Raw genomic sequence first — 72089 nt, 5'->3', positions numbered from 1 at the left:
TTTACAAATTATTTTAAGCCCACCAGAAAGAATTACTCATTCTAGACAAAACTCTATCAGCAAGCCTCTCTAAATAAGTGTTTGTGCTACCACTTGATGCTTAGAAAGGGCTTACAGTCTTACTCACAGGAAAGGGGTCTTGTTTCTGCTCCTATTACAAATCATTGCTTCAGCGACACATGAAGAGAAAATAAAAACAATCTCTGCCTTGACTATACTGAATGTCCTCTTTATTCAAAAGGCATGCAAATGAGCCAGGTGCTCTGTTCAAATTGCTGGGAAACCATGCAATCCAGATGCAGAAAAGTAAACAAGGAGCATCCCTCATGTAAAGAACTTCAGTTTTTTCAATGATCCATAGATTCACCCATAAGGGCGCCCTACCTGAATGCAGGTCATGACTCCATGGTCTAGTAGAGGGTTTCATGGAGTTGCTGTGTCTTCTCCCCTTAACTCATCAAGAAATAAATGATCATTGGCTAGCCCACTTAGATTCTTTCTACTCAAGTAGGTTAGTCCTTAAGGGAAAGTATGTCATCAATAGGACTTGTCAGAGGGAGTATGGCAGAGAGTAGACTAAAGTTAGTCAGGGCAGCTAGGTAGAACAGTGGATAGAATGCAGACCTGGAATTGGGAGGATCTGGGTTCAAATGGAGGCTCAGAAACTTCCTACCTATGGGTCCCTGGGCAAGTCACTTAACCCCAATTGACTAGTCCTTGCTACTCTTCTGTCTTAGAATTGGTTTTTAAAAAGAAGGTAAGGTTTTTGTTTTTAAATAAAGTCAGTAAGTCTTGAATTCAAGTCCTATTTCTGCCACAAACTAGCTGTGTGACCATAAGTACATGACAACCTCTCAGTTTTCTGGAGCAATGTTTAGAAATTAAATTATGGACCATTAGCCAATATACATAGTTCTCCATTGGCCTAGAGGTGGTGGGAGGTAGAGGGAATATTCTGACAGCATGGTCTAGTGTTTTGTTTTGTTTGTTTGTTTGTTTGTTTACACCCTTACCTTGTGTATTGGTTCTAAGGCAGAAGAATGGTAGGGGCTAGCCAATGGGGACAAGTGACTTGCCCAGGGTCACACAGCTAGGAAATGTCTGGATTCAAATTTGAACCCAGGACCTCTCATCTCTGGGTCTGGCTCCCAATTCACTGAGCCACCCAGATGCCCCCTGTTTTGTTCTTTTCTAGAAGAACCCACAGTCACTTCAATGCTGACTAAGCCAAATTTATAATCACATAAATCACTGTCTAACTGATAAATGATAAAGCAACAGTTTTCAGGTGAAGAAATCAAGAAACGTTCTAAATCATTCTGGATTAGAAGAATGAAAATTAAAACAACTCTGAGGTACTCTGTCACACCTATCAGATTGGCCAATATGACAGAAAAGGAATGTGACAAAAGTTGGAAGGGATATGGGAAAATAAAGATACTAATGCACTGTTGGTGGAGTTGTGAACTGATGCAACCATTCTGGAAAGCAATTTAAAAGCCCAAGGGGATTTTAGAACTGTGCATACACTTTGATCCAATCATACCATGACTTGATTTGTTTTCCAAATATTTTTTTTTAAAATGAAAGGACCTATTTGTACAGAAATATTTATAGCAGCTCTTTTTGTAATAGCAAATAATTAGAAATTGAGGGGATGTCCATCAATTGGAGAATTGCTGAACAAGTTGCTGTATATATTTGTAACAGAATAATATTGTAGTATAAAAAATGATCTGGAGGATTTCAGAAAAAAACTTGAAAAACTTATATGAACTGATGAAAACTGAAGTAAACAGAACCATGAGAACATTGTACCTAGTAACAGCAATATTGTAACAATGATCAGCTGTGAATGACTTAGTTATTCTCAGCAATACAGTGAACCAAGCCAATTCCAAAGGACAGATGATGAAAGATAACATTTGTTTCCAGAGGAAAAAACAGAGGGAGTCTGAATATAGACCTAAACTTACTCAATTTTACTTTTTTCATTTTTCTTGGTTTTTCTATTCAAATTCTCTTCTGCAAAATGATTAATGTGGGAAATGTTTCACATGATTGCATATGTAAAATCTATATCACCTTGCTTGTCATTTAGGGGAGAAAGGAGAGGGAAGGAGAAAATTTGGAACTTAAAAAAAAAGAATGTTGAAAAATTGCTTTTACATGTAATTGAGGGGAGGGTGCTGTTTTTAAAAATGTCACTAGGATGGTGAGGAGGGCCATAGTGGAATATATTGACATGCTCCATCAATAAACAAAAGCAGAGTTGATTTCATCTTATTTCATGGTTTCAGAAATGGAGATAAGGGAATAGACAGTAAAAGACATACTGAAGCTAATGCAAGGTGATTTTCCAGGGTCTTCACTGAAGGATGTGGTTGGAGAAGAACATGCAAAGTATGGTCAGGGCTTTCCTGAAATAGAGTTTCAAGAAGGTCAGCAGACAAGAGAGGGAAATCCAAGCAGAATTTCTTCCAGGGAATGATCTCAGGTTTGGGTAGGGCATTTGTGGGCAGGTGTAGTGAAGGTGCCCAGAGAGGTGGGAGACTAAAGTCAAAAGATCTGAGCTCAGGTTTGAGGAATTCCTCTGTTTAAGGGTTAAGAATAAGGAAAAGCTGGCTTATTTGTAGAGAAAACATCCTGGTGATGGGGCAAGGGGAATGGCTATAGAGAGAGGGCAGGGTCAGAAAATGTAGTGCACCAATGGATGGAGGTTACAGATAGGCAAATTCAAGCTTGATGTCAGGAAAAAGCTCTGAAAATTAGGAAAATCAAGTTGATTTTTATTGATTTTCTTCTGTATCATTACTTACATTTTTTTTAAACCCTTGCCTTCCATCTTAAAATCAATACTATGTGTTTGTTCTAAGGTAGAAGAGTCATAAAACCTAAGGCAAGGAGGATCAAGTGACATCTAGGAAGTGTCTGAGGTCAAATTTGAACCCAGGACCTCCCATTTCCAGCTGGATCTATATCAACTGAACCACTTAGCTGCTGCAACTGACAATTTTTTATAACTATGTAAGTCATATTTCATTCATCCCAGAGGTAAGTTTGTAGATTCAACTCTCCTGCAAATCACTCATTGTCTCAGAATTAAGCTTAGAAATTCAGTTCTCCTGCTAATCACTGTTCTATTCTTGCCTCATGGAAATCTGTTGTCCTTGAAGGATGCAGGTGAACACCAAGGAGTCTGGATGACTGTCACTAAACTGTCCTTGTATGTGGATTCAAACAATGGACATTTCTTAACGACAGAAGGGAAGGAGGGGTTTCTGCCAGCTTCTCATTCCTGATTTTTCAGACAATCATATTGTACCTCATGCCTATGATGCTACAAGCTTTGTAACTAATTATACTGCTTTCTCCATCTATGATGCCGCGTTCTATTCTGGATGCTCCTCCTTTTGTCCATAAAAGAGAGTAAATTGCCTCATATGTGATCTTAGCTTTTCTGAGAGGGCTTTTCTAAGACCCTGTTAATTGGCGATTTTATATTTTGCCAATAAACTGAGAACTTTGTGCCTCAGTTTACTTGATTTCACTTGTAATAATTCCTAACCAATTGTTGCTTGTCTTTCATTTTCAAAGAGGACTAATGACATCAAGTCATGACTTATGCCTGAATTGGACTGAAGTGAGGCAGAGTTGCAAAAAGTCACTCTCCCTTTCAGAATTTTTAAAGTCTAGTAGGAACAAAAAAGCTCCGGATGGCTGGTGATATCCCTAGATGCAGTGGATGACCTTAGTGTCTTCAGTATCTGACTAAGCACTAAGCACTCCACAATATTGCTTTGCCTGCCTTCACGGCCATTGGAGCAACCCTAATCAGTAGAGTGACCCAAAAGGGCTATGAACTTCCTTGCCTGTTTATGAGTTTTTTTTTCATATTTGATAACTAAGATGAGCTCTCCTTAGGCATATTGTATCAATCAAAATCATCAAATACTGGCCAATCCTTCCAATTGTGAATTTCTAAGATTCTGTCAGGATATTGGTTTAATATAATACCCAGTATACTCTTTCAGTCTTTTCTGCCCCAAACATTTTTAACTCTGTCATTTCCCCCCACCTCTAGGGGAAAATACTTCTGATTTTCCAAAGAGAATAAATGGGAAAATGGTATTCATTTACCAAATTCTCTTCTACAGTCAACATTCAATGGGAGAAAATTTCCACTTCTTCCCTTTCCCTTTTCTTTTTATTTTTTTGGCCACTTTAAGTTTCATTAATGTGTTTTGGTCTTATATTATAAACATTTATAGACTACTCCTACTTTGTGAGAGGTCTCTTGAGAAGAAGGTGTATTCCTTTTTATCCCTATTTATTTTTCTCCATATGTCTATTAATTCTAATTTTTCTAAGATTTCATTCACTTCTTTTACCTCTTTCTTATTTATTTTTTGATTTGATTTATCTAAATTTGATAATGGTTGGTTTAAGTCTCCCACTAATATGGTTTTACTGTCTATTTCTTCCTTCAATTCTCCTAGTTTCTCCATTAAAAATTTGGGTGCTATATTATTTGGTGCATACATGTTGATTAGTGATATTTCTTCATTATCTAAAGTCCCTTTTAACAAAATATAATTACCTTCCCTATCCCTTTTGATCAGGTCTATTTTTGCTTTGGCTTTATCAGATATCATGATTACCACTCCTGCCTTCTTTCTGTCAGTTGAGGCCCAGAAGGTCTTACTCCATCCTTTAATTCTGACCTTGTGGGTGTCTACCCGCCTCATGTGTGTTTCTTGAAGACAACAAATGGTAGGGTTTTGGATTCTAATCCATTCTGCTATTCGTCTACGTTTTATGGGTGAGTTCATCCCATTCATGTCACTTGTGGACTCCCTGGCATTTTGATATCCTTCCCTAATTGTAACCTTTCTTCTTCAGCTCTACCTTTTAGTCCAGTGATTTACTTTAAATCAGTCCCCCTTGTCCCCTCCCTTGATATGTTTCCCTTTCTAGTCCCTCCCTTTTTGTTTCCTCCCCCTCCCCCCTCTTCTTCTCTCCCTTTTTTGTGTTCCCTCCTCCCTACCCCCCTTGGTTTTCCCTTCTCCCTTCCCTTGTTGGGTAAGATAGAATTCAAGATCCCAATGGATCTGGATGTTTTTCCCTCTCAGAGTTGATTTCCCTGAGATTAAAGTTTAAGTAAAAACTCTCTTCCTCTCCTTCTTATAGGAGTTTCCTTCCCCTCCCCTTCCCATGTGAATCTTTGTGTGAGAAAGATTATTCTATTTGGTCTTTCTTTTCCCCCTATTTACACATTACATTTTCCCCACATGTTAGTATACATAGATTGATATAAATGTAGTCCTTATAGAAGAGAGTTTGAGTAAAAGAAGAAGATAACATTTTTCTCCTTTTGAGAGGTCTCTTGAAACAACGTAAAACAGTTAAGTTAAACTAATAATACAGTGACTTCATCTGAAAATGTAGGACACGTTTTATATCTATAGCACCCCCTTCCGATTCTCTAACTTAAAAAATAACAGAAATCTAATTTGTCTCCCACCCACCCCCACCACATTAAAGATAGAAAAAAAAACACAACAAATTTGCATTATCAAGAGAAACAATTTTCTCCAATGGCTAAAAACACACATGAACAGATAAAACACGTAGACACACATAGACATGTATACACATATACACAGACAATCATCAGTGTATTATGCACACAGAGATAGAGATATGCAAGTGCACACTTACATTATGTATAATGTGTGTAGGTAGATATGCTCATTTATCTGGGTGTATAGCCAGTGGAGAAAATTGTTTTTCTTGACAATGCAAATTTGTTGCAAGAATTTTTTTTTTCAATGTAGTGAGGATGGGTGGGAGAGAGAATAAATTTCTGTTATTTTTTAGTATAGAAGTGGGGAGATACTACAGATATGAAATATTTCATGCACTTTCAGATAAGGTCACTATATAATTATTTTAAGTTATTATTAGTTGAATTAATGCATATAACATATAAATATCCACACCTATATATACATATATACGCTATCTATTACACACACTAAACTTGTGAGGGTAGCCCTCGGGTCAACCCCTGGTGAACTAGGGCTTTACTCACCCAGCATGTGAAGACTGTTTCGGTGGAACAGGTGGAAGAAACCAACAAGAAGGTTCAACGGCTGAGATGGCAACGCAGCAAGGCACTGTGGAGTGCTTAGGGCGTGTTGGAGCACAAAAGACAACACGGCCATCCAATGCAGCTGAGGAAGTCTCCAGATGTAACGACCTTTCATGCCAATGGACCCAGGCTTCCAACACCGAGAGAGTGGGACTGTCTCTGTGCATCGACTTTTCCACTTAAATCTTCATGCACAAGTGTTTATGTGCACAAAAACACACAAAGACAATCGTCATCCTCAGTTACCCAGAGACTACTACTATTACCCACACTCATACATACATTTTATATTTTATACATGTATATATAAAATATAAAATGTGTACATAGATACATACATACATTATCCATTACATAGATGTGGCAGACTGAGGATGCAGAATGAATATGTACACTCATTCTGCACCCTCAATCAACCACTTCTCTGTAATGGATAGTCTACCCATTCTTTTTCAGAGTTGCTCTATAGGTAACCCTTACTTTTAGTTCTAAAGTGATGTCGACTTGTTCAAGACAGTCTCTTAATCCAATCCAGTAGGGTGAGCATTTCTTAATTATCTCTATGGGCAAGAAACTTGCTTGTGCAAGGAAACAGCGTTTGTGGCCAAACAAAACCAAAAGCAATCACTGCCCTGCTCTCCAGGAGTGTATATACTACTCCAAGAATAAAATTTGCATTGTATGATGAAGTATATCATATATCAGAAGCAGAAAGAGCAATATAGCCATTCCTAGCAAAATAAATTTGAAAAATATTGTCAACGTTATCTGCTAGCCTCAGTGAACACCTAGCCCAAAGCGAGAAGAACCATTACGCTTCAGACCTGGGGACGGTCTTTCTCCTAAACAGCAATGTTGGTAGCCTGGTGTTCTGGGAAGTGTTGGAAGAGGAGACTTGTGTGCCCTTCAAGAGACAATTAGGTGCCATCTTAAGAAAAAGGACATTACGGGAAATGAGCCTCGGTGGACTGAAGTCTTTTTCTCTTCTAGCCGTCCATATGTTCTTCATAATGTAGCCTTTCTTTCAACATTACACCCCTCAATTAGCTCATAATTGCTGTCCATGCCATATGAATTATGCATTATTTGATGTAAATTCAGGTTTCCTGGCACTGAACAAATTGGTGGTTGTTAAGGAACCTGGGGTAATTACCAAAACAAGCCCCAGAGATCATCTGAGAAAATAAATGGTATCTAGTTACACACGCTCTTCCATTCAAACAACACCTAGACCCAATACAAAAGTTCTCCACGTTGCCTTGAACCCTTTTCCACAATAAGACACAGAGTTAAACACTTCACTCAACCTAGAATTCAGGGAAGAAAGAGACCGGGATCTCCTGTCCTCCTTGGGATGGTGGTGGCCTCTCTGAGAAAGACTGTCAAATTGCTGGAGGTGTGAGAGAGAGATTGATTTCAGGTCACTAAGTGCTGTAAAGCCTAGCTTGCCATGATGTTCCCCAGAGAGAATAATCCCCTCTCCCCCTTTAGTGTCCACATTTCACACATACTATATATGTCATGTTATGGGGGATGTTCTTTTATCCTTACTGGAATGCTTGTATTAGTACCATTATTCCTCCTTCACTGGGTTCTCAGTGACTTGGAGCTTGTGATTGGTTTCAAGTTCATCTTGGTTTATGAAACATATGAAAAACAAAGATGATAGAAAAGAAGGAGCTATTATCAAATACTTTGGTAGCACCCATTGACAAATGCTAATTAGAAACCCACTCACCCTTTGTAACCATTAAAGGTAGTTTCCAAGAACTCCTTTAATGTGTTGCTATTGCTGGATATGCTTGGCTGGATTATTTGTCTCAATGGACTTCTGTGGGGAATCAGTTTTGTAAACTCAATAGTATGATAGAAAGGTAAAGAAGAAAGCAGTTTTGTGGGTGGTTTAAGATTGGTAAAGTGGCTTATTTACCTCACAGCAATTGTGCAAGGTAGAGAATGGAAGTGTTACTATTCCCTTTTATAGATGAGAAAACTGAGGCCCAGGGAAGTGATTTTCCTGTAGTTAAATACGAGGCAAAGTCAGGAGTCAAACAGATCAGAAGTCTGTAAGCTCAGGCTTCTTGATCTTAAATCATGTTGTATCTCCTTATCGTGATTCTTGGAAAACTGCATTTCTTTTCAAGCATGCCACAATTTTAAAAGTTTGGCAGACTAGCTTTTTCTACAGCCAGTTCAGATTTGTAACACATTAATATAACACACACCTACCTACAAACATACAGAGAGACAGAGAGAGAGACAGAGAGAGAGACAGACAGAGAGAGAGAGAGAGAGAGAGAGAGAGAGAGAGAGAGAGAGAGAGAGAGAGAGAGAGAGAGAGAGAGGGAGAGGGAGAGGGAGAGGGAGAGGGAGGGAGGGAGGGAGAGAGAGAGAGAGAGAGAGAGAGAGAGAGAGAGAGAGAGAGAGAGAGAGAGAGAGAGAGAGAGAGGGAGGGAGGGAGAGGGAGGGAGGGAGGGAGGGAGAGAGAGAGAGAGAGAGAGCATGAGAGAGTCTTCATTCCTCTTTCCAATTCTGAGACTGTAATCAAATTAATATTGCCATTATTCTAGAAAAGATGTGCCAGTCTATGCCTTGATTTCTTGTTTCACCCTAATACCCCACCAGGGGCAGCTAGATGACTCAGTGGATAGAGAGCCAGGCCTGGAGTCAAGAGGACCTGGGTTCAAATCACTGCCTAACTCCATGACCCTGGGCAAGTTATTTAACCCCAGTTGCCTAGTCTTTGTCACTCTTCTGCCTTAAAATTGATACTAAGACAGAAGTTGTATTTTTTTTAATGTATGTACTATCAGGGAAACAATTGTCTTTGCTTTGGTTTTTGTATTCCTAGCCCTTAATCTAGTACTTGTTATATAGTAAGAACTTATAATACTTTTTCATTCATCCATCTATCATTCATTCATTCATTCTTGTCCAGAATTTACTGTTTGAAAAAAAATGAGATTGCTCTAACAGTCCTCTTCCCTTTCTCAAAGCTGCTGTAAATTTAAACATACATATTACTACCATATTATTTCCATTTGGTTTCATATACAGGATGTTTTGATAAAATTATACACACCTGAACCATTGATATATTCATAATGAAAATTTTGATGTTAAAATATCCCTGCATATAGCTTGAGGGAGCTAATGTTCAAAATGTTTGCCATGAGCTTTTTATGCATTTTTGAGAACAAAGGGCAAGAGAGAGAAAACATGTAGAAATATGCATGCATGTGAATCTTTGTTCCACCCATCTTCCAGGTAAATGAGGATCTGCATAGCCTCAGCCTCAAGCTAAGCACATAACCTTGAAATGGAGCTGAAACTAAGAAAGGGACCTTCCCCCACACATACACACCCTTTACACACAGAAACATCTCTCTCCATCTCAGTTAACATTTTTCATTTCTGAATAAACACTTTAAAAACCATTTACATTGCTTCAAGTCAGATGTGATCCTGCCATTTTGAATTTCTAATTGCTTTTACCCATGTTTGTAATTAGTGGCACATCACCAATGTCAACCGTCAGTCATTACTGGGCAGCATCAATGAGCCCGATTCTATCTACATTCACAAATGTCTCATCAACATTCAGACAGATCAACTGAGCATTTCCATAAAATGTCTAGGAAAGAGTGCTGCAATTTCTGCGTCTCTTGCTCCTTTTACCAAAGAGTAAGCTTAGTCTTTGAGATCTGGATCTGATATTAAATGGGATAACCAATCTCTGGCCAGGTCTGCTGGCCTCATGTATTCCTAGCTGTTAAGTAACTGGTTCACTCTGTTCTTCTAAGATGAAAAAGAACAAAGACAAGGCATTCAGTGTGGTGTGCAGCAGTGTCCCTGACAGGCTGTTGCCCTGCTGATCCACGAGATAGCAAATTAGGGAGGGAGGGAGGGAGGGGAAAAGTGGAGAAGGAGGGGAAGGAGAGGACAAAAGAGGCAGTTTGGGGCTAGGATCTCTGCTTCTATTTAATTCTGGGATGGAGAGATGCAAACACACAGACACATCCCTTTATAATTAGGCTGTAATATATAGGGATACATATCTCCATACTCATAGTAAGTACTTATTAGAAGAGTTAAAGAATGTGTTGGGTTTTTTTTTTTAATTCAAAGATGGAAAAGTTCCTGAAATGTTTTCTGGTGAGTCCCTGAAAATGTGGATGTCAAAATATGCTCTCTGGAGTCATAATCAGGATAAGGAGACAGGCAGGATAAAGAAAGGAATCTGATATGCACAAAAAGAGGCTGATGCTGAATAACATAGCAGTGAAATGATGCCCATTTTTGAAGAGGGACAAAAATGCTTCAGCTTCCTGACCCCTCTGGTTCCTGATTCATCTTTACTGTAGCATTTGGGGCTGGTTGGCCTGATAAAGGGCCCTCCAGATATGAGAAATTGTAAGTAATGGTCACAGAGGCAAAGGTTAAAGAACACACAGAAATCATTAACCCTTTCCCTATGGCCTGGGTCTAGAAGTCAGAATCAGTAGCTTGTTCCAAGGACAACCTTGCCTCTGAATTGAACAAGCTGTAATTTTAAAATATAGCAACTGTTAGTCCCTGGCAGAAATAAAGGCTACTGTGTAATATAGCCTAGTTCCTTCTTCCCCCAGAAATAAACATTTTCTCTCTAATTTTCCAAGGGGAACTTTCAGCTCTTCAACATATCCTAACTAAATCTGCTGATAAAGTCAGTGGATTCTTCTAAGAAACTGCTCTATTCAGAGTTCAAATTCCAGTCTGTATGAAATAAATTTGGGTGGTGAAGGGATGGAGAGGGAGCTAGAGAATAAATAGTTACTGAAAGCTAACATTTATATAGCACTTTAAGGTTTTCAAAGAGCTTTCCATGTATCATACATAGTATTGTATCTTCACCACTCTACTGAAAGGTAGATGCTATTATTATTCCTGTTGTATAGATGAAGAAATGGAGGCAGAAGGTATATGACTTATCCAGAGTCATGCAGCTATTAAGTGTCTGAGGCCAGATTTAGGCACAGGTCTTTCTGACAAGCAAACAGCTTGTCTTGGATCTCTGGACTTGGGGATAAATGCATTGTACAGAGATATTAGAATGATCTCAAAGGTCCTTCTAGCTCTGGGGTTCTATATCCCATGATTTTGCAAACAAAAATCTTTCTATTGACTTCCTCATCAACAAGCATCTTCCCAAAGTGTGACATTTATGGGCCACTCAAAATAAACATACATCAAGGAACCATAATAGATCAGAGATAGAACAAATCTTCAGTTTCCTCATCTGTAAGATGTGTAGAATAGGTGGTTTCCATGTTTCAGAGAAGGGAAATAATTCATCCAAGGTAACCCAGCAAATTAGTGAAAAATCCAAGATGACGGAAGTCTTCTGTGTTCATTTTTCTATATATCTTGTGTTTATTTTCATGGGAATACAAGTTGTGTTTTCTTTATTCATTTGCTATTTGTTTCTGCAGCTATGTGACCATATAAGTCTCTCTTCCCTCACCTATAAAATCAGAAGAATAATATATTTTGTCACTTAGAAAACTTTGAGGAGGAGGGGAGGGAAAGAAAATGAATCTTGTAACCTTGGAAAAATATTCTAAATTAATTAATTAAATAAAAATTTCCAAATTTAAAAAAAGAAAACTTTGAAGAAATGTTTCTTCCTTATCAAAACACAGATGAGAATGTTGAGTCCATAAGAGAGAAGATTACTTTAATATTTTTTTCAAATATTTGAAAGATTGTAGAAAAGGAGTTAGATAATATGATGTCAAAAATCCATATTCTATATAACTTTCACTTGCTGGTTCTAGTTCTAGGGAGCTATACAGAGTAAAAAAAGAATATTCTAGTCATTAGAGATGACCAAAAATGGAATAGTTTTTCTTTAGGTAGTGAGTTTGTCATCATTGGCGGTGTGCATGAGGAGGCTGCTTGGCCACTTTGATTAACAGATTGTTGATGTCAAAAGAGACCTGAGGGATCTAGTCTAGCTGCTCATTATTCAGATGAGGAATGTAACACAAAGATCAATGAAATGGCTTGTCCTGGGTTTCTGGACTTGGGGATAAATGCATTGTGTAGTGATAACTAGATGATCTCAGAGATCCTTCTAGCTCTGCAGTTCTATATTCCTAGAGAGTATTTTGCAAACACAAAGTAGGGTTTGGAATGGATGAAAACCTTGGGATACACGAAGCTGGATTTCAGAAGGTTTAGGTGGATTTCAAGTTTTAGTTCTAGTGACATCACGCTTTTTCCTTCTATGCAATGAGCTAGGAGGGAAGGGAGTTTCCTCTTACTGGCTTTTTTTCCTAATGCACATGTCACAACAGGTGCCAGTCTCAAGGAAAGGAAATAATGCAAATAGGAGATTTATGTATTTGTAAAACAAAAAAACAAAACAAAACCAGAAACCCATATAAGATCACCAAATGCATTTTTTATACAAAGCAAGCTTGGAAAAAACCTTTTATTTGGTTCTCCTCAACCTGTATACATTTTCATTTAATAAATGTTTCTTTAGTGGCTACTATGTGCAAGGCACATAACTCTGGATATGCAAAGGGAGTGGGTAAAAACAGTCCCTGCCCTCATGGAGCTAACATTTTACTGAAGGCAAAACACAACAGACCACACAATCTCTTTATTCACTGTATTTACCCCTGCAAGTGTTATTCAGTCATTTCAGATGTATTTGACACCTCATAACCCTATTTGCTGCTTCCATGGTAAAGATTCTGGATTTGCCATTTCCTTCTCCAGCTCATTTTACAGATGAGGAAACTGAGGCAAATAGGGTGAAGTGACTTATCCAGAGCCACATAACTCAGATCCTGGAGTGGGTGGCCATTTCTTTCTCCAGCTCATTTAAGATGAGGAAATTAAGACAAACAGGATGAAGTGATTTATTCCAGGGTTACACAGCTAGTAAGTGTCTGAGGCCAGATTTTCTTAATGCCAATTCCTTCCTTCTCTTTATCTCCAATTCATTCAGTATACAGCTGGTTTGTACATAGTCATCTCCTCCATTATGCATGTTGCCCTCCCTCCTCAATGGCAAGGACTATCTCTTCCCTTTTTTGTATTCCCAGTGCTAAGCACAGTGCTTGGCACATAGTAGGTGCTTAATCAATATTTATTGACTATTGTTCTATTATTCAGTTACACTATTATTGCCTAACTATTATCCTAACCCTGTTAAAGTGATCCAGACTCTAGGCATTACAGATGAAGCTTCTGAAAGGTTCTGATAAGACTGTTCTCATCTTTTAGTTTAAGTGTGCCAAAAAAAAATCAGACTATCTTCCAGAGAAGTTTCATAACAAAAACAGAGTGGGAAGTCTGAGAAGAGAAAACAATTCTGAGTCCCCCAGTGGCTGGCTGGAAGCTTCACATAATCAGTGTTTGGATGTTGTAAAGTGCAGCACCTAACAATTGTGACTCGCCCACTGAATGCTCCATGTTATTTTCCCCCCTTGTTAGCAAGTGGTAGCACTGTCATGTGGCACGAAAGGCAGCCTGGTGTAGCAGACAGCATTCTGGGCTAACAGTTAGCAGCTCCGGGGAGCAGAAGCCAGGGATGATTTTTAGCAAATCTTAATGGTCCTCAGTTTGTCTGCAGTGTTTGATTTTAGTGACCATCTTCCTCTCCTCTGTACTACTCCATCATCCCTTGATTTGAGACATTGGACATGGTCTCTCTGGCTGAACAGTTCCTTCTTTATTTGTTCTTATATGATCTTTAGCAAATGTTTCACTTTCATGAGGCTGTAGTTTCCTCATCTGTAAATTGAGGGGTTGGACTCAATGACCTGCAAGGGCTCTTCTCCATCTAACTTCTGTGATTCTATACTTGTCCAAATAACAGTCATAGATTTTTGAAGCTGGGAAAGGGTGCAAGGAGATAAGGAAGACATTTATGATGTGAAAATGACAATTGCAGCCCTAAGGTCCAGGGATAACCATTACACTCCATACATAGAACAATCTAATGTTAGAACTGGAGAGTTTGTCTAGTTCAACCCTTTCATTTTACAGATAAATAAAATAAGGACCTCAGAGATGTAGTGACTTTGCCAACAACACAAAACTGAGAGGTGACAAATCAATAAATGGAAATTAAATCTCTTGACTTCTGGTCCAGAGTGCTGACATGTTGTAGCTGCTGTTGCTGTTGGGATGGGACTTTAGTTGAAGGTGATGATGATGATGGTGGTGATGATGATGATGACAGTGATGACAGTTATGATGATGATCTAGAAGAGAAGAAGGGGAAGAAAGGGTGAAAAAGTAGGAAGGGGAGAAAGAAAAGGAGAGGGAGAAGAAAGAAAGAGAGAAAGAAGAAAAAAGGAAGAAGAATATGAGAAAAGGGAGGACAAAGGGGAGAAAGAAGAAGAGGAAACTAACAAAAGAAATCTTTCATTTTGCTCATGGGATTCTTCTCCAGTGAAGTCTCTTCTATGTTTCTCTGCTGAGATACGTGGTATTTGGCATTCCCTTTTCCAGATAGCTAGGCAGCACTGTTCCTCCCTCGGTGAGCAACCTCTGAAGATTTTATCCACTCTAGTCTGTCTATTAATCCAAAGGAACCTCCATCTGAGGCCATATTTTGATGACCATCAAGAAATTGACCAGTAGAGAGAGCTGGCCCAGCAGAAGGAGGGGTGGGTGGGAGTTCTGACCTTCCCCTGGTGGAAACGGATTGCCCTAGAAATAACGGGCTACAGAACTGCCCAGCAAGTCTAGAATTGGGAACTTGTTTCTCAGCCCTGGTCCTTGGGGCTCTCACTTCCCTTCAGCTTCATGCAAGCAAAATAATGCTCCTAAGGAAAATGCTCCTGCCCCACGTCAGGGAATGTTTCCACTAAAACTTGTAAATATGTTGTAAATAGTGGTTGTCAGGAATATTTATGAACAATTACGTCTGTCTGGAAGTTTTGCTGGGTTCGAATTTTTTTTTGAAGCAAAGGAGAAGAGTCCCCCCTCCCCCCGCGCACGCGCACGCGCGCGCGTACACACATACACAATGTACTCTACTCTCTAGCTAGGTGATTGAAGGGACCGAGCACTACCGTTTCTTTAGAAAAAGCAGCCAACCCTCCAGTCTTAGGGTTTTTATTTTTTGTGTGTGTGACTTGCTTTCTTTCTCTCTTTCTTTTTCTTTCTTTCTTTCTAGCCACCAACACAAGGATGACCTCTTCTATCCACATAATGCAGGCAGTCACTCATGCATTAACAGCCATAAAGCCCCAAAGGTCGTTTCTATGGCAACCACGGGGGTCCTTAATGACCCTGGCAGCCCAATGATTCTGTTTTGTTTGAGAGTGAAAGAATAATAAGTCAGTCTTTCTCCCTCACCCTCTCCCTCTTCCCCTTCTCCCTCTCCTTCTCCATCTCCCTCTTCCTCCGTCCCTCTCCCCCTTTCTCTCTTCCTCTCTCTCTCTCTGGGCTGCTGCTCATTATCTGATTCCAGGATCAGCCCCAGAGACAGAGCAGCAGCCAGCTCTGAAAGACAAGGGCTTCTCTGCAGACAAAGAAGCAAATGGCAGTTTTAAAGGACTGGAGCTTGTCTTGCATACTGCATCCCAGGCAGTTCCTTTAATCCCATTACTTGCCCAATGGGTTTAAGCAAGTGGCCCGTGTATCCACCAGCACTGGGAGTAAAACAAGGAAAACTTAAATCTAGGGCGGGCAGGCATTTAGAAAGGGAGTCTTGCAGACAGCTCAAAGGAGGGCTTTCTGTGATGATGTATACCAGAGACACAATCAGACACCACAACTTCTTGGCAAGGAGACCTCTAATTTTAATGATGTGTGGAATAAAGGGATGGAGGCGCCTCACTGGAGCATGTGTGGAATTGAACTACGGGGACCAGAGGGATCTCCGGGACAAGGAAGTTGAATAATAAATACTGAACCAGAAAGACCCACATGTGGGGGCACTGCCCATCTTGCTCTTATCTTCTGGGTTTACTATTAGGTACTTTCTGGAAGAGTCTCCTCCCTCCCCTGCCCCTCCCCCATTCCTAATTTGATTGTAGAGGCAACTCTGAGCTGAAGCTTGTCACCTTTTTAAAATCTGACATTAAGCAGCTAGGGATTTTGTTAACAGTCACTTGGTGTACCTGGCATTATTTCAGGGAACAGCAATCAAACACCCAAGAATAAAAAAAAAGTCATCCTCATTATACTTATTATCCTCTCAAAAAACAGCATTCAATTCTTATTGGCTGTCTACTGGCCCACAGGCTACTATCTGTCCAGTAATTGGTGGTTTTTCTTCCTCCTAACCTTCCTAGGTCTTAAATACTCCCCTAGGGACAATAGAAAATTGGGGAGCTGTTTTAAATACATTTGTCACAGCAGTATAGAAGTACAAATATATGCTCTTATGTTTATTCTACAGATGCTGGCTGGTACTTCAAATTTACATTCTGTAATCTGGGACAATGGGGTGGCACAGCAGATAGATGGATGGACTTGGAATCAGGCTAGACCCATGTTCAAATCCAGAACGCAAGGGCAAGGGTTCTGTTTTGTTTGAGAGTGAAAGAATAAGAAGTCAGTCTTTCTCCCTCTTCCCCTTCTCTCTCTCCTCCATCTCACCCATTATCTATGTGACTCCAGACAAGTCACTTAATCTCTGCCTCTATTTCCTCAACTATAAAATTGGGATGAAAATAGCATCTACTCTCAGGATTGTTTAAATGAGGTAATAATTATAAAACACTTAGTATAATTCCTGGCACATAGGAAGTGTGTAAGAATTGCTTATTCCCTTCCTCACTCCTTTTCTATCAACAAGATAGATTGCAGGCTACAATATAAAGAGGATTTGATTGGGAATTAGGATACTTCAACTTCCCTCCTGTCATCAACCACCTGAGTGACCCTGGGCAAGTAATTCACTCTTTATGGGACTTCACTATAATAAAAGGTATTTGGCCTAGATGATCTATAAAGACAAAGACACTTCAAATTGCAAAACACTGTGATTTCTTTTATTACAAAGTCCAGAAAAATTCTGGTGGCACTCATTATCTACCACAAAGGTCCTGCAATATTACCAAAGGCCCACCCCAATCATGTTTGACTTCACTCTCCTCTGGCCTCTCTTGGTACTCCTCCTCTTTTTAGCCTGCTGCATTGTCCCATGGGTTACCCTTTCTTTACCCCCTGCCCCCCTACCCAGAACCCCTTCCTTCATTAGAATATAAATTTCTTGAATTTACATAGTGTCATGCTTACTTTTTCCTATATTTCTAGTGCTTTCACAGTGCCTGACACATAGTAAGTACTTAACTATTAAATCTGTCTTATCTATCTATCTATCTATCTATCTAGCTGTCTATCTATTCAACCATCTTTTTATCCACTTATCAGCCATCTATCAGCCTTCATCTATCATCTACCCATCAATCAATCTATCCACCTATCATCCTTCCATTATGAATCATCTATCACCCACCCATCAATTTATCAATCTATCAGTCTATCAATCTATCTACTTACCTACCTATATTTCTATCTATCTATCTATCTATCTATCTATCTATCTATCTATCTATCTATCTATCTATCCACTTGTCAGTCATCTATCAGCCATCATCTATCTATCCAGTTATTTGCCTAAATACCTATTCATCTATCCATTTATCATTCATATCATCCATGCATTATCCATCATCTATATATCATCTACCATCAATCAGTCAGTCTATCTATCTATCTATCTATCTATCTATCTATCTATCTATCTATCTATCTATCCATCCATCCATCCATCTATCTATCTATCTATCTATCTATCTATCTATCTATCTATCTATCTATCTATCTGATAACTTTCTGTCCCTCGTGCCATGATTTTGAATGTATGACTACCCTTGCCATCTCAGGTAGGAAAATCCTCAAGCTGAAATGATAGATGTGTAAGACCTTCAGGAGGCAGATGAAGTTTGGTCATATCTCAGGCTAATTGGAAAACAAAATGTAAATTTCATTACAAACTATGAAAGTTGGTATGGAATTCCAAGAGTCCTAGAATCTTGGAACTGAAAGGGCTACAGAGTTTATCCACTTCAACAGCCAACCTCCAAGCCAGTGAGGCACAGTATCAGATACAGACAACGTGGGTTTGAATCCGGATAAGCCACTTATGAAATGACCAAGGGTATCCAATGAGACTTTGGATTAGTAGTTTCCCCATCTATAAATGAGGCCATTGTGCCTGATAGACTCCAAAGTTCTTTTTCTTCTGAATATTATAGGATCTAGGATCATAAGATAAGAGTTGTAGAGATCAAAAAGACTTCTGATGCTATCCAGGTCATGCCTAAGCATCTAGGTGGTTTAGTAGAGAGAGTCCTGAACTTGGAATCAGAAAGACCTGAGTTCAAATTTCAGGTAGAAATTGACTATCTGAGTGGTTCTTTTCAAGTCACTTAACTATCCTCAGTTTTCTCTTGGAGAAAATAATTGCATTTATGCCACAGGGTTGTGAGAACAAGATGAGATAATACTTGTAAAACACTATGTAAATACTTACTATGACCTTTAATCCTATGAATATTAAACCCATGCAATAGAGTTTGGGCTTTTTTTTTTTTGCTTTCTGGGGATAAGGATTTGAAAATTTGTTTGTTGTTATAAAAAAGCATATGTATTTGAATATTACATATTATTGTGTATTTTCTCAGGTCTTCTTTTTAATCTCCTTCTAACCTGTGATGCTGTTGACTGTCCCTGCTCAATCAGGTATTAAAAATTTTGATTCTCTTCCTTAAAGCTTTGACAAATCCTCTACCTCTGTTTTAACTTTTTCTTGTTGTCTAAATGTGGGCATTTGGGGTATTGAGGTAGCACAGAGATCCAATCCTGGAGTTGTGAGGACTTGGGTTCAAATCTGGTCTCAGATACTTCCCAGCTGTGTGACCCTGGACAAGTCACTTAACCCCAATTGCCTAGCCCTTCCAGGTATCTGTTCCAAGGCAGAAGGTAAGGATTTTTTAAAATAATAATAATAAATGTGGGAATTATCTAAGACTCTGAATTTGATCCCTTGTTCCTTTCTTTCTCTAATTTTTTGACTTAATGATCACATCCATCCTCACCAATTCAACTATCAGATCTAATTTGATATCTTCCAAATCTTCTCCACCCTCACCTCAGGGATATTTCCTGGCTGCTTAAGGGGCTTGTGATTATAATAGTTTAAGACTTTAGGAAAATCAGTGCTGTCTGAAGAACATATTAGGCTCAGAGTCAGTAAGAGCTAGGTTTATATCCGATTTCTCATACTAGCTGTGTGATCCTGGACAAAATCACCAAACATCTGCTTTCCTCAACTAGCTAGGATGTATCTACTCAGTCACAAATGGTTTAGAATCTCTGATGGCAAAAGAAAAGAATCTCTGATGGCAACAGATGATAAGGAAAAAACCAGATTCTTCCCTTATTCCCATATGACTCCATGATGGTTTCACCATCTTAACATATTTTAATTCTATTTTGTCCTACTACTTTTCCTGCAGTGACTAAAAGTCATCCTTTTGTGAAATAAGGAAAAAAGCATGAGATTTGGACTCACCAGGACCTTGTTTCTTCCAAGAACTTCAGTTTCTTTATCCACAAAACAAAGGGATTGGACTCAATGGCCATTCCCTTCGAGCTCTTGAGGAGAGATCATTGGACCAAAGATTTAGATTCAAAGGTCCTTAAAAGAGACCTTCAATGCCAGAACCCAAACCCATCTATTTACAAATGCAGAAACTGAAGATGGATAAGTCCCCCACTAATATGAAGCCTACGGAGATTATCTGACTTGTCCAAAGCTTTATGGCTATGAATTATCTGAATCAGGATTTGAAGACAGGATCTCCAGATTCCAAGTCCAGCATTCTATCCATTCTAATAATAGTTAACATTTATATAACTCTTTCTATGAGCCAAATACCATGCAAGCCCTTTATAATTATTGCCTTATTTGATCCTAACAGCACTCCTGTGAAGTAGGTGCTGTAATTATCCCCATTTTACAGAAAAGAAAACTGAGCCAACAAAGGTGAAGTGACTTGTTCAGGGTCACACAGCTAGTAACTGTCTAGGCTGGATATGAATGGGCTTTCCTGACTCCAGGACCAGTGCTAACTGCCCAAGGTTTGTGACCCTTTCCCATGCTGATGAGCAAATTCATTGAAGGACGACTACACTGTGCAGGGAGAGAGAAATAGGTGACACCGTGGAAAAAGCATTCAGCTTTTCTGGAAGCCCTGAGTTTGAATCTGAATTCAGACACTTGCTATCTGTGTGATCCTAAGCAAGCCATTTGATCTCTGTTTTCCACACCCATAATATGGAGATAATAATAGCACCCACTTCCCAGTGTTGTTCTGAGGGTCAAATGAGCTCTTAGCATAATGCTTGGCATGTAATGGGTGCTATACATAAAAACAGACCTCTATATGTACATGTAGACAAACATATAGAGTTAGATAAAGCTATTTATCTAAACATATACATGCCTAATTATACATTTTTAGTTTAAGATTCCATGGCAAATGAAAACTATCCATCTGAAGGAAGAGGCAAAGCATGTCCTACTCTGGGGGGCTTTGAAAGTCCACACTGCTCTTCAGGGGAAATTTCACTGAGGGTTAAATGTCTTGCTCAGAGTCACACAGTATGTGATTTTCCATTTCTTTAACTCACTTTACAAAAAAGGAAACTGAGGCAAATTTCATTAAGTGACTTGCCTAGGATCACACAACTAGTAAGTGTCTGAGGTCAGATTTGAACTCAAGAAAAAGAATTTTCTTGGCTCTAGTCCAGCACTCCATCCACTATACCACCTAGCTGCCCTTGACAATGATACTAAGGAATATATTGCTTCAACACAATAAGATAAAGAGAGGAGACCTAGGACCAGTTACAGGTGTCCCCACTAATGTGGCACCATTGGTTTTCACCTTCCTCTCCCCTTCAAGGGCCGATCCCAGAATGATTGTAGAAATGTTTCAAAGATACCATCTTTAAAGTTAAAAATAACCCAGGAATATTTACAAAGATCTAGCATACATAAGCCTTTCCATACTGCAATCTCCCAAACTAAGTGACCAACTGGAGCCTGATGTGCTCCCAGAAACAATAACTAATCATTTCTGTGCATTCTCTGATCTTCCCTCTTTCCTTTTCTGTGTTTTAAAAAGCAATCCTTTCCCTCTTTTCCTTTTCTGCCCTTTGCATGTCTGCTAGCCTAGAGAGTCATCATCTTCAAGATCATCTTAGGTCTTTGTTCTTCCTCCTTCCTCTTGCCTTTGAAGAAAGCCCTGTAAACTCCTTCTTTTGTATCCTGAGCTTTCTTTCCCATAATCTTTGCCAACTTGCTCCAAAAGTCTTTTGCCAAGGCTGCTACCAGAGACCAGGTGGTGTTGTGTCTCCTTCTCCCCACACCCTTCTCTTGGGTGCGGGCTGTTGTTCCTCTCCTTTATAATAATGATATAAAGCTTATATTAGCTTTAACTCAGAGTTTGTTATGTAAAATGTTCCACATGACAGCTCAGCTTTGCCCTAATTCTCTTATTTCCTGGAGCCTCTGAAAGATCTTTTTAATGTCCTTGTTCACTAATCCGTTAATTTCTATTTTATGATGAGAGACCTCCTTTGATATTTCTTTTCATTTAGCTAACTTTCCCTGTTTTTTATTTTTAAGTTCCAGGAGCTTTGTCTTCCATCAGACACCCCTCTCCCTATTGTATATTTCCATGTCTATTTTATCCCCTGGTTGGTCAAAAAGTACTTCATTATTTTAAGTCATTGGTTTTGTAGGTCTGTGTATAACATCTTAATATTCCTCCCCTCTAAAAATGCCTTTTAATTTTAATTTAATAGTTGGTTATGCTCCTTTAATACTTAGGTATGGACTGTTGCAGTAAGAATGAGTCAAACAGCATAATATAGGTGGTGTAGAAACATATAAGAAACCTGTGTTTACCAGCAACAGGTATGCCTACTGTGGCACCATATGACCATTGATTTTCTCCTTCCTCTCTCCATCTATAGCCAACGTAGGTTAAATCTTTATCCGGTTAAGTATAAAGCTCACAAAAATTGACTGTTTGGAAAAAAAAGAAACAGAAAGAAAGAAAGAGAGAGAGAGAGAGAGAGAGAGAGAGAGAAACAGAGAAAGAAAGAAAGAAAGAGAGAGAGAGAGAGAAAGAAAGAAAGAAAGAAAGAAAGAAAGAAAGAAAGAAAGAAAGAAAGAAAGAAAGAAAGAAAGAAAGAAAGAAAGAAAGAAAGAAAGAAAGAAAGAAAGAAAGGAAGGAAGGAAGGAAGGAAGGAAGGAAGGAAGGAAGGAAGGAAGGAAGGAAGGAAGGAAGGAAGGAAGGAAGGAAGGAAGGAAGGAAGGAAGGAAGGAAGGAAGGAAGGAAGGATGCAAAAAGAAAAGAAAATTGATTGTGCCAAGAATTCGGTGTTTTGTGTCTCATGTTAAAAGTTAAGTTCAGATATCACTTTTTAAAAAATGTTTAGTCAAAAGAGGCAGGGTTGTATGATAGATAGTAACTGTTCTTAGAACCAGGATGATCTTTCATTGCCTGGGCCAGGAAATGGGCCACTGTGAGACAGAAGGGAGCAGATCTGTCTTCATGTTGTATATGCCGAATGTTTTCTTTGGATGCATCCCTCAAACATAGGAAGCAGCTGGAGCAGGGAGCAGCTATTAGGAAGGAGCCTGGTCTAAAGTAATTTGGTTAAATATGAAAAGCAGGCATCATATTTGGTGAGAATCAGTGATGGGCTTGCCCAAGAGGGACTAGCTCAGACTGGGTGTGACCATAGTACCAATGAATTTGGTCCTTGGTATCTTTTCTTTGTCTTATCATTAGTTGAAGTAGTAAAATCATAAGAACCATTATCAAGGGCAGCTAGGTGGTAAAGTGGAAGGTGTGCTGTGCTAGAGTCAGGAAGACTCCTTTTCCTGTGTTCAAATCTGTCCTCAGTCCTTACTAGTTGTATGATCCTGTGCAAGTCACTTAACTCTCTTCACCTTAATTTCTTCACTTGTAAAATGAGCTTGCAAAGGAAGTGCCAAATCACATACTAGTTGTGTGACTCTGGGCAAATCACTTAAACCTGTTTGCCTCGGTTTTTTCATCTGTAAAATAAACTGAAAAAGGAAGTGGCAAATTATGCCAAGAAAACCCCAAATGGGGTCACGGAGAGTCAGGTAGGACTGAAAGATGGAACAACAAAAATTTTTGTCACTGTGGGTTAATAGCCCCTCATGTTCTAAAAACTGGAAAGAGAAAATAATGAGAATAATCATCTGACAGCTAGACTCTATCATCTATGATTACTGGCTATTTCCCCTTCCTAGGGAAGACAGCCTGCAGTGGTTTCATTGATAGGTAAAGGTAACCATGTCATGATAGAAGTTGGGTCATTCCTTAAATATCTGTTTTCTGATTCAAGTGGTCCCCATTCCTTTAAGTTCCTCCCACTCATGCTCCAGTCCTTCAGATGATTTTATTAACCTCTAATTGGATCTATTCCAGGTTCTTCACATCCTTTGTACCACCTGGGGTTCCTATCATTGATGAACATCCGTGAATGCCTCACTAGTTGTGAGGCACTTTATGCCCCCATTGGTAAATTTTTTAACCAACCAATCAGAGAGCATTTTGGTTCAAAACAAAAAAAAATTAAGCAGCATAGAAAGAATGAAAAAATAATTTGTGATCCTATTATATGGTATTGGAATTAATGCGAAGGGCTCAGAGGAAGTACAAACAGGACTTTTAGTTTTAACAATTACAAGATCTTTGAGTGACTAAAGTGCCTTGTCCAAGTCCATATAATGAGTCAGGATACCGGTAACTAATTCTTCCACTAATTTCCAGACTAGCTTTATTTCCACTTTACCATAATGCCATGCTTGTTTGTTGTAGGCTGTGGTAGTCATGGAAGGCTTCATTAAGGACGTGTCAGTAAACTGAACCCTCAGAGAGGAGTAGGCTTTGACTAGGCAGAGCATAAGGTAAAGGCATTTCAGGTAGGTATAAGAGTAGAGATGGAGGAGAGGATGAGCATAGTGAGAGACACATATAGGGACAGTGGCTTTCTCTTTTTTTCCATCCCCTGCCCCTGGCTCACCATCACCTTGTACAAGGCAGGTCTTAATAGGTTCCCCCAAAATATGTGATGTGTAAGGATTGGCTCAGTGAGTGAATAGGTTGGGTGAAAAGAGAATGTTGCCTTTCCCGAGCCAGTTAGCTTCAATGGGATGAAGATCAGGAAGACCTTAGTTAGAATCTTGACTCAGATATTCACTGTATGTCTCCTTAACCTTTTTTGGCTTTAGTTGTCCCTCTGTAAAATGGGCATGTAAAGGACCCACTTCATGGGCTGTTATGAAAATCGAATGAGTTAACATGTATGTATAAAGCACTTTGCCAATCCTTGTTAACCATCAAAGGATATATAAATGATAGTTATTCACTTGATTTATTTTACACAGGAGAAAGGAAGTTCCCTGAGGATAAGAAAGGTATCATTTTCGTCTTTTGATTTCCCTGTACCTAGAGTCAGGTTTTGTCTATGGCAAGCTCTTAAATATATGTCAAATTGATTTGAAAAACTCAGAAGATTATGGAGTAACCTTAAAGGGGGTTCATATTGAAAGTGGTGTTTTAGGAAGATGTAAACAACAGAGGCAGCTAAGTTGCACAGTGGTTAGAGCACTGGGCTTAGCATCATGAAGCCTTTATGAGTTCAAATCTAGCCTCAGATACTTATTATGTGACTTCAGTTTCTCATCTGTAAAATGAGCTGGAGAGTGAAATGGCAAACAGTTCCAGTATCTTTGCCAAGAAAACCTCAAATGAGGTCATGAAGAATCAGACAGGACTGAAAATGACTGAACAATAACAACAAACAACAGTATTCAGAATGTACCACAGTTACTCATATTGGACTAGGAAAATGATGGGAGTCAAGGGTCTTTCTCTAGATTGGAAAGTCCTTTCTTGGGATTCAAAATTTATCCTCTATGAAAGGAGAGGTCTCTCTGGTTCTTTTTCCTCTGTGACCCTCCTCCATCTCTCCTCTGTCCCTGAATCAGTGGTCTGTGCCCTCCCTTTCTTGCTAGAGCTAAAAGTAGTACAGAAATTACAGAGCCTTAGACAAAGGAGATCTGGAAGGGCATTTTCTTTTTCCAATACCTGGATCACTAAAATTTCAACCTTGGCAGCTAGCCCAGACTGCACTGAGCTGTGTTAGAAGTAGTAGCTGTGGATCCAGGATTAACTCTTTGTGCAGATACCATCTTGGTCTGAGACTAAGGTGCGTATGGATGAGTAGATAGACCAATAAACTTATTTTCTTTCTTCCATTTCTACTTCCCTTTCCCTAGCCCATTCTAATTCATTATACTCTTCATTTCTCTGTACTGATCTTATACTCAACTATTCAAATTGATCTTTGGTCCCATCATTTAGCTAACCTATCCAGTGATACCAAATAGCAACCCATTCTGGATGACTCTTGTCCATGTTTCCCTGTAAGTCAACCACAGGGAGTCCACCCAAAGTTCTAAGGGTTTTCTAGGCCCTCTATTGTTGGTCCATGGGTCTTTGTGAAGCAGGGATGCTGTCCTTCCCTCACTCTTGAAATCTGACCATGTTTTCTACTACTTACGCAGACAATTTTCAGTTTCCTTTGATGCTTTGTCTTTTACCATTAGAATGTAAGATCCTTGAGGATAGGAAATGTCTTTCTTTTTGCTTGTACAAATATTCCCAATACTTAGCTCGGAGCCTAGCACAGAGTAAAGGATTAATGAATGATTGTTCGATTTATGCCTCGTGACCTGACCTGTCCAACTTTTTTTTTTCTTCTGGTCATCCATCACTATCTCATTGATGACATTTTTTTTGTGCTATAGATATTATCCAGATTAAAGCAACAATGTCTCTTCCCCATTTTTTAGAAGTAGAAGGGAAATCTTGCTTAGATTCTAACCCATCAGCTAAAGTATGTGTGTGTGTGTATGTGTGTTTGTGAGAGTGAATGTGTTTGTTTGTTGGGGATGTGGGGGCAGGAAGCAGACGGAGCCAGTGCAAAATCTAGCAAAAGAGTCCTTTATCCATATGCTCCCCTTCAAATGTTGTCATTTTTATCTTTATTTAACTCTAAAAAAATGTAACATGATATAGCATGACAAATATGAAAACATATATAGACCTTATGTATACAGAATTAAGTATTTGCATTGCATAATACATATATTACTTTTGTTCAAATGTAGGGAAATAGTCTGATTAATGAAGACCAAATAAAATAAAAAAGCATTATTGAATTCACTCTATTTGCCACGATGCATGGAACCAATATATGCTAATAGTTGAAGTACTATTGAAGTCCATTACTATTACTATTTTAACATTTGAAAGAGGTTCTCATTCTCTAAAAGTCTGGGAGCTACTGTTCTAATTCTCCTAGGTCCTACCATGACATTTTTCTCTTTTGGGGGGGGTCTTGTCATACAATGGATGGTTGGGACAGCTGTTCACATCACCTCCCCAGTTTCTACCTCATTTGGCCAATCTGATCATCTGTGCTTCCCATTTCTCTGGAATTTGTAAACATTTAATGAGATACAGTAATACCTCACTATCAGAAAGGCGAGAAGCAACATGACAGAGAGGAAGGAAGGATGGTCTTGGAGTTAGAAAAAAACCAGAGTTCAAGTTCTTATATACATTGGTAATATGACCCTATGCATACTACTTAAGCTCCTGTAGTAACAATAAATAGATTAACTTAGTATGAGCCATTGTCTCTTCACGTCCAATTCGTGATTCCATAGTTGTTGTCCAAGTTATTCTCTGGTAAGACCAACTATGTCTGTGCATAGTTTGGTAATGATTATGTCTGTCCCCTAGATCTGAAAGTAGCTGAAATTAAAACTTTCATTGGTAATCTTTTATCTTAGATTTACATAATGAATCATCAATCAAATTTTAGATGTAACTTGCAAACACCCTTAGCCAGTACCATAAAAACCCACTGGAAACTCTGGTACTAAGAGATGAAAGCATCACATGTTCACTAAAGAGTAGTGCTGATTGCCAGAGGTTTGCCAGATTGGCACCTTGAGAGGAGACATAAGACTTCCAGATGGACAGAGAGGGAACTGTGTTGGGAGTACCAGTGTGAGACACTCTTTTCAGGACTTTAACAAATCAGGTTGGCGATTTGTTCCAAGAAGTCGATATTCGTGTTTGAAATAGTCAGGAAAGTTGGATCGCATGCATTGATGAGGATGTCTTATTAGTGAACCATCAGCCCTAATAAGCACATGTAATGGTAAATCTGCTTTATGAGTGCATAGGACATTACACATCAGTGTCCCAGGAAACTCTCTAATATTATTAAGTTACAGATGAATTGCTGATTCACATCCTTAGAGGCAATTCCATACTAGGAGTTCCCTGATAGATGAAATCACAGGTCTAGATGCCCCACAAAAGAAAAAGAAAAATTATATTGAGTCACATTTCTAGCTTCTCAAATTGGAGGCACCAAGGGGAGTAGGATAAACATTTATGTAGCACCAAATTTTTGTCAGGCACTGTGCTAAGAGCTTTACAAATATTATCTCAGTTGATCCTCACCAGTACCCTGCAAGTTAGGTGCTGTTATAATCCCCATTTTTTAGTTGAAAAAACTGAGCCAGACAAAGATTAAATGACTTGCTCAGGGTCACTCAGCTATTAAGTATATGAGGACAGATTTGAAATGATTTCTTTCTATCTCCAGGCTAGTGCTCTTTGCATTATAGCACTCCCTGGCTGTTTATTAACAGCACAAAACTTAGCCACAAACTCTAAAAATCACCACTTAACCAAACCTGATTCCAATGGCACTTAACCCTGCTTGCCTCAGTTTCCTCATCTGTAAAATGAGCTGGAGAAGAAATTGACAAACCACTACAGTATCTTTGCCAAGAAAATCCCAAATGGAGTGATGGAGACACAAGCACTAGTAGCTATTTCTTTTTTTTTTTTATCACTAAGCTCAAGGTCTTACCTTTGGATAGAATATCACCATTCTCAAATTCTCCTCAAGACAACAAAGAACAAAGTAAGTCAGAAATTGGAGAAATAGATAAAAATCCCCAATGAAAGGTGACATTTTAAGACTCCTAAGAGGCACATGCATGGATGTACACATATGTGTACATATATATACATGTCTATTAATATTTACACATAAGAAATAACATACTCTATGTTCATATGTATATGCATAACCGATTGGAAATTATGAAGTTACATCTATATGGTAGCAATTAGTGCAGGTGTAAATAGTCCCTCCTCCACACTTCAAAAACTCTTGAGATTATCAGTATATTACATACAAGACAGCTCAAGAACAAATGTTCATAATGATGACATTGGATCACCAAGGAAAGAAATAAACTAAGTATTCTCTACTTGGGAAACCAAAGAAGCATAACACGCATTTTATAATGATTTGGAATGAAAATGATTAATTTTTAAGGGATTGGGGTTAAAAGGGAGCAAGCTTCAGACTTCTAGAAAATCCATTTCAGTAGGACCCTTTCTCTGATAGATGCCAGATAAATGAGGTAGACACTTACATACTTGAAGAGTTCTTTGCACTTAGAAGAGAGAAAAAAATGACTAGGTAAGAGAGAATGTTACTTTCTAGAACCTAAATGGATAAACCTCCCTGAGTGATTTCAGATGACTGCCTTAGACAAACCTCATTTTTCAGATCATTTTAATTTCTTCCTTTTCTTTTCCTCTGTGCCGAAATGTTCATGTCTTGGTTGGAAGGATTAGAAGGTTAAATGAGCTCTTTCTTCTTTGTCTTATTGTATTCTACTTAATCATTAGATATCTTAGTAGCTTGCTTCTGGAAAGAAAGAGAAGTGGATGGACTAGGCGGACAGTTATAAGTTTCCTAGAAATATTAAACTATCTGACCTCTTTTACACGGTAATTGTATGCTATTTTCATCAAGAGCCGAAATTCTAAAAGCACTGGAGAGCTTTCAAATACAACTGAACTTTTTTTTCCCCTCCACGTTAAAATTAATGAAATCACCTTTATATAGATAGTGCCTATGAATTAATACAAATTTGGGTCTACACAGCTTTAGAACATCTGGATGTGAAAATTCAGCAAGTGCATACATGGAATATGCTTGCTTCAATGTCACTTTCAGGGAGGCATGAATAGTCATCTTTAGCATCTCTTCCTTCACCCTTTCCCAATAATACAACACTGTTAAAAATGATGAACAGGTTAGTTTAGGGAAAACATGGAAAGACCTATATGTAATTATGAAGAGTGAAATAAGCAGAACCAAGAGAACATTATATACAGCAACAGAAATATTGATTGAAGCCTAATTTGTATATGCCCACATCCAGAGAATAGAAGTAAGAACTTCCTAGCTGTGTGACCCTGGGCAAGTCACTTGACCCCCATTGCCTAGCCCTTACCACTCTTCTGCCTTGGAACCAATACACAGTATTGACTCCAAGACTGAAGGTAAGGGTTTATTAAAAAAAATAAAAAAGAAGAAGAAGTAAGACATAGATGTATATATACATAGATCTTTTTGTCAAATAATGCCTTCTCTAGGAAGGTAGGGTAGGAAGGGAGGTAGTTAACTGGGTATTTTAATGTAACAAATAAATAAATAAATGTAAATTTAAAATAAAATGAAGAGATTTTGATTCCTACTAGGATGGAAACTAGGTTGTGGTCAGAGGTCACACGACTTTCCTCAGAGATAAGAGGTACTTGGCTAGAATTTTATCGATTTGCCCCCTTAAATATATTATTAGTCTAGATTACATATAATAAGTATAAACTCCTTTCTTCATGGGAAGGAGTGCTCTAAAGCTCTTTATCCAAGACTTGGCTTCTTTCTGACCAAATGCTGGTTCCACAATGACTACACATGGCAAATAGCAAAGAAATCAATTTCTACAAGACGATGGTCAAAAGAAATCAGAGAAAGCATATAAATGAATGTGTATACGAGATAACACACAGAATAAATGAGCTCTCCCTCTGGGAGTGAGATAATCCTAGTCAAGAAAGAGAGACAGACCAACAGTTAGACAGAGAGAGGGAAAGGGAGAGTCTCAGATCTCACCAAAGGGTAAACTCTCAAAAGTCTCTAGTGTAGTAAGCTGTGAATAGGTACAAAATAGGGTCTGCCAGATCCTATCATGTTTCTTCCCAACACAAGAGAGGCTTTCTCACCCTTCAACATTCTGAAGAGAGTTTGCCATTACAGATCTGTTCTGAAGCTGGAAGCCAGAAGAATCCAGAGAGACTGGATGTCTTTTCCTTTCTTCCCTCACCAACTCTACTCCATCCCTCATACAGATATGGCACATCATGGATCTCTACCAATCAGAAGAGAATTCTGCACTAATGGGTTTTGGGATCCAGGTTATATTCAGAAAGAAAATTCCAATATGCACTCAAAATATTCATAGCAGTATTATTTTCGCCTTTCTTTTGTATGCTTGGCACAAAGTAAATGCTTTGAAATTATTTGTTGACTTGACTAGTCTTGTGGTAGGAAATAACTGGAAAAAGAATAAGATTCACTTGGGGAATCTTTGAACAAACTATAGAATATTAATGGACTATTACTATGCATCAAGAATGGACAAATAAGAGAAATTCAGCCAAAAGGAAGGATCTATGTGAAGTGATATAGGGTGATATAAACCAATGAAAAGAACAAGAAGCAAAATGACTACAATAATGTAAATTTGGAGCATGTAAAGGAACTCTTACAATTTATTAGTATACATTAATATAATACATATAATTAAAATTAAACTGAATAACTGTCATAAACCTCATGGGTTCCAGAGTAAAGGAATGGAACTCATTCTCCATCAGCTTAGAAGAAAGTCAAGAGATGAAAAAGGAAGTTCAGGACAGAAGAAAATCACAAAGGATAATTTTATGACTACTGTTAAATTCAATGTATGTTTTAATAAAAACAAACTATTGAACAAAAATTCATGAATTCATATGGAACACTCCTTTATTTTGCTTTTTAAACCTTTCATTTTTGTTTAAAAATTATTTCTAGGACAGAAGAACAATCAGGGCTAAGCAATCAGGATTAAATGACTTGAAGGTGGCAGGGGGCAAAATGTTGCCACCACTGTCAGGAAAGGGTCATTTTATTTGCTGTTTTCATTTAACTTTTTTTCTCTTTATCAGGGGAGGTTTAGGTTCCTGGGTGACAAGTGGAATAGGGGGTGGATTGTATCCAGAAATGACTTGATATAAGAACAAATGGCAACAACAAATCTTGTGTTTTTTTTTTAATCATCAAATATAGAAGAGATGCCTTCAGTCAGATGCCTCAGTGAAGCATGTGTGTGTGCCTCTGTGTGTGTGTGTGTGTGTGTGTGTGTGTGTGTGTGTGTGTAATGGATGTGCATGCCAATGTAGCCTAGCTTTGCCATTTTTACTGTCACGCCCAGTAACCACATCTTTTAGTTCCTTTATCCCTAGGAGTTCATGGGCCCTTGCTCTCACCAACCACCACCACACAGGTACCCTGTAAATGAGGCTTCGCTACACTTGCAGACCAAATGGGCTATGCCCAACGATCATGGAGGCCTCGAGGCACCCCGAGTGTGTAAACATTTACAGTACTGCAGCTCTGGCCAAGTGGCCACGTAATTGATTACAAACCCATGAATGTCACAGGATTTTATTTATAACTCTACCCCTCTCCTTCTGCTCCCGTTTTTCCAACCACCAGATCTGGCTCTAGTTCATGCCTGGCTAATATTGGCAGTTTCGAAGTGCTGAGTGCTCTTGGGCAGCTTCAGGAGCAGAGAGAGTCCTTGGAGCAAATTAAGGAGAACAAATAGGAGTGAGTCTCACCCCAGTTACCATTTCTCCTGAATGCCCCATTCTCACATAATTATGCAAATGTATCACCAGGCAGTACTCAGTCTCTGCCTTGGTCTCCTCTGAACCAAAGGTGCCTCTCCCCTGGGAGAATTGCCAGGAAAACACAGTAGAACAAGGAAAGAGACAGAGACAGAGAGAGACAAAGACAGAGACAGAGAGAGGAGGAAGAAGAGAGAGAGATGGGGGGAGAAGGGGGTGGGAAAGAGACAGAGACAGAGAGACAGAGAAAGACAGACAGAGAGAGAGAGAGAGAGAGAGAGAGAGAGAGAGAGAGAGAGAGAGAGAGAGAGAGAGAGAGAGAAGGAAGAAGGGAGTCTTTCTAAAACAAAAATAAAACTATTAGAAAAGATATTGAGTAAAATATGAATAATGTGATTTTGGAGTGGAGGGGGGAGAAAGGAGAGAGGAGAGAACTTAGAGAAGTTAGAATTAAAGGTTGGCATGGTATACATTGACTTTGATGTCATATCCTGTTAATTCAGCTTCCACTGTATCTTGTACATGTCTCCACTCTACTTCCATGGCCACCACCTGTAACTCAGGTCTTCATCACATCTAGTCTTGACCCTGGTCTCTCTGTTTCTAGTTTCTCAACTCTCCAATATGCCTTGAACTCAAATACTCTCATAGATGTATGAACCCATGGATCCTATGGAGACGGGATCTCCAGAGAAGCAAACAGCAGCCTATATATTCTTTCCAGTCCCAAGTGATTCTAAATTCTTCACTGCTTTCATCACAAGGAATATACCCATGATGTTGGGTTTTGACATTGCAAAGATTCCACTGGAGCAAAAATTCTGTCCAGTCTCTTGCTGACTTTCTTTTTTTCTCTCTGCTTCTCTATCTCTGTCTCTCTCTCCAGTATTTTTCTTCACTGATGAATCCTTTGATAACATCTGAAGGAAATGACAAACAACTCTAGCATCTTTGCCAAGAGAAATCCAAACAAGATCCCGAGGATGTTGGACATGCCTGAAAAATCACTCAACAACCTAAAATTCCTCAGACAGTACTCTTTCCATTGTACCATCACGCTATTTACGTCATAGCCTGTTCATATCCAACATGTACCATATTCAATTCATTGTCCTAGGCATGCTCCTCAAACTCAGTTCTTTGGAGACTATCATATTCCATGATTTGCAATAAAACAACAACTGAGAGAATATTAGAATTTGTCAAATGAGTTTTGGATTGGAGTTAGATGGATGGCCCTTGGATAGGGAGAAACTTGGAATCATTAGAAGAATTTTTTAATCATCTAAAGGTAAATTGATCCCATGTAGCCACTCCCCTCTTTCTGTCCAATCGACTGCTCATGCTTGCAGTGTCTGTCCCAGTTAGTATCATATGATGGACAAGTTCTCTAAGATGTAAACTCATTGGCATATTATTAGAATGCATACTCTATGAGGGCAAAAACAATTCATTTTTTTTCTATGTTTCCCTATTGACCAACAGTGGAAAAGTGTTTATTGGGTTAAATTAAAATGAATTGAATATCATAGTGTGGAAAATTAATATTGAGTTATTTGTTGTGAAATAATTTTCTCTTTAGCCTCCCCCTTCCACACACACCCCCAATCAGATTCTAAGCTGAAACTACAAAAAGTTTCTCCCCTGGGCTATGAAACTGGATGAGTGCTCCCTTTTGTAGAGATCTTTGTTGAAGATAACAGGATTGGGGGCAGGGCCAAGCAGCCATTTGACCCACTTGAAAGAATAAATTAAGATGGCAGGCTCTAGTTGCCATGCCCTTGGCAACCATATTGACCCAGAAACATGAAGGGGTGGAAAGGGCTTCTTGATGTCCTTGAGACCCACCTCTTCCTGTGATGAATTCATGAGGGAGAAGTTGGGACATCTCTAGGTCCACCTTCTCAGTGATGATTTCCAATCAGAAATGTCTTGGGGAGGGACTGAGTGGTGACATCACAAAAGGTATTTACTGGCCTGGGCCACAGGAATTTGGAATCTTGCCCTTCCCACATGCCTTGGCATCCATTCAGATTCTGGAGGGAGTCTGCTGTCTACTTTATTTTGTCTTGATGGAAGATTAATAAACTGACTTAAAATTAAGAAATATTGCCTCTGGAGAATAGTATGGGAAGATGGAACTATCCTTACTTAGATGGTGAAGTAATCTTTCTAATAAATCTCTTTGACCATGTCTTTCTCCTGCTCAGAAAATTTCTATCACTTTTAGGATACAAATTTCGGCCAATTGTTGAGGTTCTCTGCAGTCTTACTCCCTTCCACCTTTCTACCCTTATCTCACCCTATTCATCTTCATGCATTCTGCACGCTCTTTGGTCCCTAATTTTCTCCTGAACTCTCATACCTTTGTGTATTCATTCAAGCCATCTCCATATACATGGAATTTCTTTCTTCCTTATCTCTACTCATCAAATTCCTTTTCTTCCTCCAAAACCTATCTCACATGCTCCCTCCTCCCAGAAGTCTTCCTGTTTTCTCAAACTAAAAATAACCTCCCCTTAAATTTTCTTATATTACTTTCTCTGGATGTATCAAATCAACAGATATTTAGTAAAGAATCACAATATTAATACCAAAGTTGAAAAGTTTGTTGTCTAGACCCAAACATGCCATGAAAGCAGAAGTCTATGTTTCAAAGACTAACATTTAATGTAACATCTCTGCTAGATGGCAAAGAGACATAGCACATCTTGTATCTAAAGAAGATGATAACTAGATCTGTATCCCAAAGAGATAAAAAAAATGGGGAAAAGACCTGTTTGTACAAAAATATTTACAGCTGCAAAGAATTGGAAATTGAGGGGATGCCCATCATTTGAGGAATGGCTGAACAAATTGTGGTATCTGATGTTAATGGAATACTATTGTGCTGTAAGGAAGGATGAATAGGATGATTCCAGAAAGAACTGAAAGACCTGCATGAACTGATGCAGAGTGAAATAAGCAGAACCAGGAAAACATTATGCACAATAACTGAAATATTATGGGATGATCAGCTATGATGGACTTTGCTTCTAACAGCAATATGATGATCCAGGACAATTCTGAGGAATTTATGAAAAAGTATGCTATCCACATGGAGAGAAAGAACTGTTGGAGTAGAAATGCAGATGAAAACATACATTTTGTCACTTGTTTATTTGGATATATGCTTTGTGGGTTTTTATTTATAAGATTATTCACTTATAAATATGAATAATATGAAAACATGTTTTAAGTGAAAATATAAGTATAACCCAGGTTGAATTGCTTGCCAGTTCCAGGAGGTGGGGAGGGAGAAGGGAGGGAGACAATATGGATCCTATAACTTCAGAAAACTTTTGTAGAAATTTGTTATTAAAAATAAAAGTAAAAAATAAAGGAGTTGATAATCAGCCAAATACAGTGGGTAAAGAAGAGGTTCATGTTGGGTATGATCAGGCTATAGCATTTAAACAATGAAGAATTCTGAATAAATAAAGAATGCCATAGAGGAATTATCTGAAAGAGCTAGTGCAAGAAAATTGAGGGAATTGAGGGGAATAGGACAGGAAGTGGTTAACAGGGAATTGAGTAAACCACACTCACTCCATCTTGTGACTCAATTCTGGAGCTAGCTTAGTTCTCTTACTATTGATTTATGGGTCCAGTCCAAAGTCTGTCTTGTGAGAAAACATTATTCAATTGTGGGAATTGGGAGAAAACTTTATTGCATTGTTTGAACCTAGCCCTGCGTGTCTGGGAAACTGTATCACCTGTACCTGCTGTTTAGAAATCCTTAACCAAGGACCTAGGTTATATTGACCAAAAACACAGTCAGATCCAAAGACTGATTCAATTTTCTCATAACTGCACATCTTAAGCAACCCATATGTCTTATCTGAAACCTGGCCCCATACTGATCTATTGGTTATCATTTCTACTCTCCATTGATTGTTTTGCTTTTTTCTTAGAACCTTAGAGTCTTAGAATCAATTCTAAGGATCAGTTCCAAGGCCAAAGAGTGATAAGAGCCAGGCAGTTGGGGTTAAGTGACTTGCCCAGGGTCACTCAGCTAGGAAATGTCTGAGGTTAGTTTTGAATCCAGGACTTCTCATCCCTAGTCCTAGATCTCTCTCCACTGAGCTGTCCCCTTTTGATCATTTACTGATACTTAGGCAGGAGTAAGACCCTGCTTTTCCTAAATTCAGGGAATTACATTTCTTTCCTCTCCCCCTCCCAACTTGGAGAGTCTCTAATCTTTCATGTAATTAGAAATCAGATTACTTAATGTTGCATTGTTTCCTTTTAATTGATTGGTCTCATTTGATTAATTGTTTTTACTATATAAAAGTCTGTCTCACCCTGTAGGTCCAACCCTAAAGTGTGGAAGGGGCTTGGTCCCAATTTGTTAGGCAATTGGCATGCATTGCTTAATAAATCAATACACTCAGAAGATAAAACCTTTGTTTCCTCAGTCATTTTATCTTTGGCTCCTTACCCTAGTCACATGGCAAGAGCAAGAGATTCTAGGTGGGCAGAGTCCTCCACTAATCCCCTTGCCATATTGGGAAGAAGTGAGGAGGGAGCTCAGCATGTTGGGGATGGGGGTACCCCTTGGGGCAAACTTTAGGGAGCATGTGGACAGGACAACGTAGTATAAACATGGCGTGGATGCCTTGTGATAGGTATCACTGGAGGCAAATCCCAAATCATGGAGATCATAGATTGGAATGCTTCTGCTAGAGGCTAGAGGCAGAAAATAAGACCAAACCAGTCCCTGCCTTTGGTACACTCACATTAATCCCCGGGAGGAGGAGCAAGGCAGCTGTAGCTTATATATAAGTGAAAGGTCTGTATAAAACAAGGCAAAACATTTCTGCTCTTTTTTTTTTTTTTAACAGGGAGGTGGGGTGGAATGATACGCATATGAAATGATGCGTGAACTGTCCGCTGAATCACTTTTCTTTGTTGTAAGAGGAACAGGTTCATGATACAAAAGCAAAACATCAGAAAATGTTTTTAATCGATGTTGAGAGGGAAATAACACTAACAAGGCTGGGGCATGGGCAGTGGGAGCAAGAGAGGCCTTATATGGCTGATGCTGCGGGAGCTGGATCCCTAAACAGAGGAGTGGAGAGGAGAGTCTCTCCTTTCCTGTGGTCACATTCTTCCTCCCATCAGGATTCCTTGTCTTTGTTCCCTGCCTAGGTAAGCGCTGGGTATTATTCAGACATGTAGACACGTCGTGCTCATGATTAGATGCTTGTTCTTTGCCAGTAAGAGTTGTCTCATTCTTTGTTCTTCTATTCCCAGCACCCTTAGCATCTGGAACAGAGCAGGTGATGAATATCTCTCTGGATCCCATTCCTGGCTCTCCAGAGCTATTCTACTCTGCCAAAGAGACCTCCTCCCTCTGGAAGCTCCCTCCACTCCTGGACTTCTCAGACTGGGCACATTCCACAACGGTAGCCACTTCCTCAGATGGATGCTTCACCTCAGCTCCCAGGTCAGCCATGTCTTCATTCTTCTCCCAGTTCCATTCCTGACTCTCTGGATTTTCTCTACCACTCCCTCCCTCCCCACCCTTCCAACCATCTTTCCCTTTTCAGCTTCCATTTTTGCATTATGGTGTCCTTTTAGAATGTCAGCTCCTTGAGGGCGCGGGCTGCCTTTTTCCTGCTAATTTTTGTATCCCTAGCCTGACACATAATATGCACTTAGTAAATTCTTTTTTAAACCCTCACCTTCTGTCTTAGAATCAATACTGAGTATTGGTTCCAAGGCAGAAGAGTGGTAAGGGCCACGCAATGGGGGTTAGGTGGCCTGATTGAAAAGCTAAGTAGGGGTCCTTCAAGTAGTGAGAGTGAGGGGTGCCAGATGGACTCTGTAGGAAATGCCCATGAAATATTCCAAGAACCAGGGGAAGCTTGACAGCAGACTGGATAGATACTCTAGAGAGGATTGATAGAAAAACATGAACAACAAATGCCCAGGACAAGAAGGTATGGAAGGATGGTGGAAGAAGGACCCCAAATGGATGGTGCCCACCATGCATCTAAGTAGGACTGCCTCTCTGGGTCTCAGATACCTCAACTACAAAATGAAAGAGGTTGGCCAATGACTTCCCAAGGTCCCTTTCAGTTCTAGAACTATAATCCCAAGATTTTTAACTTTCCTTGACATGTGTTTTGCCCATCACCTGACATATCTCCTAATAAATGCTTGGAAAGGGGAAGATAGATGGCTCCTCACAATAACCTTGGGGAGGTAGATGTTAATATTATCTCCATTTTACAGATGAGAAAACTGAGGCAGATTTACTCAGTGATTTACCCAGGGCTACATAGCTAATAAAGTATCTGAAGCTGGATTTGATCTTAAGACTTCCTGACACCAAGACAGTCCTCAGTCTACTGAGGTACCTAGTTGCATCTATTAAGTCATGGTCACCAACATAAAATTTAAAAACTAGAGGTTTAAAATATGAATGACAAAAGTTATTTAACTTAGTCCTTAGTCTCTCCTTTCTCACTTCCTGGCTTCTTGTACCTCCCACCCTTCCCCATACCCCAACCCTAAGTGAGTGTCCTAAAGAATTTTCCAAGGTCCTCTGGTCCAAAGAGGTTCTGAAAGACTCAGCATCAGTAAGATAAGACTGATATGAAAGAATATTAGCCCTCCCAGGAGATCTGAATTTGAATAGATATTTCAAAGTCTGGACCTCTCCTGGACAGTAGAATTAAGGACATTAGCCAGTAGGTGGAGAAGATTTTTCCAGGAGAGAGTGGCTATCCCAATACCCCAAATCTTCCAGGGTGGGTTGGCAAGTCCCTACTCTGCCTGCTTAAAAGGAAGGCCAGTCATGCTCCTGGGTATATAGCTGAGGACATAGTCATGTCTCTCTCTCTCTCTCTCTCTCTCTCTCTCTCTCTCTCTCTCTCTCTCTCTCTCTCTCTCTCTCTCTCTCTCTCTCTCTCTCTCTCTCTCTCTCTCTCTCTTTTTTGGCTAGTCTATACTGTCATGTTGATTTCTTCACACCTTGCTCCATGCTAAGATCTGAGCCAAAAATGAAGGCTATTCTGTGCTCCAGGCTAGAATTCCCATTACTACCAGAAGAGAAGGGAGAGCTTGTCCCTGGGGAATGGGCATAAACTCTGCATGTGGAACCCAGGAGAGAGAGATTTCAAAGCTCTGGCTGATGGGTGGAAGGACATTTTTTAATTTCTTCATTTCAAAAGTCGTAATGCATCCATGCTTTTTCTGTATCTTAGGTGGTGGGGAGGCTAGCTCCCAGGGGAGACTGCTGGACAGTCCTCTTCCAAGAGTAGATTATCAGAAGCAATCAGTGGACTTGATCTCAGACTCCTACAGAGTGACCTTCTGGGGGAAACTGAAAAAATAGCAGAGGTTAGGTACAAGATAACAAGATGGAGAATGAGAGGGTTTCACTGCCCACAATGAGAGGAAAGGAAAGAGCAGGATTTTTGCTGAGAAAGCAGGTTTGATTGGGCACATTTGTCTGCTTGGCACATCTATGACTCTCCTAAGGAAGCAGAGAATCTTGAAACTGGAAGGAACCTTAGAGGTCATTTGGTGTGGCTCCCACTCAAACAATTATCTCCTCTTCAACATTCCTACAGTTCTATCTTTTCCTGGAAATGCTGCAGAGCGCTTAGAGATTGATCGGACTTTGAAGTAGCCAAATTCATGTCAGGCCATTGCCAGTCATCTGGACTTTTAAAAAAATCTTTAGCTTCTGTCTTAGAAGAGATACAAGTATCAGTTCTAAGGCAGAAGAGAGACAAGGACTAGGCAAGTGGGGCTAAATGGTTTGCCCAGAATCACACAGCTTGGAAGTGTCCCAGATTAGATTTGAACCCAGGTCCTCCCAGCTCTGAGTTTGACTCTCTATTCACTGAATCACCTAGGTACCTGACACTGAATTTGAATGACTGGAAAAGAATGAAGTTGACTACATTGTACAATTCTGCCTAACTAAAACCAGTTTGTGCTTGAGTCAAGATACTACCCTATGGTGTCATTGGTCCTCTTTAAAAAAAGAAGATGATCTGGGGGCAGCTGGGTAGCTCTGTGGATTGAGAGCTAGGCCTAGAGACGGGAGGTCCTAGGTTCAAATCTGGCCTCAGACACTTCCCAGCTGTGTGACCCTGGGCAAGTCACTTGACCCTCATTGCCTAGCCCTTACCACTCTTCTGCCTTGGAGTCAATCCAAGATGGAAGGTAAGGGTTTAAAAAAAAAAAAGAAGATGATCAACCAATTCTAGCTTCTTGCCTCTCTTAATTATTTTCTATTTAGCCTGTATATAGCCTGTTTTGTATGTATTTGTTTATAGGCTATCTCCTCCATAGATTATAAACTCCTCGAGCATAGGGGATGATTTTTCCTCTATTTTTTTTTTTTTGGTATCTCTAGCATTAAGCATAGTGCCTGGCACATAATAGGTGCTTAATAAATGTTTATTGATCAATCAATTCTTGAAGTTTGGTCATCCAACTGTTGAATACTTCCAGTTTAGGAAGTCTAGTACAATTTTTTTTTTAAGTTCTGACTCTAGGGTTTAGAGGATCCTGTCTCTGTTGCTTACGTAATAAAGGTGTGGGGAGAAGGGAGAGAGAGAATGGAGTTCTCTCTCTTATACTTACCACCTTTATAACCTTGGCTATGTCACTGAACCTTCAAAAACTTTGGTTTTCTATTTGCAAAATGAGGCATTCAGACTAGATAGCTTTTGTGGTCTCTTCTAAGGCTTTCATGATCCTCCCATCATGTCTACATTTATAATCTAGTCTATAATCTTTTGAGTCAATAGGAACTCACAATCTCACGAGGCATCCCCTTTTCATTTTGGGATGGCTCTAATTGTTAAGAAGTTCATTCTGAATTTCAGCCAAATTTTGCCTCCATTACTTCTACAGATTTGGCCCAGTTCTTCCCTCTGGAGCTATGCAGAACAAGAGGACTAATATCTCTTCCTTGAGACAATCTTTTGAATATTTGATGGCTCCATCCTGGCTTCCTAACTCATCACTTCTCCAGGCTAAACATTCCCATTTTTGAAAAATAAAAATCTTTTGACATGCAATATTCCTCTCAATTGAAATAAATCTCTCCAAAGTCACTATTGACATTGTTGTCAAATTAGAATGGTTATTTTTTCTTCTGTCCTTATGTTCCTTAGCTCTCTGTAATATTTAATTCTGAAACATCCTCTCCTTTTTACCATCTATCCCTGGTATTTCTAGGGCACTCTTCTTTCATGCTTCTCCTCCTATCACTCTGATTGCTACTTCTTTTACTTTTTATTTTTTTAATTCCTTACATTCCATCTTAGAATCAATACTGTGTATTGGTTCCAAGGTAAAAGAGCTTTAAGGGTCAAAGAGTCAAGTGATTTGCCTGGGGTCACATTCCATTTCATATACTTACTAATTCTATGACCCAGAGTAAGTCACCCAACTTATTCTGGCCTTATTCTCATCTGTAAAATGAGTGGGTTGGATGTGATGGTCTTTAGGGCCCCTTCTAGTTCCTTTTGCCAGAAATTGTGCTCCATTGGTATGTCCTTCAAGAAGCCAGAGATTGTTCTATGACCATAATGGGGCATTGGAGCATGACCTTTGCATCTCCGTCTGTCTTAGATATTAGAGTTAGATATCACCTGATCATAATTGTAGGACCATGGGCTTTGAGTTCAAGGAGACCCTAAAGATCATCTACTCTAAAGCCCCACATTTTACAGAAAAAGAAACTGAGACCTAGAGAAAACCTATTACTTGTCCAAAGAAATATGGGTCATAGATAGAATGGCCATAAGTGGAATGACCATCTTACCTTTTGAGAGCTTCTTAATTTACAAATAGTTTGGAACACCCCTTCCAGCCCTAATAGTCTATGTGCCTGCCCTCATTATCACAAATATTTAGGGCCAAAGATTGATATATCTTGTTGGTGGTGATGGTTTATAATACATATGTATTCTAATACTCTTTCTATGATTCCTACATCATAGGGAATTGTAGGTTAGTGGAATATACACCGGATGGGGAGTTGGGAAACCAAAGGTCTAGTCCTATCTGTGCCACTTTTTAACTTGGAAACATCTCTGTCTCCCTGTCAGTTCCTTTGTCTTTAGAATGAACAGATTATGCTAGATGATTTCTAATAGTCAAAAAATCTAACTCCTTCATATTAGAAAATACATCCAGTAGGTTTCCCATCAGTATTATTCTTTCATTGACAGATCCTTCTCTGACTACAAGCTTTTATACTTAATAGGTAGGTTGATTGTTTCCAAATGATCACTCTTTCTCCTTAACACTTTGCTGCCATGTGCATTTCACCAATGCCAAGTCTTCTTCCCCCACCCCAATTTCAGAATGTCTTCATGCTAAAGAGCAGATTTTAAAAAATATTTTGAAATAATAGTGTAAACAACATGAATGCATTTCCCTTGGGTTTCCCTCTAGACATATGGAGTGCAGACTGTGTGAATTGCTAACTTGAAGTCCCAGAATGGTGGAAGACATATTACTCAGAGTGTCATTGGGACATTCCTGATGGCTTAGTACTTGTTTCGTGACTTTTTCATAGAAGAAATGTTTCAAGAATGAGAAAGGGAAGAGCAAGAAAGTGAAATACATGAAAGCAGACACAGAGAGAGAGAGAGAGTTAGATAGATAGATAGACAGATAGACAGACAGAGACAGACAGATAGATAGATAGATAGATAGATAGATAGATAGATAGATAGATAGATAGATGATAGATAGGAAAAGACAAAGACAGAGACAGAGACAAAAAGAGAGAAATAGTGGTATAATGAATAGAGTACCATCTGAGGATCCAGGCAATCTAGTATTATTTCTCAACACAAGTTAGCCTTGTGACTATAGATTGGCCTATCACTTATCCTCTCATTTTCCAAAACAACTTTGTAAGATTTTTTATAAATTCTTTTAAGTTTAAAGACTTTTAAATATACACAAGTTGTCTATTTACATTAATAGAGAACATCTCCATACCAGGACTTCCTAATCAATAAAATCACAAGCTCAGACCAAAAAGAAAGTTATCTGTTCACTCTCCTTTCCAATGGCTACAGTCATAGTTTAGGCCTTTCTCATGTTTTATCTGGTCTAAAGTCATGAGCACAGGGATGGGCAATAATTACCAAAAAATGTTGCAAAACATGGATCGGGACTAAAAAGCAAGAGAGAATAAAGGCATATAGATATATAAAAGCTTCATGTTTTTATGTTATAAATACTTCCAAGAATAGAAAAGAAAGGAGAACTAGAACATACTAGATACAAAATAATACCCAAAATGTGACGATGACTCTATCTTAATAGGCAGGATATAACTAATGACTGATAGAAAACTTAACTCAGATTCTTCTCTCTTTGTAGAGTAAGATCATTGACTTGGAACAAATATCAAAATCAATACCAAGGTAGACTAAGAAAAAGAAAATAACAAGATAAGATACACAAAGTATACTACTCCAATCCTATATAGTTTAGTAAGCGGTTTGTTGTTGTTGATCATTTGTGTCTAACACTTCATGACTCCATTGATCACAGCTCTCTATGGGGTTTCTTGGTAAGGATATTGGAGTGGTTTGCCATTTTCTTCAACAGTGGATCCCTTTTGTTACATGATCAGAGGTTACATGACTTTCCCCATCCAATGAGTTACTTACCTGCCTCTTGGTATACAAAAATTAAGTGAATTGCCCAATGTAACATAGCTAGGAAGTGTCTCAGGCTGGATTTAAGCTTGGGTTTTCCTAATTTGAGACCAGTGCTCTAACCACTAAGCAACAGCTGCCTCTATACTGATCTATTGTTGACATAAAAAGGAAATGGATCAAGGAATGGACATTGATATAGACTATAAGCATTTTCTATAGAAGTTTAACCAATGAAAATCAACTCTTCAAGTGATAGACTATTACAGTCTCTGCTCTTATGAATAATGATGGTAAATTAAACCCAGAGACAATGGAAACTTTCATGGTGGACTCAAGAAAGTTGCAACATATTACCAAAGAACAATGCAGAGGATGTGGCATGATGTCATTATAGAAATGTATAATGAGGAAAGATTTTATGGTAGGAGTCAGGAATAAATAAATGTTCAATAGCTCATGTACTCCACTGGTATCAATGTGATATCAAGTAACTAGAGGAAATTCCATAGAACACTGGGACATTCCATAGAACACCTTTGTAAAGGACTTACAGGAGGTGAGAATTGGACATGGACAGGAATGTAAATGAGTTATGATCACAATCATTAAAGAGATTAGTCACTCCAATTAAATTACAGAAAAATTCAATTAGTAAACTTTTACTAAGTGCTTACTATGTGCCAGAAACTGCACATAGAATACTGTGTATGAACGGAAAAATAAAAGCCCCCAATAAGGAATTTACATTCTAATGGGGGAGATACATACATACATATATATATGAGATACCATACATATATGATAACAAATATATAAAATAAATATGAGAGGCAGCTAGTTGGCTCAGCGGATTGAGAGCTAGGTCTAGAGATCAGAGATATGGGGTTCAAATCTGACCTCAAACACTTCCTAGATGTGTGACTGGCCAAATCATTTAATCCCCATTGCCTAGCTCTTACCACTCTTCTGCTTTGGAACTGCTACATGATATGGGTTATAAGATGGAAGGAAAGGGTTAAATAAATAAAGAGTATATGGAAAAGAACTAAGGAAGATGGTATTAGCAACTGAGTGTAGGAGGAAGAACAGGAAATATTTCCTGGAAGAGATGATACATGAAGACCTGAGTCTTAAGAAAGCCAGATATTCCAAGAGATAGAAGTACAGAGGGAGGGCATCCAAAGAATGGAAAAGACCACAGAAAACAAACATTTATCACCATTACAAGTAGAGAGATATTTCAGTCATGAGCAAGAGTTAGAATATAAAGTAATTTGTATAATTTTATAGAGTATTATGATAGAAAATTATGAGCAGCAATATTTCATGAATAGTGAGAGACAGTGAAAGGAAAAACAATTCATAAAAAGTTTGCTGAGACAAACTTAAGCTAAGTGAACATTTAAATATGAAATTATAAGGAGAATAACAAGCAGACAGAAAGTGAAGAAGACCTAGTATTTCTGTAACAAACTGTTTTCCCCATCAATGAAAATGTTGCCGCCACTTTGGGACTCGTATAACACTGTCATGCTCTCCTAGGGCAGCTCTCCAACCTCTGACCCTCACCTGACACCCAGCTCTCACTTGTGGCTCCTAGTAGCTGCTAGCATGCGGCAGCGGCCATACCCCGGGCAACGACTTTGACAGGCCGGTTAAATCTTGTGAGGGTAGCCATCCGGTTGTCGACCCCTGGTGAACTAGGGCTTTGCTCACCCAGCATATGAAGACTGCTTTGGCCAAACAGACGGAAGAAACCAATAAGAAGTTTCAACGGCTGAGAGGGCGACGCAGCAAAGCACTGTGGAGTGATTAGAGCATGTTGGAGCACAAAAGACAACATGGCCATCCAATACAGCTGAGGAAGTCTCCAGGTGTAACGACTTTCCGTGCCAATGGACCCAAGCTTCCAAAGCCGAGAGAGTGGGACTGTCTCTGTGCATCGACTTTTCCACTTAAATCTCCTTCACACACAAGTGTTTATGTGCACACTCATCTACATCACAGATGAAAACACACAAAGACAATCATCATCCTTGGTTACCGAGAGACTACTACTAGATGTGTGAGTAGAGATAAAGGAATTTTTAGAAGAGATGTTGAAGCGAAATACATCATAAGATTTGGTGAATGGATATTTGGAGCTAGTGAGAGGAAGAGAGATTGAGGATGACACCAAAGTTGTAAGTTTGAGTCAATGAAAGGATATTGATCCCCCAACCATAACTGTGAAGTTCCAAAGAGGAGTGGGTTTGGGGTAAAGATAAGAGTTTTCATGTAAACTATTGAGTTTGAGATGACTTTGGTATATTCAACCAGAGATGTCCAAGAATGTGGGACTGGAACTCAGGAGAGGCATTAGGACTGGGTAAATATATTTGGGGATTATTTGCCTAAAGATAGTATTTGAGCTTGCGGGAACCAATGAGAACACTAAGTGTTTTACAGTGAGAAAAAGTGAGGAGAACCAGGAGGGATGCCTACAGTTAGTGGATATAACATTAGTGAAGATCCAGCAAAAAATAAAATAAAAAGGAACCATTATATAGGTAGGAGTAGGACCAAAAGAGAGCTCAGAGCCATGTAAAATGGGAAGAGAAAGAGAATGAACATTTATTAAGTGCCTTAGTTGTTCATCCTTCATTTTTAAAGAGGGCCAATGACATCACCAGGGTAATATCTTGATTAGTGCCATGAATTGGATTTAAGTGAGGCAGAGTTGCCCAAAGTAGTCAGCCTCTCTCTTCTAGAGTCATCCAAGTCAAATGACAAGACAAGTTAAGATGAGTGGAGATGCCCCAGGACGCAATGGATGACCTTGGCATCTATGATGTCTGAGCAAGATCTAAGCACTCTCCAATGCCTGCTTCAGCTGCCTTCATGGCCATTGGAACAGACTGTTCTCATCTACCAATTCTTTTGGGGGGAAGTTTATTCATGTGCTTGGGGTAGACATCTCCCAATTCATCAATGAATTTGAGGCCTGTCAGTTAACCTCAATGGCCTATCTGCCAAGAGTTTTACCAGTGTAGCCACTCCTCATGCTACATTTATTTTTGAACCATAGGTGAGATTTGGGTGAAGAAGTACCTCAAAGGTGAATGAGCAGCCCCGAAAATGTTTGGCAAGTCCTCATGCCAGAAGTGCTTGTCCTCCCTGAGTATTCCATATACCCCAATAAGTGCCTAATGTGTGTTTTATGAAGCACACATAAAACACTGCTCAGTGCTTTATGAAGATTTTCTCTTTTGATCCTCACAACAGCCTTAGGATGTAGGTGTTATCATGATCCCCATTTTACAGTTAAGGAAATTGAAGTAGAGAGGAGGTAAATGGCTTACCCAGGGTCACAGAGATAGTGTCTAAACCTGGATTTTGAACTCAGGGCTTCTTGACTTTATCTAATCTTCTCTATACTGTATGGCCTAACTGCTTAAAATTCAGGGAGGAGAGAGCATTCATGAGGAGAAGACAGTCAACAGTGCATGACGCAAAAAGGCAAGAAGTAGAAGTGGGAAAAGGCTTTTAGATTCAATAATTAAGAGAACATTATTTGATAACTTTGGAGATATCTGCTTCATCTAGATTATAAATGGTTGAGGAGCGAGAAGAGAGGAAGTAGACATCAAGAAGCTGAGCTAGAAAAGGGAAGACAGATAAAGCTCATGTATATATTCTCTCATTTCAGCTTTACAACTACCTAGAGAAGATAGGCAAGGCAGGTCTCCGTGTCACAAATCAGAAGACAGAAGTTCAAAAAATGGGTGCCCAAGGTTACCTAACCATAAGTAAAGGAACTGATGATTAAACTCAGAATTTCTTACTCTTTCTACTCCAGAGCTCTCTCCACTACAGTGTGCTCTTTACTTTATATTAAAGAATCTTTCCAAATTCACAAACCAAGGAAGGATTGAACTGTGTCCATGCAGGGAGGTAGCATGCCTAAAATTACAATATATAGCCATAGTCCACTCTGACCTTGATCAGAGAAACAATACTTTGGAAAGGACAGGGCTATAGTTCTTAGAAGTAGCCTTGCAAACGAACTCACAGGCAGCTTCTTAGCAAGGGCTTTAAATAGTAATTACCAGCTCAGACCTCTTATATGAAATCTCCCTTGTAGGGGCAGCTAGGTTGTGCAGTGGATAGAGTGCCAAGCCTGGAGTTGGGAGGACTTCAGTTCAAATCTGGCCTCAGATGTTTCCTAGCTGTGTGACCCTTGCCAAGTCACTTACTCCTGATTGCCTAGCTCTTACCACTCTTCTACCTGAGAACCATTACTTAGTATTGATTCTAAAACAGAAGATAAAGGTTTAAAAAACAACACAAATCCTTGCTTTTTCAATCAGAGTAATAATTTAAGTAGAAAAAAAATCACCTTTATAAAAACTGCTGCTCTGTATATAGTGCTCTTCTAAGTCTTATAGATGAGGACAGATATCAACCTTCATGGTATCCTGTAGAGATCAAGATGAAGAATTGTACCAGAAATGTAGAGCTGGATTAGGTCTTATAGATCATCTCGATGGAGCCAGTTATTTTTCAGAAGTTTTACCTCTAAAAGATAAATGATTTTCCAAAAGCAATATGTTCAGGAGCTGGTCTGGGATCTAAAAACAAGTCTCTTACTGTCCGCTTCTGATTTCTTCCCAGTATGCTCCATTACCTCTCTGAGGGCCTACATATTTGAGACTCCCTATTCATGTATTTTCACTGGCTGTGCCTCCTGCCTGGAATGCTTTCCCTTTTCATCTCCACCTATTAGCTTCCTTCTCCTCTCAGCTAAAATTCCACCTTTTGGGACAGCTGGGTAGCTCAGTGGATTGAGAGCCAAGCCTAGAGACAGGAGGTCCTAGGTTTGAATCTGGCCTCAGACACTTCCTAGTTGTGTGATCCTGGGGCAAGTCACTCAACCCCCATTGCCTAGCCCTTACTGTTCTTCTGTCTTAGAACCAGTACATAATATTGATTCTAAGGCAGAAGGTAAGGATTTAAAAATAAAAATATAATTATTTAAAATCCCACTTTTTTGCAAGGTGCTTTTCCCAAACTCCTGTCCAATTTATGCTATACCTATAGCTTATTTGAAGGTAGTTTTTTGCATGCTGTCTCCCTGATTAAATCATGAGCTTCTAGAGAATAAAAACGGAGACTGGGTTTTGTGTTTCTTTGTGCTTGAGCAAGACCTTTGTGGTATTTAAGGAAGATAACACTTCTAGCATGAGGGCTTATAGAGCCCATTTGAAGTCTGCTCATCCACCTTTGGTGTCCACCTTTCACCCAACTATCACCTGTGGCTCTAAGAAACTGTAACCACATCCTGGTAAAACCATCTCAGCAGACCAGCTAAACCAGGTTATTTTCATCTGTCAGTGGAATGGGCAGTTGAGAATAATTTGTTCCAACATCATTCAGGTGGCTGAAGCAGGTGCTGAGGAGTACCTAGAGCTTAGTCAGACATCAAAGATATCAAGCTCATCCACTGCATCCTGGGCCATTATCAGTTCTCTTGACTTTTGTCTTGCCACTGGACTTTAAGGACTCGAAGAAAGAATGAGGCTGATGACTTCATGTGACTCTGCCTTACTTAAATCTAACTCTCATAAAAGTCAAGACATCACCCTCTAATATCATCACTCTTCTTTAAAAACGAAGGACAAACAGCAACGATGATCTTCAGTGCTTAGCCCAGTGCTTGACCCACATTAGACACTTAATAAATGCCTGTTGACTAACTCACTTTGGAGATTTCCTTCTTTTTCTTCTCTTTAACTGCAGTTTTGATTTTGCTGAGGAATATCACTCCACACTGATATGGAAGCAGGACCTAATATTAACTATTATTAATAGCAATAATAATACATTTTCCATGTGCATGGAACTTTATTTCCCCTCAAAGGATTTCACAATCATTATTTCAATGGATCTCATTGAGATCTACTGTTTTCTGCAGAATTCTTATTTTCAAGAGCAGTAGAAGAGGTCAATTTAATATAAACATTTGGGTGAAATGCTTGCGCCTGTAAATAATTATTCCCCAAACTTATTCCTGTTGATGCATGCTAACCACCAGAGGCATAGATGGAGAAACCTGCCTGTGCATTCTTGATGATATATAATGCCTCAAGTGAAAATTTGGTCCAAAATGAATGGCCTACAAAAGGAATAATGCTCCTCAAGGACCCATTGGTGAATATATTAACAGTATCACTTATACAAACTAAATCGCCCCTTGAGTCATTCTAATACATTGTGTTGTTTTTCTTCCCTCTTAATACAGCACGATAGGTAACAAGGAATTGTAGCAACAGCAGGCTATGTTTATTAAGCTCTTACAGTCAGCAGGGCACAGTGCTAGGCTCTCAGAGGAAGCACCAAGTTAAGATCAGTCCCTGCCCTTGGGGAGGTTAAGGCCTATGAGGGGGATGGCATAAAATTACATCATAAGGACACTAGAGAGGTCCAGAACAAAAGCGTTATGTGATACACAAGCTCTCCTACATGCCCAGGGAAAAGTTTAGTGAAAGCAATTCATCTCCCAAAATGGAGTCATTGATTCCTCTTTGGTCTGTTCTAAGTGTCCTATTCTCCATGTCCTTCACTTGTATGGTTTTCTCCCATCTCCATGGGTTTGCTCACACCTTCCCTCTTGACTGGAATACACTCCCCTCATTTCTTTTCCTCTTCCTGACTTCTAGCCCCAGCTCAGATGTCTTGAAGCCTTCCCCATGTCTTTTGTCCCTCACACTTATCCTCTTCTCCCAGGTGAAAGGAGTCATATTTTTATCCTCATACTTTTCATGTAAATTTTCTTGATCCTTCCCTCCACATTGATCTCTCTCACTCATCTTTGTATAATTCTCTGCCCCATCCCCATTTAGTTTTTTTTTTCTCCTGGTAATTTATTCACATCTTTTTGGATCTAGCCATGTCATCATCAGATTAAGGAGCTCCTGTTTGGCTGTAGAAATTCCTTCACCAAAAGCTGTCTCTAACTTATTTCTCTAGATTAGACTTGTCTCTCTCTCTCTCTCTCTCTCTCTCTCTCTCTCTCTCTCTCTCTCTCTCTCTCTCTCTCTCTCTCTCTGTCTCTCTCTGTCTCTCTCTCTCTCTGTCTCTCTCTCTCTGTCTCTGTCTCTCTCTGTCTCTGTCTCTTTGTCTCTCTCTGTCTCTCTCTCTCTTTGTCTCTCTCTGTCTCTCTGTCTCTCTCTGTCTCTGTCTCTCTGTCTCTGTCTCTCTGTCTCTGTCTCTCTCTCTCTCTCTCTGTCTCTCTCTCTCTCTCTCTCTCTCTGTGTGTGTATGTGTGTGTGTGTGTGTGTGTGTGTGTGTGTGTGTGTGTGTGTTATGGAGCCCTTTGCCATCCTTGTGAAGTCCATAGAGTCCTCCAATAAATAATCTTTTTAAATGTAGAAATTAAAATACATTGGATTATAAAAGAAACAAATTATGATTATTCTTTCCACATCATGATTTCCCCCATCACTGTTTCAATATGTTGCAGGTCAGCATAAGAAATTAAATGGGAATTTTAGGGGGGAGTTTTGAAGTTTCAGATGACAGGCAAAGGCCAGCAGATGACAGAAAAAAGTTTAGAAGCTCATAGATGCAAACTTAACCCAAATTTTGCAATGAAGTATTGTAAACACCCAATAAAACAAAAATTAAAAAAATCAGACTTCTTCTCTGGAACAAAGGGAGGGCCAAATATTTTGGACAGATTTCCCAAATCATGGGGGTACCCCATGCCTAATCCCCACAATGTGGTGGTAGGGATAACTATATATTGAAATAAAGATGAAAGGTTTTCCCATCTAAATTCATAGAGCACTTGAAGTTTATCTACGCACTCCTGGGAACCTCAGATTGAGAACCCTTTCTTTAAAGCGTTTCCTTGGACATCTGGGAGATTAAGGGACTTGCCTATGCTTATCCAGACAATAAGTGTGAGGCATGAGACTGGAACCAGGTCTTCCCTACTCCAAGGCCAGTTATATAATTATATAATATAACTATATAATAACAGTAACATTGCAGTATTCCCCTTCTATCTGCAGCATCTAGCAGTACTAAGCTTTGGGGAATTGAGTTTGAAGTGGAGGGGGTGGGAGAAGGGTTTTAAAAAGTTAAAACCAAAGAATGAGGTTCAATTCCTCCTTTATGGCTTGAGGGTTAACAGTTTTTCAGATGTGGAATTGAACTCTTGGCATGGAAGAAGGCATGCAGGCTCCAGCAGTGCCAGGGAAGGGTTTGCCCAGAATCTGCAGAGTGAAATCTTTCCTTGGGCTGCTGGGGCCCTGGCAAGATGTAACCAATGAGGAGGCGGCTGTGAATGAGGTTGGGTTTTCAATCACCATCATAATAGGAGAGAGGAGCCAAGGATGGAAAACAACAAAATGTGTTTTTCTTCCTGTGAGCTTGCTAATTGGGGAAACTATTTTCATTTCAACACCAAGTTAAATTCCTTTGAGTGACTGTCACCATGGCTGAGTCTCACTCACTGGCTTGGCTGGCTCTGTTCTGGTATAGTCAGGGTCCTACTGAGATGGTCTGCATGGTATGGAGGGAGAACTCTGGGAGATGGTTGGTCCTACTCTCTGAGACTACTAGAGAATTTCTGGATCTGTACTTGCCATCTTTAACTCTGCCCTGATGAAATGAAATCTGCTATTTTTCTGCCTCTGTTTCTAATCTGTAAAATAGCATGAAAGAGCAGTGTGTCCTAGTGGAGAGAGGCGCAGCCTTGGAATCAGGAAGTCTCAATACAAATCCTAGCTCTGATATACTAACTGTGTGATCAACTGCAAGTCACTTAATATTTCAGGGCCCCAATTAACTGCAGGACTAAGAGTTAGTTTGCCAAGTGCCTTCCATAGGTTATCTCATCTGATTCTCACAACAGCCCTGAGTAGAGAGATAGACTCATAATCCCCATTTTACAGAGGTAAAAGCTGAGGCTCAAAGAATTTAAATTATTTGCCCTGGGCCAACTAGCTAGCAAGTATGTGAGGCAAAATTTGAACTTGTCTTTTCTTTCTCTAAGTCAAGTGCTATATCCTCTGCACTGCAGAATTCCTAATAATGTAGATGAACAAGATCAGAGCTAGAAACACCTTTCCAGGTCATTCAATTCAAACTCTTTATTTTATACATAAGAAATCTGAGGCTCATGTGAAATGTGGCCAAACCACTAGCCCTGAGTTACACATCAAATAGATGTCTGAGGTAGGATTGGAATCCAAGTCTTCCTGACTCCAGAACAACATTCTGTCTACTGTTCCACATTGCCAAGTGGTTTATCTCATTTGCTTAGCTGCCTAGGTGGAGGGCGTTTCAGAATTGGGAGATCTGAACATTATTAAAATCCTAGGATGAAGTCTCATTCTGTCAGAGAAATAGATAGACAAACAGGTAGACAGTCCGTCACAGGCAGTCAGACAGCTAGATAGATATTTAGGTAGATAGATAGTTCAATGGATAGATAGATAGATAGATAGATAGATAGATAGATAGATAGATAGATAGATAGATGGAGAGATAGATGGAGAGATGAATGGATGGATAGATAGACAGATGGAGAGATGAATGGATGGATAGATTGATAGATATATATAGAGATAGATGGATAGATAGATAGATCAATAGATAGATGGATGGATATATAGATGATAGTGATAGATATTTATATAGATACATATACTGATGAATGGATAGATAAATGATAAGTGGATAGATGGGTGGAAAAATAGGTAGATGGTTAGATAGATAAATAGATGGACAAATGCATCAATGGATAAATTTTAGAAATAAAAAGACAGGCTTAGAGATAGGAGGTCCTCAGTTCAAATCTGTTTTCAGGCACTTCCTAACAGTACAACCCAAGTTACTCAGTTGCCTACCCTTTACCACTTTTCTACCTTAGAACTACTGCTTAGTATCAATTATGAAATTTCTAAAATTCAATACAAAAATTATAACATTAAATATAAAAAAATCTATAAAACAGAAATAGAAGTTAAAGGTTTTAAAAAAAGACTCATCTTCATGAGTTCAAATCTAGTCTCAGACACTACTAATTGTACAACCCTGGAAAAGTCACTTAACCCTGATTGCATAGCTCTTACAGCTCTTCTGCCTTGGAACCAATACACAGTATTGATTTTAAGACAGAAGGTAAGAGTTTAAAAAGAAGAGAGATTGGGAAAGATTTCCTGTAGGAGGTAGGATTTTAGCTGTGACATGAAGAAAGTCAGAAAAATCAGTAGGCAGAGGTAAGGAGAGAGAATATCCCATGAATGAGAGTCGGCCAGAGAAAATGACATAGAAGAATACGAGTGTCATTTGAGGATGACAAGAGGCTCATGGTGAAGTATACCTGAAAGGAAGGACATAAAAAAAGTGGAAAGTGTTACGGAAAGGGGCTACACAGATAAATACAACATGAATTCAAATCTGGCCTCAGGTACTTTCTGTGTGACCCTGAACTTAACCCCAGCTGCCTAGTCCTCACCACTCTTCTGCCTTAGAACCAATTCTTAGTGTCGATTCTAATAAGGAAGGTAAGGATTAAAAAAAAACAATAACAACAAATAAATACAATAAAATTTATATAAAATAAACACCAGACAATTCTGAGACTGGAGGAGCAAACTGGAGAAATCAAGAAAGATCTTATATAAGATGGAGCCTTGAAGGAAAATGAAGATTCCAAGAGAGGGAGGTGAGGAGAGAGAACCTTTCATGAATGGACCAGGAGCTTGAACAAAGGCTTGAAGCCAGGAGATGTAATGTTACATACAGTAAAGACGAAATCAGTTTGTTTGGAAGGTAGTATGTGAGGGAGAGTGACATGTAATCAGCCTGAAAGCTAGCTTGGAGGCAGATTGTAAAAGGCATTAAGTGCCAGACAGAGACATTGTATTTTATCCTGGGGGCAACCAGGTGCCATTGAAGCTTCATGAGCAGGGGAGTCATATGGTAAGCATTTTAGGAATCAGCTGGCAATCTTGGAGAGGATGAATTAGAGAGAGGGGAGGGTGGAGGCAAAGAGATCACTTAGAGACTGTTACAAGGCTGGACTGAATGGAAAGAAAAGGACAAATCTGAGAGTTGTGAAAGACCAGATCTGACAACTGATTGGACATGGGGGGCAGACTTTGAGGGAAGAGTCAAGTATAGGATGAGGGCTAAATTGTGACCCTGAGTGACTCAGAAAAATGGTGGTGTATTTGACAGAAACAGGGATATTAAAAGGAGTGACTTAGGGGAAAAGATAATGAGTGCAGTTGGGGACTGGTTGAGTTTGAGAAACCTTAGTGACATCCAAATAGAGCTGTTCATCAGACAATTGGAAATGCTTATCAATCCTTTGTTCTTTTCAGTTGACTTTTTTTATCCTTTTCAGGAGAATTTGCATATTAATAGAAATGAGAACCTTAAATTAAAGAGAGGAAGCTTTAATGGTGAAATTTCAGGCAATCATAATTGTTGGGACAAAGGAATCTTTTCAGGCAAGGAAGAATTTGCCTTCTCTGCCTCTATATGATAAGTCCTTCTCACAAACAAGTGGATCAGCAGTCATGACTAGCATTCATTAAGTACCTAGCATGTACCTTGTACTATGCTCATTAATGGTGTTACAAAAAAAAGGAAGACACAGTCAAATGTTTTGAGGGCTAACTAGGATCATGAATGACAAAGTCCTTTGAAAAGCTGAAATTTCTACTTTGATGCCACATGTCATATCATACATGCATTTATTAATCTATTTTTCTTTGTAAAAGAATACCCATACTTTCTGTTTTAGAATTGATTCTAAGGCAGAAGATGGATAAGGGCTAGGCAATTGGTATTAAGTAACTTGCCCAAGGTCACACAATTAGTAAAGTGTTTGAGGCCAGATTTGAACTCATGAAGATTAATCTTCCTTTTTTTTTTAATTCTTTACCTTCTCTCTTATTCTTCCTCATTAGAATATAAGTTCCCAAAATCTGGTTCGTTTTTGTCTTTGCATCTCTCATGCCCAGCCTTATGCCTGGTATACAGTTGGCATTTGACAAATGCTTATTGAATTGAGTTTGAATTATAGCCCCCTCCTCTTAGCTTCCCTATTATCATAGAGGGTGATAACATCCTCCCAGTCCCTCAGACTCACAACCTAGGAGTTGTCCTGAATGCCTCACTATCTCTCACCCTCCATATCCAAGGTATTTCCAAGGCCTATTGATTCTGCCTTCAAAGCATCCCTCAAATTTCCCCCCTTCTGTACTCTGACAATGCCATGACTCTGGTCCAGGCTCTTTTCCTATCATCTGGACTATTGTAATTGGCCTGCTGGTGGATCAGTCCACTTCAAGTCTCTCCCCATTCCAATCCAAAACTCTACTCAGTCACTAAAGTGATTATTCTAAACTTCATAACCCATCATGATACCCTTCTTACTCAGTAAACTATAGTGCCTCCCTCTTACCTCCAGGAGCAAATACAAAATGCTCTATTTGCCATTCAAAGCTCTTCCTAACCTAGCTCCTTCCTACCATTTCAGTCTTATTATACCATACTCCCAGCAGGTACTCCTTGATCCAGTGACATTGGCTTCTTTCTTGCTCCAAGAGCAAGACACTCCATTTCTCTGCTCCAGGTCTTTTCTCTGGTTGTCCCCCATACCTAGAATGTTCTATCTGCTGATCTCTATGGTTTCCTTTAAGTCCCAACTAAAGTTCTGCCTTCTACAAGAAGGTTTCCCTAACTGCCCTTAATTCCAGGACTTTCACTCTTTTAATTATTACCTGTTTATTCTATAGAAATGTTTTCAGGAAAGGCTAGGATCTTCTTTGTAAGGACTTGCTGAGCCCTTTCGTCAGGGCTGTTTATATAACTGTGGTGTCCACCTTTTACTCAATTCTCCCCTGTGGCTCCAAAAAACTATAGCACTCATAGCAGACACACCTCTGTAGAACTGTTTTCAGCAGATGAGCTAAACCAGGTTGGAGGTAACCAACAGACCTCAAACCCATCAGTGAGTTAGGGGATGTCTACTCCAAGCATGTGAAGACTTACCCTGACAGAATGGGTGGCTGAGAACAATGTGATTCAACACCAGGAAGGTGGCCAAATCAGGAGCCATGCAGCTATTAGAATCTGGTCATACATCAAAGAAGCCATCCACCACATCCTGGACCATCACCAGTCGTCCTGACTTTTGTCTTGCCAGTGGACTTTGATGATTCTGGAAGAGAAAATGAGGGAGGCCCATGACTGTGTGCAACTCTGCTTCATTTAAATCCAACTCACACACAACTCAAGAAAGCACCCTGTGATGTCATTGGACCTCTTTGAAAATGAAGGATGAGCACTAGCACATCCTATATATAACTTATTTTTTATTGTCTCTCCTTTTAGATTGTAAGCTTCTTGAGGGCTGGGACTCTCTTTTGCCTCTTTTTGTATCTCAAGAGCTTAGCACAGTGCCTGGCAAAAAGTAAATGTTTAATAAATGTTTATTTGATTAAGTATAGATAGATACTCTGCTCTACTCAGCAACTTCAACTGGAGTGTTGAGTTCATTGTTGATTACCACAATGATAAACTAGGTTATGTGAAGAATCAGTATCATGCAAAGTTTAAAAAAAAACTGGGTATGTTTAGCTTAGACAAGAGTGGGGCTCCCTTCAGATATTTGAAGGTCATATGGAGAAAGATTCAGATTTGTTCTATTTAACCAGGGGGAAATAGCCAGGAGTAATTTACAAAGAACAAAGTTGCAAAGAGGTAGATTTAATTTGAATTCAGAAAAAAGTCAAACATTTAGATATATATCTAAATGCAGTGCCCTTCCTTGAGAGGCTTCCTGAGAAGACCTCCTTGTTGGTCTTTAAGCAGAGTCTGGGTGGCCACTTTTCAAGTATGTTATGGGACAGGTTCCTTTCCTATATGGCTTGAACTAAATGGTCACTGTGGTTCCCTCCTGTCAGACTGTCAACAATTATTAAGAACTTCCTATGTTAGGGTTAGGCACTGTGCCAAGTACTATGGGTACAAAGACAGGCAAAAGTAGCTCTTATCATCAAGGAGCTTATATTCTAATGGCGAAGGCAAACATGAAAATAACTAGGCATACATAAGAAATATACAGAGTAAATGAGAGAAAGTTGCATTGGCAACTGAGTTGGAGGCAGACCAGGAAGAGCTTCTTCTAGCAAGTATGAATCATAAAAGAAGCTAGGAAAAACAAGAAGAGGAGGTGAGGGGGTGAGCGGGTAGACCATTCTAGGCATGTAATATGGCTAATGCAAAAGCACAGAGGTATTAATGGGAGATGAGTGATCTGTGTAAAGAACAGCAAGTAATACAGTCAGGCTATGTCATAGAATTTGTGGAGAAAAGGCAAGTATGTGAAGATTAGAAAGGTAGGAAGGGGTTAGGTGGTGAAGAGCTTTGAATGCTAATTATCAGACTTCCTATTTTTGTCCTATGAGTAATAAGGAAGCACTGAAGTTTTGAGTAGAAGAATGACATGGTCCCTTAGGAAAATGACTTTTATCAGATCAATGGAGGAGGATGTATATATATATATATGACATGGGAAAGTAGAAATCACAAGACTTCGAAAAGATTGAATATATGAGGTAAGTGAGAGATGGAGATTGAAGATGATACTGGAGTTACAAGTCTAGGACTCTGGAAAGATGCTGGTGTTTTCATGAGTAATGGGCAAACCTCAAACATATCAGGTTGGCTAATATAACCAAAAAGGAAATTGATAAATGTTGGAGAGGTTGTGGGAAAATTGGGACACTAATACACTGTTTTTGGAACTGTCAACGATCATACTATAGAACAAAATGAAACCATGGTCAAAAGGGCTATAAAACTATACATACCCTTTAACCCAGCAATACCACAACTGGGTCTGTATCCCAAAAAGATCAGATATAGGGGAAAGGACTTGCTTCTATAAAAATACATTTAACAGCTGTTTTTGTAGTGACAAAGAATTAGAAATTGAGGAGATGTCTACCCATTGGGGAATGGCTGAACAAGTTGTGGTATATGGTTGTAATGGAATATTATTGTGCCATTAGAAATGACAAACAGAATGAGTTCAGAAAAACCTGGAATGACTTGTGTGAACTGATACAAGGTAAAATAAGCAGAACCAGGAGAATACTATATACAGTAAAAGAAATATTGAAGGACTAAACTATTATCAGCAAAGCAAGGTTCCATGATATTCCCAAGGAACTCATGACAAAAAATGCTATCCACAGTCAAAGAAGGAACTGTTCAAGTCTTATTGCAGATCAAAACTTGCCATTTTCACTTTATTTCATTGGTTTTTTATTGTGTGAGTGATATGTCTTTTTTCATGACATAAGGAATTCAGAAATATGTATTGCATGACTGCACTAGTATAACTTTTATCAGACTATTTACTACTTTGTAGAGAAGGAAAAGAGGGAGGGAAGAGAATTTGAATCAGATAACAATTGTCAAAAATTTTCTACATATAATTGAAAAAAATTTGTGTTGATTTTAAAAAGACAATAATAGGCACAGGGCAGCTAGATAGCACAGTGAATAAACCAGTTTACCTGGAGTAAAGAGGACCTGGATTCAAATTTGACCTCAAACAATTCCTAGGTGTATGACCCTGGGCAAATTATTTAACTCTGATTGCCTAGCCCTTGATTTTGTGTTTTAGAATTAATACTAAGACATGTAAAGATAATTTTAGGATTGTGACTTAAAATCTAAATTAATTGGTCACCAGGGAAAAAATCTCAAATAAAATACCCAAGTCAGTCTGGAAATTTATGGTAATTTTAATTAATATAGAGGGAAGGATTTAAAGAGAAGAGGGAAGAGGGTATAGGATTTCTCCCCCCTAGCCTGAGCCAGAGGGAGTTCAATATCTCTGCCACTAGGTCTCTGAAGGAGTTTAGAGGCTTCTAAGAGGTTAATGTTTGGAAGTAAAGGAGGAGAAACTCAGCCAGAAACTCACCACTGAACCAGACAATAGCTGTAGCCACACCAAGATGCTGGAAGGCCCAGCATGTTGCCACCAGCCACCTCTCTCCTGCCAAAAGGTACCAGAGAGAGGAAGTGATGGGAAATATATAGATCTTTTATTCTTGTGTCCCCTCTAAATTTTCACATCAACCAACCACATCAGAGGCTATTCTCCAGGACTGCCCATTCTTTAGTTCTCATCTTCTTTGATTAGATTATATCTTTTGAGTTACTTAACACTTCTTTGTTAAGTTCACCTTTTGTTAGTTACTTAACCTTTTTGTGATTAATTTATAGTTACTTAACACCTTTTTGTATCAAGATCTAAAATACTTAGCTTAAAGTTCTAGCTTTACAATAAAATAAGAACTGAGTACCTTCATTGTTCAATCAGGAGATTACAATTTTATCTTTACCATAAAGTAAGATCTAAGTAGGTTGGAGTAATCTAAACTTCACAAGACATTCCTGATTTTGTTAGACTAGGTAGGGCAGAGTAATCTAAAGTTCACAGACAGAAAGTAAGGGTTTAAATTTAAAAAGAAAAAAGAGTAAAAGGCAAGTCTGGAAGAGGAGAGGATTAGGAACAAAAAATAATAGGTTCACTTTTGGATATATTGAGTTTAAAATGATTATGGGATATCCAGTTCAAGTGGTCTAAAAGGTAATTAATGATGTGAGATTGGTGCACAGGAGAGAAATGAGTACTGTATATTTAGATAGAAATTGAAATTATTGCATAGATAGTAAATTATTACATACTTATAATATGCCATGCTCACCAATAAATGGAGAATGAGAAGAATTTTACGCTAACAACATCAGCCACATAGATAGAAAGGGAAACTGAGACATGGAGACATTAGCTAATCTGTAGCAAAATGTAGAGCAAGATTTCTAACATGTTCTTGTTTGGATTTTTGCCACCATCTGTGCTACCAAGACCCTCCCAATTGGGGATGCTATTTTGAGAAAACCTCATATAAAAACTGCTCTCACATTCTCTTCTAAGACTTGATGCCAATGAACCTCCATTCTCTTCATCTCTTCAACTAACCTACTGAATGTTTCTTGGATCTTCAACACTGCTCTAGAGTGTCTGAGGTCAAATTCCAACCCAAGAGAATGTATTTTTCTGACTGTAGGCCTGGCACTTGATCCACTGTACATCTAGCTACTACTAAGCATTTATTAAATTCCTACAATTAAAAAAAATAGAGGTAACATGTATAGTGCATAAAGTGCTGGTCTTGGAATCAATAATGTAATGTTTAGATCTTCCCTTTGATAAAAACATCTATGGCCCTGGATAAGTCATTGAATCTCTCCCTTTCGCCAATCAGCTTCCTAAGAGCACAAGTTACGAAAGAGTTGTTGATCTGCATTGGTGGAGGGATTTTCCACAGAGCAAGTTCCTTACAATGAAGAAATCACAGTTCCAAGAGTCCCTTCTCCCTACCCTGTACCTCCCCAATGCTAAAGTCAGGGTTACAAAGATAAAGTTTCTTTTAAAAAAAAATAGATAAAAATAGCCTTTGTCTTCCTGGAGTTTACTTCTGCTTATTATAAACTATAAGTACTGTAGGAGTTTGGAGTAATAGTGATTATTGCCTTAGGCTGGTGTCTTCCTAAACTTTTTTAGAAGAATTAGGTGAGAGATGATCCTGGAGGAAGATAAGAATAGCTGGAGAAAGCTTTTTTTTTTTCTCTAGACAGACCTTTCATTCTCATTTGGATATACACCATATACTATATACTCCTGGCCTGAAAAGTATTTCTAGAGCTTTTAAAGAAAGGAAGAAGAAGGAAATGAAGGTTTCCTCAGCTTTAGGGAAAGGATTCTTAACCTGGAGTCTTTGAATTGCATAGAGAAAGAAAAAAAATCTCTCTTTATTTTCACTGTCCTGTGACTGAAATTTATCATTTCCTACAATTCCTAAAAAATATTGCTCTGAGTGGATGGATGTGGATTAAAGCATACTATCTTTCACATCCGTGTATTTAGTTTTATTTGGGGGTTTTTGGTTTTATATTAGTGTGCTCTTACAATGACCAACTGGAAAGGTGGTTTGCATGATAATAAACAAAATTTTAAAAATCTATATATGTTTATTATCACAAGAAAGGATCCATGAGGCTCATCAGACTGCCAAAGGGATCCATGACACCAAAAACAAAAACAAAAACAAAGCAAAAAAAAACATCACCCAAAACTAAGAGCTCCAAAGTTAGACCTGGAAAGGACCTTGACACTCGGCTAAGCAAATTATCCACCCCGCCATCAATCAGTAAGCATTTTTTAAACCCTATTCTGTTCCAAGCACTCTACTAGCTACTAGAGATACAGAGATTAATAAAAAGGAACCGATCTCTTTTCTCCAGAGGCTTGTATTCTGTTAGATGTTTAACCCAGCCTGTTTACAAAGGTGTACGATTTGTTGGAACTTGGCCAAGGGTTCTGCCAAAACGTAAATAGCAAACCCGGGTTTTGAACCAGCGTTGTTTGGTTCTCTCCTTTGAAGCACAGAGGACTGAGTAGGAGGAAAAGTCGAGGGGAAAAGAGGCGAGACAATGATAGGGGAAGGCAGCGAAGGGAAACAGGGAGACCGCTGAGGCTGTCATGGATCCCTCTTTAGAGAACGGCGGCGCATCAGGGCTGGCAGTCTGGTGTGCACGCCGCCGCCGCCGCCGCCGCAGCCGCCGCACTGAGCTTTCCTCAGGTCTCCTCCATCTCCCCATTCAGTTCGACGTCAAAGAGAAGGGCTGCGTGCGGAAAGGGAAGGAAGCCATCCCCCACCCAGCCCCCACAGCCCAATCCAGCGGCCTGTGACTATCAGGCAGTTTGTATTCGGGGCGTCAAGGCTGAGGCGGAATGTGGCAGCCAGACTAGGCGAGGGCCCCGAATGGAATCCTTTTATCAAGTGTCGGAGCAGTTCCTTGATCTAAGAGGTTTGTATACCTGCAGCAGGCTGTGTAAACGCCAGAGACAAATTACAAGGCAGGACGAGTGTTACAGTGAAGGATGAAAGTGCAAGCAGGAAGGCAAACAAGCAGAGCATTACAACAGCCACTTAATGGCAAACACATTTATTAACATCAAGTGCGATGTCTGTAGGTTTTCCCCGCTGCAGCCAGCTGCGGGTGCCAGCTACTTAGAGAGATGAGGCTGTGCAGTGAATAAAACCTAGGCTGGGGTGGGCGGGGGGAGGGGGGAAGGCACGGTGGGGTAGGGGGCTTCTCTCCCCCTCCTCTTCCCAGTGTGCTCCACCTGTGTTCTTGGCAACCCAGCCACCCCTCGGCCTGTCTTCCTGGGAACAAAGGGGCTGTTGCTGGCGCACAACGGACAACTTGATTTTGTCTGGGCCCCCGGGAGATGCGTGCAGAGGCTGGGCTCTCCGCTTGGGGAAGTTGGCCAGAGAGAATGAAAGGAGGAGGAAGAGGGCAGGGAGGAAGGCGCGCGGGGGCGGGGGAGGGGGGGGGGCGGCCTCAAGACCTGATGGGCGAAGCTGTGACAAACACAATTCAACCAGCCGGCCCCCACGCGCTGAGTACCAGGAGCTCTCCAGATGAGCCAACAGCCTCACCTCCTCCACACAGCACTGTGTGATCACTTGCTGGCTAATAGTATTTCCTCGGGCTTTTATTACAGTTTGACAGACCTAGACTGGACTGAAGGCATTTTTAACACGTGAAAAGCAGGAGACAGAGAGACAGGCAGAGACAGACAGAGAGAGGTGGAGCAGAGGGATAGAAAGAGATCCTTGGTCTAGTATCAGAAGATATGGGTCCTAGTCCTAGCTCTAACACTCACTGTATAACCTTGGGCAAGTCTCTTCTCCTCTGGGCCTTAGTCTCACCATTTGGGAAATGAGAGATTTATTATGCTTCCTTTCAGTTCTTATTGTCTGATTCTAAGACTCAGAATTCCATTGTGTCTGATAATACAAAAATTTACCATGTAAATGAATCCTCTTTCTCATCTATGTTTTCCTTCCATGAAGGAAGACATCCCTGGCACCATGAACTATGGAGAGAGAGTTTCTAATATAGCATCATCCCTTGTGTTTGGAAAGCTTCCCCCCTCAATTCCTCACCTCCCCTAATCCTTCAAGGCTTAATCCAAGTCCCATCCCCTCTGCTGAGCTTTCCCTTATAAAGAGATTATCTAGGATCATAGATTGAAAGCTGAAAGGGACCTTAGAGGTCATCTAATCCAACTCCCTCATTTTACAGATGAAGGAGCTGAGTTTGGAGACTAAGTAGCTTATCCAAGGTCACCCAGCTAGTCAGTCAGTGGCAGGTGGGGACTGGAATCCAGGGCCTCTCTGGTCCTCGGGTTGAAACTTTTTCCAAAACTCCCAATTACCTTGATTCTATACCATTTAGCTTTTCACTGTTCATTCATTTTATCTGTTTCAAACCTCCAACTAGACAAAAAGGTTTAAAAGTGAGAATTCAATCTTTATACTTATGCATATTTTCAACAGTATTAAGTGTGATAATATATAACTTGGTCTAAGCAACTGTTAGCATCTCGGATTCCATAAAGAAATCAAAGGGAGTTATCTGATGTACATTAATTAATTAATGCAATTTGTCCAGGATCACATAACTATTATGAATCAAAGACATAACTCAAACCCCAGGTCTTCCTAAATTGAAATGCAGGAATCTCTCCTCTGTACAGGGTCCATAGTGATTATAATAATGGGTCATGTTTATATAACACCCTACAGAATAAAAAGCACTCTATCCTAACAACTCTATAGATATAAAGAAAAAAGGCATAGATGTGGTCATCACTCCCCAGTTCATGAAGTTTCAGTGGCTCCCAATTACCTCTAGGATAAAATATAATTCCCTTCCTTTGACAATCAAAGCCCTTCATAGTTTGACTCTGATCTAATGTTGAAGCCAAATGGTTCTACTTGCTGCTTCCCATAAATAATATTTCATACCTTTCTGTGCCTGACTGTGCTCCATGCTTAGAATGATATCTTTCTTCATCACTGATCCTGACTCCCTTCAAGGCTCTTCAGATGCCACTTCCTCAATAATACCTATTTAGGATTTCTCTCCAGTATGAGTGTTCCCTTACACTAAAATTTTCTTTGTATTTATTTTTATATTTATTTCATTTTCTCCAAGTTGTTTCCTCTCCATAGAAAGGGGAATCCTTGAGGGCAAAAGCCCAACATTTAGAACACTGCCTGTCATATAAGCCCTTGACAAATGCTCATTGAATTAAATTGAATGGAATTCTTTGTCCAGTTTTCTGAGGACAAGAGTACCCACTCTCATGCTCCGAGACTATTGGAGAGAGAAGCAGGAAAAGAACTATTGCTCCCTAGTAGCCATGTGGTAGTACTGAATAAACAGGATAATAGCTGGACTGCTCATGAGATTTAGAGTTGGAATATCTGGGTTTAAAGCACAACCCCATTACTCACTCTCTGTGTGACCTTGGGCAAATTACCTTCCTGAGTTTTCATTTCCTCACCTGGGACTAGATGGCCTCTAAAGTTCCTTCCAGTTACAAATTAAAGTGCCTAAGGTCCTAATTTAGAGCTAGAAAGGAACTTATTGGCCACCTAGTCTAATCTTCTCATTTTCCAGATGAAGAAACTAAGGCCCAACAAGGGAAAACCACTTGTCAAAGGTCAGCAATCAAATTTCAGGACATTCTTGTTTGATTTGGTAAATTTCCACACAATTCTCCATACTTGTAGCTTTAAACTAACATCCTCTAGGTCAGTGATGGTGAACCCATGGCACAGGTACCAAACATGGCACACAGAGACCTCTCTGTGGGCACACCTACAGTTGCCCTCCAGAGTTCATTACTAGAAAGCCAGAGGGACTCATTATGGAGCAGTTCCCCTCCCTTTCTCCATATTCCTGAGGATATTCCTCACTCCCCCCCACCCCCACCCCCTTCTACCCAGCAGCCCAGTGGGAGTCCTTCCTCCCTCCCTTGTCTGGGGCAACACACTGGGAGTGGGGAGGGTGACTCACATGCTATGTGAGAGTATGGTGCAGACAGCAGCCTGTCTAGTCTATGGCAAAGGTGATTCCCATGGTGGGGTCAGAGAGGAGCTAGGTTTGAGGGAAGCATAGCTCACAGCATGGCCCATGGAGGAGAGCAGAGAGCTGGGGCCAATCTCCTCCCCATTTCCACATATCTCTCATCACCTGTCCCTTTACCCAGCAGCCCAATGGGAGTACTTCCTCCCTCCACTGTCTGGGGTAAGGTGGTGTCATCTTAGATGTCTTCCTTCTCTGTACCAAGAATTAGAGACATCTTTGTAGACCAGACTACAGAGTACATTCATTTCAGAGCTCTTAGGACTTAAAAGAATCATAGAATGAGTAACCTCAGACAAGCAGCTTTTTCTTTCTGGGCTTCATTTTCCCAATTTATTAAATAAATGAATTAATTAATTAAAAAATACGTTGATTATCATGCTCTCTAAAGTATTTTCCAACTCTGACAAGGAAAGAAGGAAGGAAGACATAAGAAAGAAGGGAAAGAAGTAAGTAAGTAAGGGAGGGAATAAAGGAGGAATGGAGGAAGGAAAGAAGGAAGCAAGGGATGAAGGGAGGGAGGAAAGGAGGAAGGAAGGAAGGAAGGAAGGAAGGAAGGAAGGAAGGAAGGAAGGAAGGAAGGAAGGAAGGAATGAAGGAAGGAAGGAAGGAAGGAAGGAAGGGAGGGAGGGAGGGTGGAAGGAAGGGAGGAAGAAAGGGAAGAAGGAAGGAAAAAAAGGAGGGAGGAAGGGAGGGAGGGAAGGAGGAAAGGAAAAAGGAAGGGAGGGAGAAAGGAGAAAAGGAAAGAAAAAGGGAGGAAGGAAGTAAAGCATTTGTTAAGTGACTACTATGTGTTTATATATACACATGCATATGTACATACAAAACAAATGTACATAGATATGAACATATATACATACCTAATATATATACATTAATATAAATATATCTATATATGCATGTACATATTGATATGCACACATAAGTATACCTTAATAAGTATATATACTTATTACAATTTTTATAGTAGTAGCTTCTTAAGATATTAAAACATAAAACTTCATTAAAAATTTGGGATATCCTAGATATACTATATTAAATACATATACATATAATATACCCACTATCTCTACACATATATATGCATCTGTGTATCCAAATTAACAAATAAATAATTTGATATATATATTTATATACAAATATGTATATTAGAAAGCCTAGTTCCTCTTGTTTTTCAACAGATGATAGTATGGATCTCTCACATCCATTGTGATGCTCTAACTCAGGTTCATTTGTGTCCTACCCTTCAACCCCAATGAATCCTGGATTTTCTCTGTTGCTACGTGAAGTTTACTTTGGACTCAGAACTTTGCTTTTAAGATCACTCGAATTTACAGGTGTTACCATCACTGATTGTCAATACCAGGACACAAGCTCACTGGATGGACACCAAGGCTAGGACTGCCTAACTCTGAAAGGTGACCTCATTCTCCATTGCTCCCTTGGATCTACAAATCAAGGCTTACTCTAGGGGTAGCTCACATTTCCCAAGGCTCCATATCTGCACAACTATTGTTCAGAAACTTCCAGGGATTTCTTAAAACAATAACAGCCACATCAACAATCAGTAGCATTTATATAGCAAGTGGAGGTTCGATATACAGGTCTTCTCAGAAGATCAAACACTGACTTAAAACAGTTAACATTCCCTCAAATCCCACAGAGCCAAGTTCCTCCCTGACCATGCTTTCTCACTTTCCTTCTAAGCTAGCATTTTGCTCATGCTCTCTACACCCACTCAAATGCTCTCCATATCACTACCGACTCCCCAGGGTGTTTTGCTAGCCATGCCTATTTCACTGATTGCCAATGTTTTCAAAGAAAGAGCATCCTGACATTCTCTTATTGCCCAGTGGGTAATTAATGATGGTGGACAGCTGCAGGAACATGGTATTTCCCCCTTCCCTCCAGCCTTTCCCTTGGGCTATATTTTCCCTAACAGTGGCTATATCTTTCTAGGAAAGTACAGCATTGAATACTATTCTTAAAGTAGGGATAAAAATATGGACACAACCAGCAGTCCATCTCTTCTCTGGCTTTATGGTAATTGGATGTTCAAAGTAGAAATGAGGACCTTCAAAGTCCTGGAGCAGTCATTTCATCTCTTTGTTGGCACATCACTCTGGGTTCTTGGGTTAAGTAGCTTATACTTCTCAGAGCTGAGTAATCCGCTCAGAGCTCACTGGTCAGCTATGCTATACTTTAGTGGTCTTTCCTTGTTCATCTGCCATTCAGTTGTTCTGCACGATGACCCTGATCCTTCTTTTTGAGTCTGTTTCCTTGGGTGTTCATAAACTCTCTGTTACCACAGCTGCTCAGTCACTAAGATTTGGGATTTTCCTTTGCTTCAAAAGCACATCACGAGGGACTGCTCTTGTTAAGATGGCCTCATTCTCTTTCAGATTTAAATTGATTAATCATCACTTTATTCCAGCTATCAGCTACAGTGCAATTGGCATATTTATTTCTAATCAGCTCTTAAAAATGGCATCATTCAAAGGTGCTTAACCACATTACTTAATTTTCAACCTGTATTACTATTGATTTCTAATATTCTCTTCAAGATATGGGACATCATTCAATGCAGCAGTCTGTTTATATAATAATCTTATCTGGTTACTAAAATCTGTGAAGTCTCTTGAATTGCCTCTAATGCAAGATTGGAGACTGGTTGCTAAATGAGTCAATTTTACTTTAATTTGGTTTATTTACAGTACATGTTTTAAAGCTCAGCATTCTGAGCATTTCAGAGAAATGCTGAAAATAAGAGTAAATATATGCAAAGGCAGCACACTGCTCTCTTCTCAGTCTTTGATAAACTAGACTACAGCAGGAGACTGATCTTCCTTAAACCCCTCCTTTATCACATCACTCCCCTGCTTGAGAATTCAAACTGACTCCTGATCACCCTTGTTATCAAGTCTTAGCTATTAAGGCCTCTCATAATTCAGCTTCTTTCTATGCATCCAACCTTGTTTCCACTCTTCTCCAACAAGTACCCAGAGTTCCTTCCACTCTTCCCAAACTAGTATCTCTTCAGAGGTCTAAGTACAACTCTCTTTGCTCTGGTTTATATTATTCTTTCAGCCTGGAGATTTCTCCCCATTCCTTTCTATCTATTTAATTCCTATCTGTCCAATTCAAGATCTATCTCTGTCATGAAACCTCCTACTTTCTAGCCCCCACTATCTTATCTCTCCCATTGCTGAAGTCCTGGGGCATTGATAATCAATCAATATGACATTCCAATAGCTATAGATCTTGCATGGCCAACAAGATTGTGAAATGGAGAATGAGGACTTTCCTTACCTTTCTTTATAGTCCCAGCACAGTGCCTGATTATAGGAACTTAATAAATGTTAATTGACTGACTGTTTAGCAAATGACCAATATTTTATTCATCAGAAGGCAACATGGTACAATGGAAAGAGCCAACTGAGAACTTCTGAGTTCAATCTTAGCTCTATTACTAATTCCCTATGTAATCTTGGGCACATCACTCAAGGCCTCTATTTCCTCAAATATAAAATGAAAATGTAGAGTTTTGATGACCAGAGGGGTCCATTTTAGCTCTAACTCTGTATCTGTGATCATTCCCTAAGTATATCCTGTTCTTTTTCCCCTTTCACATGTTTGATCCAAAATTCCATTATTCTTGAAATCCCCTTTCCTTCTACTGCCACCAGATACAAATCTACCCACCCTTCAAGGTCAAATACCACCTCCTTCCATGATCCCTCCTAGTCCAAAGTAATTGTTCCCCCCCATAAGCATATGCATTGATTATGGATTAATTCTAGCTTTATACTAGTTATCTCTGTTTCTATCTTATATCCCCTCCCAGATATAAAGTCTTAAGAGCAAGACTATGTCTTGTAGGGGGAGGAAGGAAGGAAGGAAAAGCAAGGGAAAGGGAAAGGAATAGATATATTTATTAAATACCCAAGTACTGTACTAAGCAATTTTATAAAAACAATTATCTCATTTGATCCTCACAACATCCCTAGGAGGTAGGCACTTTTGTTATCCCCATTTCCCAATAAAGGAAACTGAGGTATATAGAGGTTAGGTGACTTGCCTAGGCTAAACAGCTAGTAAGTATTTGAGGCCAGCTTTGAACTTCAGGCTTCCTGACACCAAGTCTAATGTTTTATGAACCTACCTGCCTCTTCCAATCCCTCTCTGCGCTTAGCTCAGGGAATCTCATGCACAGACACTATATGTGAATGGCATCTCCTATGGTGCTTGGTTTAGAGTTGATCACGTAGGAGGCACTAAATATATGGTGACTGAATGATTGACAACTGCTTAATAGGAGGATCTAGAATTGAATTTTAAATGCACTGGATGTTTCTTGATTTTTAAAACCCCTGTAATATTGAAACATTTATTTTAAGGGGGCAAAACCTGTGGAGTAGCAATATTATGTGAGCTTCAGGAATGTTAGTTTAGCAGGTTTAGTTAATCTGTACCACTTTGTATATCTCTCTGTTATATCCTACTCATTGTTCATAATATTATAGTAGTAATAATAATATCTAGTATTTATATAATGATTTATGTTTGATGAGAGTTGTTTATGCATTATCTCATTTGATTACGGCAATCCTAAGAGATGAATGCTGTCATTACTCCATTTTACAGAAGAAGAAACTGAGGCAGATATTGGGCAAGTGACCTGCCCAGGGTCACACAACTGGTATGTATGTGAAACAGAATTTGAACTCAGCTCTTCCTCATTCTAAGTCCAGTGTTCTTCTCCACTGCACCAGTTATCTGCCTCATATAGTCATTATAACTACAACATTAAAGTGTTACCTTAGCAAACTCATATACAGTATCATCTCCTTAAAGGACGCCTCTTCTTAACTTACTCATTTGTTAGAGACACCATCCTACTTTTCATCACTCAGGTTTGAAACCTCAATCATCTTCTATTCTTCTCACTTCCTCATCTTCCACATCCAATTGGTTGCCAAGTCTTTTTGACTCTAAGTTCATAATACCTCTAACATTTGTCTCCTTGAAGGAGTCCCCACCCTAGTTCAGGCTCTCATCTCTTGCCTGGACCATTGCAATAGCCTCTTCTTGGTCTCCCTATCTCCAGTCTTTCCTTTTATAATTTGTCTCTGACAGAGCTGCCAAATGTATATCTCTAAATGCAGATATGGTCTTGCCACTCCTCTGCTTTAGAATATTTACTTAGGTTGCCCATTCCCTCTAGGACAACAACAATAAAATACACACACTCCTTTTTTTCTGGAATTTAAAGATCCTCATAAAAGCACTCTATTGGGAGCACTTAGTACCTCAGTGGATGTAGAGCCAGCCCTGGAGAGGGAGATCCTGGGTTCAAATCTGGCTTCAGACATTTCCTAACTGGGTGACCTTGGACAAGTCACTTGCCCCTCATTGCCTAGCCCTTTCTGCTCTTCTATCTTGGCTCCAATACACAGTATTAATTCTAAGATGGAAGGTAAGGGATATAAAAAATAAAAAGAGAATATTCTGTTCCATCTTTGCAGATTAATTGCATATTGCTCTCTTTTACATGTTTTCTATTCCAGACAAACTGCCTTACTTGCTATTCTTTGTATGTGAAATTTTATTTCCTGTCTCTATGAATTTGCACACGTGATAGGTCATCTATGCCTAGCATGCTCCTCTTCCCTATTGCTTCTTTATAGAATCCCAAACTTCTATTCTCCTCTAGAATGCCTTTCCTGATCCTAATCCTTAACTAAAATCCCTTTGTATTTACTCTCTATATATAGTCATCCACTCATTTATGTATACATCTTTTGTTACCATTAGAACATGAGATCTTGGAGGGTGGGGGATGTTTTGTGTTTGATTTGCATCCTCAGTACCTAGTACATTCATTGCCTGGCATGTTGTGGATACCTAACAAATGTTTGTTGAATTCGAATTAATTTAATAATTTTAGGCACCTTGTATCTCCTGGGTCATTCGTGAAGCTACCACTGAACTATATTTGAATTATAATTTATCAGATTTCAAATGTAAATGGATTTTTAAAATATAAGGCAAATTGAAGGGGCACTTGGGGCTCTATTACATTTGAGTTTAAGATACCTATTCAAACTCAGGTTGAGATTGTCCCCCATGACTTATCCCAGAACAGCACACCCATGGAAACTGGGGAATCAG

The 72089-nt window shown here is 39.4% G+C and overlaps 1 long non-coding RNA gene across 1 annotated transcript; it reads right to left on the bottom strand.

The window, feature by feature from the left end:
• Positions 1 to 39290: 39290 nt before the first annotated feature.
• LOC103102018 (uncharacterized) lies at positions 39291 to 56666 on the bottom strand. The gene is made up of 3 exons (XR_460165.3): positions 56379 to 56666; positions 48205 to 48283; positions 39291 to 39502 (listed from the first exon to the last, which is right to left on the bottom strand). It is a non-coding gene; the product is annotated as an uncharacterized LOC103102018 (long non-coding RNA).
• Between the last annotated feature and the right edge of the window lie 15423 nt (positions 56667 to 72089).

This window comes from Monodelphis domestica, chromosome 1 (genome assembly GCF_027887165.1).
Source record: "Monodelphis domestica isolate mMonDom1 chromosome 1, mMonDom1.pri, whole genome shotgun sequence".
Lineage (NCBI taxonomy): Eukaryota > Metazoa > Chordata > Mammalia > Didelphimorphia > Didelphidae > Monodelphis > Monodelphis domestica.
The sequence above is the reverse complement of the archived record's forward strand: the minus strand, read 5'-3'. Positions and strand labels throughout refer to the sequence as shown.